This window comes from Arachis ipaensis, chromosome B6 (genome assembly GCF_059453495.1).
Source record: "Arachis ipaensis isolate K30076 ecotype BB chromosome B6, ASM5945349v1, whole genome shotgun sequence".
NCBI lineage: Eukaryota > Viridiplantae > Streptophyta > Magnoliopsida > Fabales > Fabaceae > Arachis > Arachis ipaensis.
Window position 1 is genome coordinate 4,680,161 of NC_142441.1, and position 72,089 is coordinate 4,752,249.

At 28.8% G+C, this 72,089-nt stretch overlaps 3 protein-coding genes and 1 non-coding gene across 7 annotated transcripts; 3 read left to right on the forward strand and 1 right to left on the reverse strand.

The window, feature by feature from the left end:
• Positions 1-1,082: 1,082 nt before the first annotated feature.
• LOC107646281 (uncharacterized) lies at positions 1,083-5,812 on the forward strand. The gene is made up of 3 exons (XM_088490324.1): positions 1,083-1,314; positions 4,972-5,194; positions 5,470-5,812. Exons 1-3 carry the CDS (start codon positions 1,083-1,085, stop codon positions 5,810-5,812), a joined length of 798 nt encoding a protein of 265 aa, XP_088346450.1.
• A 33,425-nt stretch (positions 5,813-39,237) lies between these two features.
• On the forward strand, positions 39,238-43,237 carry LOC107645462 (curculin-like (mannose-binding) lectin family protein / PAN domain-containing protein). Its single transcript, XM_016349493.3, has 2 exons — positions 39,238-40,399; positions 40,579-43,237. Exon 2 carries the CDS (start codon positions 40,686-40,688, stop codon positions 42,969-42,971), a length of 2,286 nt encoding a protein of 761 aa, XP_016204979.2. The 5' UTR covers positions 39,238-40,399; positions 40,579-40,685; the 3' UTR covers positions 42,972-43,237.
• A 3,380-nt stretch (positions 43,238-46,617) lies between these two features.
• Positions 46,618-46,690, forward strand: TRNAK-CUU (transfer RNA lysine (anticodon CUU)). The gene has a single exon. It is a non-coding gene; the product is annotated as a tRNA-Lys (tRNA).
• An 8,225-nt stretch (positions 46,691-54,915) lies between these two features.
• On the reverse strand, positions 54,916-58,518 carry LOC107645463 (guanylate kinase 2). Of its 4 annotated transcripts, none has more exons than XM_016349495.3 (11): positions 58,163-58,518; positions 57,588-57,624; positions 57,317-57,424; positions 57,155-57,228; positions 56,954-57,080; positions 56,458-56,820; positions 56,086-56,207; positions 55,858-55,993; positions 55,717-55,762; positions 55,525-55,630; positions 54,916-55,351 (listed from the first exon to the last, which is right to left on the reverse strand). In XM_016349495.3, exons 2-11 carry the CDS (start codon positions 57,588-57,590, stop codon positions 55,234-55,236), a joined length of 1,203 nt encoding a protein of 400 aa, XP_016204981.1. In that variant the 5' UTR covers positions 57,591-57,624; positions 58,163-58,518; the 3' UTR covers positions 54,916-55,233. The 4 variants fall into 4 exon arrangements, with proteins under 4 accessions (XP_016204981.1, XP_016204980.1, XP_088346394.1 ...); XM_016349494.3 differs by having other exon boundaries at positions 55,525-55,633; positions 58,163-58,509; XM_088490268.1 differs by lacking the exon at positions 57,155-57,228 and having other exon boundaries at positions 58,163-58,509.
• Positions 58,519-72,089: the final 13,571 nt, after the last annotated feature.

Consider the following 72,089-nt stretch of genomic DNA (forward strand, 5'->3'; position numbering starts at 1 on the left):
TAAAACATTGGAGATAGATAATGAAGACAGGATGGGTTAAGATCAAATAGCACCGATACTAATTTAAGTAAAGTTATAATGCTTATAATTTTTTATAGTTTATTACATCATACTAGAATATAATAAAGATAAGTTATATCAAGTTTTACCAAAATTGTATATCAATAACCATGTAATTTATAATGAAGGCTTGTTTCTTGTGCATATTTAAAATAAGGGTAAAGTATTTAATTGGTCTATAGGTTTGGGCGTAATTCTGTTTTGATCTTTAAGGTTTAAAATGTTCTATTTGAATCTAAAAAAGTTTCATTTAGCATCAATTTAGTCCCACAGTGAGGTCAAAATTAAATAATTAACAAAATGTCCTACATAACAACAGTTCAAGAACAAATTCGATAATCTGGAGAACAAGTATAAGCTCTAGAAACACAAAATCAACCATTGATGCATCAATACATTTATTTATCATTTTCTTTAGTTTTATAGAAAATATTTTATTTATATTATAAAAAATAATAAATAAATGTATTGATGTATCAATGGTTGATTTTATGCCTCTCTGGAGCTTGTACTTGTTTTCCAAGTTATCGATTTTGTTCTTGTACTGTTGTTATGTATGACATTTTGTTAATTATTTAATTTTGACCTCACTGTGGAACTAAATTGATGCTAAATGAAACTTTTTTGGATTCAAATAGAACACTTTAAACCTTAAGGACCAAAACAGAATTACGCCCAAACTTAGGGGACCAATTTAGTACTTTACCCTTAAAATAAATATATTATATTGATTTTTAAATATAAAAAAGAGATAGTAAACGATTAAAAAAATTATTTAACAGTTAACATTATTAATCATTCGCGGATCTAAATTCTATTTAAGAATCTACTGTTAGCCAATAGATTGCTGCATGCACAGTACAAAATTTAAACATTCACACTTACTTTTAAATAACTAGTCATGACAAAAACGGCACTGTTGTGAAGTATATGGCTCAAAAGCTAACCATGCTTGAATCCGAAGAAGAAGAACATGGTGGTATCATCGGTGAGAAGAGACTTAAGGGAATGGGAGAAAGCGAATGCGCATTAGAGGAGGTGAGGACAGTGTCGGAAGAAGGCACACACCGGCTGCAACGGATGCGCTGGACGTCCGGGTTGCTGCGGTGCCGTTAGTTCGACCCATACAATATGCGCGTCTTTCCTTGACGGTGGCCTGTGCGGCAACGGCACCAGTCGGAACAGTGTCGGTGCAATTTCTAGTGGCGGCTGATGACCGTGGCGTTAGTGTATCAGCGAGACTCCATAAGAAAGGTATAGAACGCTGACAAACCGTATTGAGAGAGAAGTGAAAGAAGGAGGTAGTTTATTTGTTTTCAAAATACACAGTAATCTTAATATTTGATTTAAATTTTAAATTAAAAACTATTCAAAATTAATTAGTTACCTATAATTTAATTTTAATTTTAAATTAACTCCATTGTACACATAGGATAAAACCTCATACTTTTCTATATATTATTCTTCGTTCACAGGAAAAGCGGTGAAAAAGGTGAAAAGGCGAGTGAGATTACCGGTTAGGTGAGTAAGTGTTGGGAGGTGACCGGACGAACCGGTTGAATTGAAGTGCATTAGAATCATGTGTTGGAATCCGCCAATGACATGGTGTACGTACGGTTACGGAATTTAGGCATAAAGTCCATTATGGTTAGTGGATGCAGTCAAATCATCAAAGAACATAAAAAAAAAAAGATAAAAAGACTATATTTTAAAAATGTTTTGATTTTATTTTAGTACCTAAAATCCAATTTAAAGAGTGTTTATAAAAAAATGTAATGTTAAAAATTGGATATTCAGGTTTTCAAATGAGAGAGCTGGGATTAGAGTATTGAGAAAGAAATTAGGGCTCGCTCTTCTTATTAACTAACTGGTCTTTGACTCTTCTAAGTTAGGTTAAAGATATGTAGAGAAACTGAAATACCTTCTATTAATTAAATAAAAGATAAGCCACCAAAAAATAATAAAAGGTAAAATATTAAATTGTCCTATTTAAATTAAAAAAATTCATTTAACTTTAATATAGTCTCGTTATGAGATTAAAATTAAATAATTAACGAAATATCCTATATGACCACAATACAAAAACAAGATCGATAACTTGGAGAACAAATACAAGCTCCAAAGGCACAAAATTAATCGTGGATGCATCAATAAATTTATTTATCATTTTTCTTACAATTTAAGTGAAATATTTTCTATAAAACTAACGAAAAATGATAAATAAATGTATTGATACATTCACGGCTGATTTTGTGCTTCTAAAGCTTATACTTGTTCTTTAGATTATCGATCTTGTTCATGTACTGCTGTAATATAGGATTTTTTTGTTAATTATTTAACTTTGACCTCACGGTGAGATTATATTAAAGCTAAATGATTTTTTTTTGAATTCAAATAAAACACTTTAAACTTTAAAGACTAAAACAGAATTACACTCAAACATAAAGGACCAATTTAATACTTTACGCATAAATAAAAAATAAAAAATACTTGTACATATCAGAATGGAAAACAAAAAAAAGACATACACCGCTACTTGTCATTTTTATTGTATAATTTACAATATAATCAATCGATGTATTACTTTGTAATCATGTTTTTTATTAGAACTTAATTAGAATTAATTTTACAAAAATAATAAGAAATAGCCTAGTAGCAATGTCAAACTCCTATAAGATGATAGTCATAGTTCAAATTCTAATTCTTGAAATATGCATTATTAGTTTGAATTTCGTTTTGCGCATCCAACAATTTATTAACTAATAGCATATTTTTAAATAGAAATTTAATCTCGTCTTTTGACTTGTCAAATTAAAAAATAGTTTAGGATTTTTTTTTTTATTTTTTTACAAAAAAGACATGGCATGTTTCTTACCTTTTTCAAGTGAGGTGGAAGGGTGGTGTACAAATTTCTCATGAATCAATGGAAAATAAGTGTAAGTAGTGATGATTATATGTTCTTATGTAACTAAGTTCAGATCGAAGTATTTTCCATGTTAATAGTTGGTTCCAAACTATATAACTAAACCAATTTATTAGAAAAAAAATTCAATTTAAAGGCTTTCCAAACAACCTATTGAGTAGTTGTTTTTTGAAAGAATAACGCCTAATGATTAAAATACTTTTAATTAACTTTTAAATATCATTTAACGAAAAACAATAATTAATAAATCTTTAATCATGAAGTTGCCGAGTTTGTTTGCGTGGGATGAGCATTCGTGGTATGAATTGTCCTATCAACGAATTTGATAATGATCGAAAATCAATCAATTATCAAAGCAACATGTTTGGTGAGTTCTTTTAGGGGAACAACATAATACATTATTAGTTTATTACGAATGTTGATGCAATTTATCAAAGATTAATTATATTTATTTTATGAATTTCGCTAAGAAATTAATTTGGAGTATAACCAATTATAGCTAACTAATTAAAAAATATATTAGTTACATAATAAAATAAAATCATTAACTCTACTATTTCTAGTTCTTAGAATTTTAAAATAAAAAATTAAAAATAATTAATTGAATCAGTTTATATTATAGTTGGTTGTTTAGGGTTTCTTTTATTTTATATATGTAGTCTTTTGGTTAAAGGAAAAGGCCACAACTCCAAAACAGGATAGAGATGGTTTTCTTTTTCTTAAAAAAAAAAGACATGTCTATAACAGGGTTGATGAGGTCTTAGAAATGGTACAAACTTAACGTGAGTCAATGATTCAAACTCTCGTGCATAAATAAGAGCCTTATTATTATTATTAATTTATTATTCTCACACTTTGAAGAGGGTCAATGTGGCGGCGGAGTGAGAGTGAGAGAGAGTGAGAGAGAGAGAGAGAGAGAGAGGTTTATTTGTTATGTTAATCAATAATCATAATATTGTGTTACCATATATTAATTTCTGTTATGATAGAAAAGTTGAAAACCACGTATCCACCAAAATTATGAGCGTAATTACTTATATGATAATGTGAAGTTGATAATTTTTTAAAGAAAATGATCTGTTTTTACTTATCAGTTTATTTTTAAATTCAAAATATTTATTATATTATTTTTTTTTATTTAGTTTTTGATTAAAAAAATTTAAGAAAAGCTTTAAAATTCTCTCGACCTTTTTAAGCTTAGCAATTCATATATTAAGAAGAAGAAAAATAGAGAACAGAAATAAAGACCTAATATTCCAACGGACCTATACATGTTGTGAATTCAAAGTTGATGAAAATCCTATATCTCATTTAGGAAAAGGGCAATGACCCCCTGAATTTTATTTGTTTTTTTTTTAAATAAAAATTGTATATATTTTGGTAAAAATTATTTTATTTTTTTATTAAAAATTTAAATTTTGGTCTCTTCCCAAATTTTAATCTAGTTCCACCCCTTTATATAAAGTAATAAAAAAAAATAGTGATATACAAAATTATTGGTTGATATAGATATTTATGATTAGCTTGTTTGTTATTAGAGATTATTAGTTACTAAGTTTCTAGAATGAAAAAACACTTAGAAATGAGTTAGTTAGAGGATAAATCTAATCAGAGTTAGCTTAGAGTTAGATATATATATATATATATAGCTTACACATTATAATAAAATTACTTTTGTGATCTCTCTCTCTTTCTCTCTCTCCAACCTTCACTACTCAAATCTTTATCATGGTGCGGTGATTAAATGTTTGGAAAAAATTCATCCTCCATCGTTGAAGCTGGATCCTCCATTCGTTCCTCATTCGCCATAGATGGGCCAAATCGAGAGTCTCGAGTAGTTATTTCTTCTTCCTCTTATGCCTTATTCGATTCTCGTCACTGATGCAACTTTTGCCGCTCAGACTTTTATCATGGTGCAGTGAGCGTGGATGATCTTGTTTTGGCTGGAAATGATGCTAGTGAGATAGACTGAATCAAAAAATTTTTAGATGAACATTTCAGCATCAAGGATTTGGAACAGCTCAAGTATTTCTCGGGCATGAAAATAGCATATAGCACGAAAGGGATGACTTTGTATCAGAAGAAGTACACCACATATTTAATTGAAAAATTTGGCTTACTTGATGCCAAACCTGTGTCGACACCAATGGGCTACATAGTTTATCTACCCAAGACATATACGGAATCCATGGTAGATCCAGCAACACATAGGTGATTGATTGGTAAGCTCCAATAGCTCACTAATACCAGACCCGACATCGCTTTTGCGATAGGTAAGCTAAGTCAGTACTTAGAATCTCTAACTAATAATTACCATAAAGTTATCCTGAGGATTGTACGCTACTTAAAGAGAGTCCTTGCTGGCACAGAACTGTTCTTCCCTTTGAATAGTGACTTCACACTCACTGGGTTTGCTGATGCCGATTGGACAACCTGTCCGGGTACTGTTTCTTCCTTGGAACTGCCCTAATTTCCTGGAAAAGCAGCAAGCAGCAAACAGTCTCCCGCTCTTCATCCGAGGTCGAGTACCGCGCATTAGCGAATGCGACTTATGAAGGGTTATGGCTTGTCCGCTTGTTAAGGATTTTTGGTGTGAATCATGAGAAGTCGTTCACGCTGTATAACGATAGCCAATCTGCACTTCATATGGCTGCCAACCCTATTCTTCGTGAGCGTACCAAGCACGTTGAAGCCGACTGTCATATCGTGAGCAACAAGGCCAATGAAGGCACCCTGAAGTTGTTACCCGTGACCTCTGCCAACCAGACAACGGACTTTCTCACCAAAACATTGGTCCATGACCATTTTCTTCTTGCTGTGGCAAACTAGGATTGTTAGATATTCACGCTACTAGTTTGAGGGGAGATGTTAGTTGATATAGATATTAATGCTGAGCTTGTTAGCTATTAGAGATTATTAGTTACTAAGTTACTAGAGTTAGAAAACAGTTAAAACTTAAGTTAGTTAGAGGATAAATTTAATCAAAGTTAATTTTTTTTGGTGACTTAATCAAAGTTAATTTAGATGTATATATAGCTTACACATTGTAATTGTTATTTTTGTGATCATTCATTTTACTTCTATAGCAATTCTACTCACATTAAGAACCTTTTTCATAGTCCCTCTTCTTTTATTTGTTCTCTCTCTCTCTATCTCTTTCTCACTGTAATTTTCACTGCTGAAGTCTTTATCATTTTTTATCATTAATTCTTAATCATCTTAGATTTAAGGAAAATGATAATTTTATTTTTTATTTTTTACAATGTCATTCCTCATATAATTTTTATTTTTTATTTTGTATACTTGTATAAATCTATAGAAAAATGAGCAATATTATTCAAGTAGAAATGAATTTATTATTTTTATAAAATTTAAAATGAAAACTAAGCTGAAAGTGAAACTAAACTCAATCTAAAATTATAAAATCAATGGTATATATTACTTAAAAAAATATACTTAGTATTGTTTACTATTGAAACTAATTCATAGAGATTTTGAAATTTCAAATTGAAACTTGCATTGACTATACATGTTACAAAAAATGGCATGAGTAATAGTACTAATATTAATATATTTTTATTCATAAACAAAATTATCCACTAATGAACCAATAATGAATGATTAATATAGGATAAGAATACAAAGCTGCTGCCATATTATTTGACTCACAATAAATTCTCTGAACACTATATTTACTAATTCCACGTGGTAGATGTTATTGCCAGCATTGTTTAATCATATGCAACAAGAAGTAAGGACTAGTGTTACATTATTTATTTATGAATTTCTATATTTGAAAAATAATACCTAAATGAAGCACAATTTATTTCAATATTTATTTTGTGTGTGTCTCTCTCACACTCATTTTCAAAGGTGAGGCCAATGATAAGAAAGGAGCATGCACAAACCCTTGTATGTGCAAAACTGCAAATGCATTGATTCACTTACATGTACTACAAATTAAGGTAAGGAAAGAATCTATGGTCCCCATCAAATTTTGTTTATGCAAATAAAATGGAGGGCTAATAAGGTAGAGTTCCTCACTTTTCTTTCTCTTTTTAAAAAAAAAAAAAAAACAATTTAACTTTGTCATTTGAAATGGGCCAAAGAGCGCCCCAAAAAAATAAATAAATGGTGAAATATATTAAAAACCTAGAAAATTCATGTATATCCCAATAACCACGAGATCTAGCACAATTGATAGTTAGGTGTAATTTTTACTAATATAAAAAAATCTTTTGATTTGAATTTTTTTTTTCCAAAAAGAAACCTTGTCTTAGCTCATTGTGCTTTCAGAACATTTAACGAGAAATTTGATTATAAGCGAGGTTTTACGTAAAATTAATAGTTAAAAATTATTAAATAATTTATAATATATTTGATTAAATTATTATTTGATTATTAATTTTATATGAAAATAATTATACATGAGTTTTTATTTTGACTATATATTATTTGTGTAAAATGTTGTGACTACAAATTAAAAATAAAATTATCATTTTAAATAGAATTGATTATTCTTATTGAAAGTAAATAAATTGATAAATTTAAAAATACAAAAAATCATATTTATACTATTTTTTTTGTAAATTCTTTGTATATTTTTTATGATATAAAAATAAAATATATAATAATAATACATAATATTTTTTTGTAAACTTTTGGTTGTCTGTAATATTTCTAATCTGATAGATCAAGAACTAAACGATGCGAATTTTAGTTCTTTTAAGAGTCTATCGCTGATTAATAAGTTGTTACATACACAAAGTATGATTTAAACTCCTGATATTTATTTAAGCAGACGAATGAGTTAACCAGTCGACTAATCTAAATTGATTTATATAATTTTTATAAGAGAAGAAAGTGACCTAGGTAACTTTGATTTGGTGGTAGGGGCAAAGAGAGAGAGAGAGAGGGAGAGAGAAAGAGTCCCCTTATCTTACACCTCATTGTTGTTTGTTTGATAATGTGAGATGGAAATTTTGGCCGGCTATTATGGCTCCCTATCATGGGGACCAACATGGGTCCATTGCCCATTCCTTCAACCACACTTGTGCTCCTCTTCTTCCACCTTAATCTTTAACTTAATCTCCATTTTCTCCTTAATTACAAGGATACCTCATATATATGTAAGTTTTACTTAGTCATTTTTACCTTTCCTAATTCCTATATATATCAAGAATTTAATTTTGATATATTTTATTTTATATTTATATCTAATTACATAATATCATATTAACAAAAATAATTATATTTTATATTAACAATATAAATAATTATTTAAAAAATTGATTAATTTATAGTTAAAATAATAAAACAAATTTCAAAGACTAATTTAATTTATAATTAATAATCTTAGAAATTAAAGCAACTTTTTCAAGTTTTAAAAAACTTATATGATTTATATATAAATATATTAACTAAATTGAACATTAGCTGAGGCGAACAAAAGAAAAGAAAAAAAAAGAAAAAGAAAAAATTCTAATTCGGTTGTATTTTTATTTTATGTTTTATTTTTAACATAAAAATAAATTATCATTTATATCCATAAAAGATACAGACGCTGACAAATGTATTCATATAAGAATAAAATAACAATTGTAACCACAGAAGATGGCTTATGTGTGTCAAAAGTACTTTAACAGACTAATTGCGTAACCAACGTCCGGCTACTTTTGGCACACGAAGACCATCTTCAGTGATGTACATAACTAACTCAAATAAACTTGATGTTTTAACAACCTCTAATAATAGAGTGATATAATATCTCAAAAATTATTCAGTATGTATGCATAATCAATTTAATGGCTGTTATACCAGCAGTTTCTAAAAATCGCTGCAATAATTAACTCTTATAAGCTAAAGAATTCCAGTTAAAAATCACTTAGATTGGTTTTTTTAAAAAAATAAATCGTCGCTATTCGGCGCTTTTGTTACAATAAGATTACATGTAGAAATTATTTTTGGGAACTTGGCACCCCCTTATAGACATATCGCTATAGAAGATATCTATTTTCCCATATAATTCAAGTTACCCGAAGAAAATCATCAATGTGAAAAACAAAAGAATAGGAGACAAGATAATCAAATCGAATCGATATTAAATTTGTTCCCAAACCGTTTCTTTTTCCTTCCTTTGACTTTGTGCTTGTTGATATGAGCTTTCATCAGTGTCACAAAAAAGTAGATGTAATTAATTAAGTCACATCTAATCTTGATGAAACAATGGAGAATGGAGCATACAGTGTTGTCTAATTGAAAGCATATATTCATTCATTTAATTCTACAAGCCAATTGAATCCATATAACATTGACATATTTGGATTAAAGTGATGATAGTTGCAACATATATAAGACAGTGAGAGGTCAATTATCCAAAAATTAATTAATAGCTTTTATAATGTGCAATTCCACTAAAATATTGATTAGTGTGTTATCAATGAGAACAATTGAACAACATTGTTCTTTACGTTTTTCTTTTTCTTTTTAATTAAGAAAGGGAGTATGATATGAAGAATCATAACTCCAAATCAAAGGAGGTAAAAATCATTAAAAGAAATAAAGAAGAATATTGCTGTTTTTTTTTTTTAAGATATTGTTTTATCTTCATAACATTGGGCCAAGTTCATATGTTATAAAAGGCCTAGAAGCCCAGCATTACTCCCAGCCAAGCCCAAAACATATCTAGCCCGCACATTTATTTATTTTTCATTTTGACAAAAGAAAATTATTTTTCTGTCTAAAAAAATTAGATATGAATATAAAATTCTTTTTGCAATCCGCAAGAATTTTTTATTTTTATTTTCTTTTCTGTTTACAATGTGCAAGAATATTTTTATTATATATTTTTTTTATTTTTTACAATTTGCAAAAGACCTTTTTGCAATCGCAAAAAGCAAATTATATTACACTTAAATCAATGGCTTTTTTTTTATATGGAAGTAAAAGTGGTGATATACTTTAACATTGTAATTTTTGGTATTTTTCAAAAGTGTGGAAAATACACAAATCAGAGGTCTGATTTCTATACTTCAAATTTTTTAATTTTTTTAACAGAAATTCTTCGATTTCTGTTCTCTCACAAATCCCTCGGTCCGATTTCACAAATCTCTTAGTCCGATTTTTGTATTCTCACAAATGACGGTCCGATTTCTGTACTTCTCACAAATCGGACAATCCAATTTTTGTTTATCTAATTAAATAGTTCCACATTTGAGAATAACACCCATCAACCTACATTTTGAAAAAATATCATTGCTACTCCAATATCAAAAACAAAATCTGTAAATCAATAGTATTTTAAAGTTAATTTTTTTATTTTTCACCAACCATCTCTTTCTCTCTCTCTAAACTGATCAGATTTTTTGTTATTATTTCCAACCAAAGAGAAAAGTCAATTCAGATTAAAAAAAAATGAAACCCAAAAAGAAGAGTCAATGAAGGTTCTAGGACCTCTCTGAGGGTAGAAAACCAAATAGAAAAATACGGAAACTGAGAATGGAGCCGCCACGGAATGGACAAAGATACAACAATGACATATCAATAAACTTTATTAAAAGCTGTTACGATTTTGGTCACGGGAACCTTAGTTCCTTCCTACTTCCTAGGCTTCTGTTTGGTTTTCCATTCACTAAAATTCGTATCATCATTTCAACTTTCAAGGACATAACTTCCATTTAATTCATTTCTGATAACATCTGCTTCATCGGTTAAATTTCAAAATGTCAATTTCCGTTTCAGCTAAAACAACATTGGGTACCATGATTTAAGAATAATCATTCTTTTTCCCTCAAATTAAACTCTGGCAAATGCATGTATAATTGTATAGGAAGAGTTTTAAATATACCGAGAAGTCGAGAACACCGGTGTTTCAATTGTTTTAACCGTTGACTGAATTATAAAAATATATATATAATATATTAATTAAAATCAACAGTTAAAACAACTGAAATACCGGTATTTCTTGGTACATTTAAAAATTTTTCAATTGTATATAATACCAATGTGTGATTATGATTGTTTTTTTTTTTATTTTTTTGTTTGATTTATGATTATGTTTATTATTTTCATTTTACTCAAAGATCAAAGATCCTTTCTATTTAATTCATGATTATGTTTTTTTTTCATTTAAGGATCATTCTTTTATCCAAAAATTATTTTTGTTTGATTTATGATTTATTATTATTATTTTATTCAAAAGTTCATTCTGGTTGATTTATTTATGCCAATATTATTATTATTCTCTTTTTTATTTTGCCTTGCTTTATGACTTACAAGAACATTAAATCAAGGTTTATGAGTTTGCATTTTATATATTTTAACGTTACGAGCATTTTGTTGTAAGTCACGTATCTCATAACATGAGAAACATCTAAAAGTCACACTACTCCAACTAACAAAATCTTTTGAAAATAATAATTGAAAAACATTGCATTATCATTGTTTCATTTTAAAACTTAGAGTGGTTGAAGATTGATAAAATGACACCATATAGATAAACTAATGAGAAACTTTTGTTTCTCACCCCTTCTTCTGTACCATCCCCAGGAACAATGCGGTGCAAACAGTGACGGATCCATAAAATTTTGGTAGTGGGGGCAAAATTTATATAACACGATAATAATTTTTATAATAAAAATAATATGTGTATATAAAAATTAAATATTAAATTATCTATTAACCACTATATATCTGTGTATAAATATATGTATTGTTTAACTTATTTTTAATATGTATTTTATATTTTAATATATATTTTATACAAATAATTATTTTTTATGTACATATAGCATGATTATTGTTATGATTATATTTTGTTATTGTCAAATATGATTAGTTTTCAAAATATCTAATATACAAATTAAGACACTAAAATAGTAATTTAAATAATAATATATAATTTAAAATTCTATTCTTTTAGGTTTTATATTTTTAAAAAATTAAGTGATTTTTCTCTTAATACTACCATCAAAATTTTTCTCTTTCCATATATATTATTAAACAATTATTTAAAAATTCACTTCCCAACACAATTAGAAGTCGACTCTTATTGATATTCATAGTTAAAAAAGTTCTTTCAATTAATATAGTTGTTACATAAAAATTAAAGCTAATTTGAAAAGAAGATAAATAATATTTTTTTTAGTTGATCTAAAAAAACAATAATTTTGTTTAAATCTGAGAATTGATCATTCTAACGAATATCTAATATAAAACTTTTAAATTGACGATTAAATACCAAAAGTTGAGTAAAAAATTATTATGGAATCAAATTTAATAATCTAATGGGGTAAATAAATATTATTATCATATACTACTCAAAAAAATTTCAAATTTTAGTGGGGGCGTTTGTCCCCACACCATTGCACTTGGATCCGTCCCTGGGTGCAAAGCAATACGCTATTTGATTAAGCTAAAAATATCAAGAACATAGATACAGAACATTAAGCACTTATATTTTAGCCATAGTTATGCAAAATAAAAAAATTAAGATTATCTGTGTATCTTATTTACTCTTTATTGATTGACTGCAATGGTGTTTATGATGTTTGTTTTTATTTATTATATATATGAAATCTAAAATAAAAAATTTTGTTGATTAAATAGAAAAATGAGTTCTTCTTATTTTAAAAATTTTGAAATGAATAAAAAAATAAAAAAAAAGTATTAGGTGGTTACACTTCATATATTTTTTTTATGTATTTCTTATGTACTTTTTTATATATTTTGTATTATAATTAATTATAACCACATGTTAAACTAATAAAACATTATCTAAGTAACATATATCAGATTGGATTAACTTATTTAAAAATAAAAAAAAGTATCAACAAGTCAATCCAAGATAAATTTTAGATTTTATCAAGTTTGATCCGATTAATTCTTGTTTTTAACTAATGTATTTAAAAATTAAAAGGTTTTAAAAATTTTTTATATATAATAAACATTTATATTTATTTTTATTATATTCATATTTATTAAAATTATTTTAAATATTAAAAACAATTTTACTAAACGTAATTTTTATCACTTATATCTTGTAAAAGTTACTTTAATGTATTTTGATTTATCAATTATAATAATTATGCTGTTTTTAATAAATAATGAGGTTAAATCCCAAAAAAATTAAGTAAAAATAATTCGATATAAAACTAGTAAGTAGTAACAGAGAAAAAATAATGTGAAATTAATGGCCATTTAGATAATCTATATACTCTTCCAGTTTTATTACATTTACTATTACTAAAAACATATTCATTTCTTTTGTTCTTTTGTTTATTTTGTTTCGTCAAATTTTTTCTCTGTTTAGATGGCAGACATTATAAACATCATGCTTAGAACACCAGAGAATAACCATAATACCGCTTGATTATTTGATAATTGATTATGAATATATATTAATTACCTCAGCAGTACTATGCAAATAATGGATTGAGAGAACCTATTTATAGTTGAATATTTGATAAGAAATTTGGAATTAAATTTAAAACAAGTGAATAAGAGAGAAAAAAAAAGCAGATTCGGTTAACTACATATATTTTTTTATGTATTTCGTATGTATTTTATATGTACTCTACTATAATTAATTATAATCACATATTAAACAAATAAAAATTTATCTAAGTACCATATATCTGATTGGATTAACATATTTAAAAAATAAAAAAGTATCCATAATTCAATCCAAAGTAAGTTCCAAATTTTATCATGTTTGATCCGATTAATTCTTGTGTTTTTAACTAATGTCTTTAAAAATTAAAAGGTTTGACATAATTTTATATATTATAAATATCTATATTTATTTTTTATTATATTTATATTTATTAAAATTATTTTAAATATTAAAAACAATTTTACTAAACATAATTTTTATCACTTATATTTTGTGAAAGTTACTTTGATATATTTTTCTTTATCAATTATAATGATTATGCTGTTTTTAATAAATAATGAGGCTAAATTTCAAAAAAAAAAAAGTAAAAATAATTCGAGATACGACTATACCGCTTCTAAGAAAATAAAACTAGTAACAGAGAAAATTAATGTGAAATTAATGGCTATATATAGTTTATGTACTTTTTATATACTCTTTTAGTTTTATTATATTTATTGTTAAGAAAAGTATAAGTCGACAATGAGAATATTAAATAATGTAAATAATAAATATATTGGATATTCAATTCAATAGGTATGCAGATGATTATGTTCATTATTTTTAATTAGATGGTTATTTCTTTTGATTTGATTTACTTCTGCACAGTTAACAATGGCCGGATGTTCAATGTTATCCTAATGTTAAGGTTTATAAGGTAATTTGGGGTAAAGTATTTTTTTACTTTATTAAGTCAATTCTAGAGCCCATTGTAGGGCTGACATTTCATACCCTACCCGCGGGTACCCAACCCGTTCCAACCCGTTCGGGTATAGTAGGCTACCCGACCCGCTGCGGGTAAGGTAGGATACTGTCCGAGTATTCCTGCGAGTAGGGTTGAGTATGGTCCGGGTATTCTTACGGGTAGGGTAGGGTAGAATTTTAATAAAATTTTCAACTCGCAAGTAGGATTAAAGTAGGGTCAAAACCCTACCCTACCCTACCCATTACCAGCCCTAGCCCATTGTTAACAATTTAACATTGTTACTGCGAGGTCTGCCGGAAGAACAACTTATCCCTTTTTTGTTGACTAGATGAGTAATCACATCCGAATTGAACCGAACTTTTGATTGTTAGAAACTGCCCATGAAGGGCAACGCTTCCTATGTTTCCATCTTCAGGGAAATACTCCTAAAGGATGTCGAAATGGTGTGGTCAATGGTGTGGGTGGGAAATAGTGCTTGATCAATGAGAGATAGAACAGATATCCTTCAAATAGAATAAGATGTTGTAAGCAAAACTTCTTAAAGAAAAAACAAAAAAAATCTAGACACCACAGTGGACTTTCATGGAACATGTACTGTGCATGTTTTTGATATGGTTGAAAGAAATAGGAATCATTATGTTGAGTTTGTTACTTTGTTTCATGAATAAATGATTTGAGGTTAATACTAGCTTATTGCTCTTACCATAATTGACTCTAAAAACTATAGACTCTTAATCACTGAAATTATTTTTTTTCTCCTTCTAATTCTCTAACATAATTACTTTGTTGAAGTGTATGGAATAGTGGTTTATATTGATTTTGCTAGAAAATCAATTAAAAAATATAGTCAACTAGAATCAATTAGTTAAAAAAAAATAAGAGGTCTATTATAAAAAAGAAAAAAACTTTTCATTATCCTAATTTAATTTCAAAACTAGAAATACAAAAGAATTAGCTTGAATTGGTTTAGATTGTAGTTGGCTTGCTAGACTTTTTCGTAGTTTGTATATATGAGGAGAAGGTGTTGTTTGGTGTTAGCATAAAAAAGATGCCAATAAAAAGTGTTAAGAGGAGATAATGCATTTTATGTGAATAGCTTCAGCTTTTATGAGTATTAATTTCTGTAAGAAGGTGAGGTATGAATATTTGTTATTATTAGAAGTCTGAGTTTTTTGGAAGGTGAAAGTCTAGCTATATTGGTGTCTTAAGGGCGAACATTGAGTGTGTTTAGATTTAAGTGGGGATAAACTCTTCTTTATTTTTTAGTTGTTTTCTTGTGTGTATTTCTGTAATTGTTGATGAAAGATTCTTTGTGTTTGGCTTTGATTTGATTGGTCTTGATTGATTATTTATTTTTTATATGTGATAATACTGTAGGAGATTTTAATTTAAAGATCGGTCTTTGTACGTTTCTCCTCTTCTTAGATCGAGATTGTAACTCAATAATAGAAAAAAATTTCTTTATTCTTATCAAAGATATATACCTACCGTCTAAAATTGAAAAAAATGAAATTAAATGGTACAGATCGAAGAAAAAAAACAATCAAGTAAATGAATGAATGCAGAAAATGGTATACATTAAGGGTCATAATAATTTTGTTAATTTGAATTAGAATTTGGATTAATTGGTGGAGAGCCTCAAATTGAGCTGGTCTATAATTAGAACAGGCTGTTGATATTGTAACTCTCTGACATTGTACAAAATAATATTAATTAGGTGACTTTAATTATGTGCACACCTGACACCAACTATTAGTAATTATTAGTTAGGGCATAGTTTTACATAAATAGAAGTTGTATACTTTAGAATGCTATCTCATCAAAAAGAAAAATATTTTGGACTGCTATGAAAAAATATCATTAGCTTAATATAATGAACGCATTTTTTGTGTGATAATTATATTAAAGCTAATATTAACATCAATAATGATTCGAAATGACGGGGTATTTTTGTGTACGAGAATCTAGTTTTTCAAAAGCGAAAGAAATTATGGCATGAGCTTATAGTAAGTAACATGAGTAAGGAGGAACCTCAAGCTTATTTGGGGGACTTCAACGATATATTAAGTTAAGATGAGAAGGTAGGTGTCCTTCCATAACCAAATATCTGTTTGGAAACATTTAGAAGATTTGTAGATGATAATGGTTTAGTGGATGTTGACCTTAAAGGAAGTAAATATACTTGGTTCAGTAATCTAAGAAATAATTTTATTACTAGGGAAAGACTAGATAGAGTGTTAGTGAATTAGAAATGGCTGTAGATATACCAGAACGTTATTCTACAGGCTGCTATGGCTATAAGTTCAGACCACTGTGCGCTTATTTTGGAAACTCAACCGCAAGGACGGATAAAAAAAGAGTTCAAGTTTGAGGCGTTTTTGGCAGATCATGAGGAGTGCAAATAGGTGATCAAGAAGAGTTGGCAACAGGACGAGGGTAACAGAAATTGTTGGAGTCAATTCACAAAGAAGAGAAATAGATGCAAAAGGGGTTGATGGAATGGAGCAGACGAAAATTTAAGAGAGCAGATAAAGAAATAGAAAGAAAGAAAGAAAATAGAGTTACATCATATCCAAGAAGCCGATTTGACAGAAAGAGATCAAAGAAGAGGGAGAGAATTGAAGACCCAAATATCAGAACTTTAGAAACAAGAGGAAAAATATTAGGGCCTAAGATCAAGGCTGAAATGGCTAAAATGGGGTGACAAAAACACAGCCTTCTTTCATGCAACAACCATTCAGAGAAGAATTAGGATTAGAATCGACAAAGTGAAAGATGGAACAGGTCAGTGGATACAAGGAGAAGCAAACATAATGAGGTTAGTAGAAAGGCATTAAACTAAGTTGTTTACTTCTGAAAGGGATAGGAACCTGGAAGAGTGCGTAAAAGACATACCAAGGAGAGTCACTAGAGAGATGAATGAGGAGCTGATGGCAAAAATTAATGATGAGGAAATAAAGGAGGCAGTATTTAGTATGGGAAAATTAAAGGCTCCGGGGCCAGTTGGATTAAATGGGTTATTTTTTTAACAACACTGGAATATTATGAGCAAAGAAGTTTGTGGTTTAGTGAAGCAAATTTTTGAAGACGGTACTATACCTGAGGACTTAGGGGAAACAACTGTTGTTTTGATACCCAAAGTAAGTCAACCGGAAAGCCTCAATCAGCTCAGACCCATTAGTTGTTGTAACTTTATATATAAGATTGTAACAAGGGTCTTGGTGGGGAGATTAAGAAAAGTGCTTGATCTCATCATATCTCCAGTTTAGAGTGCTTTTGTTAAAGGAAGACTCATACAAGATAATATAGTTATAGTGTAGGAAGTTTTTCATAAGTTAAACAGAAAAGGAAACTCGGGAAGTCAAGACCTAGCCATAAAATTGGATATGAATAAGGCCTACGGTAGATTGGAATGGAAGTTCTTGCAAAGGGTCATGGAAGAGTTCAGTTTCAGTAATGAATGGGTGGGGTTGGTGATGAGCTGTGTGAAAACTGCTACTTATAGATTCAAAATAAATGAAAAACTGTCAATCAAGATCTTCCCTCAAAGAGGTCTCAGACAAGGAGATCCTCTATCACTCTATCTCTTTATCTTGGCAGCTGAAAGCTTCATAATTCTCATGAAAAAGGCGATGAGGGATAATCTTATTTCTGGAATAAGGTTAGCTCCATCAGCACCGGTTATTACTCATTTGTTATTCGCTGATGATTATATAATTTTTGCAGGTGTGCAGGAAGACGAGATGTATCAACTTATTCAGATGCTAAACAAATACATGGAGACATCAGGTTAAAGAATCAACACTGAAAAATTCGGGCTGATTTTTGGAAGTCAAGTATCTATACAAAGGAGGGTGAATATAGAAGAGATCACCGGAATGACATCGTGGGAGGATCCTGGAATATACCTAGGGTTACAAGCGAGATGGGGAAGATTCAAAAATAGGGCTTTGGAGTGGATAAAGGAGAAGATAATAGATAAGATGCAAGGATGGAAAGAGAAACTTTTAAATCAAGCCGGAAAAGAGGTTTTGATAAATGCAGTAATACAAGCGATTCCAACCTACGCTATGAACGTCATCAAATTCCCTAAATCTTTTTGCAAAAGAATCGAAGTAGCAATTGTGAGGTTCTGGTGGACAAACAATGGAAAGGAAAGAAGCATTCATTGGAAAAGCTGGACAAAATTGACAAAGTGTAAAATAAATGGAGGCCTGGGGTTTAAGGATTTAGAATACCAAAATATTGCGCACTTAGCAAAACAAACATGGAGACTACTAAAAGATGAGGATACAATCTGGGCTAGGACACTAAAGGCCATTTTATTATCCTAATTGCAGCCTCTGGGAGGTGGGAGAAGGAAGGAATGCGTCATGGGTATGGAAGAGCTTGTTAGAGGGAATAGATTTCCTTAGAAGGAAAGGTAGATGGAGTGTAGGAAGTGAAGTGGAGATAGATATTTGGGAAGACAATTGGGTGGCAGGAATAGATAAGTTGGAGAGATGTGGAGAAGGTCGAATCAGAAAAGTGAGCAAGTTGATAAAAGAGGGGGAGGGCTGGGACGCAAACAGAATTCAGGATTTATTTCCGGGGAACATAGCTAAACTAATTACCAGAACACCCATCAGTCTGATTAACAAGAAGGATTATTTTGTCTGGCCAGATAGAATCGATGGATAGTACTCAGTGAGATCGGGATACCGTTCTGCAAAGGAGGAGAAAGATACAAAGGAAGAGATAAAACTCAACAAAGCTTCGACAAGTCAGAATTTGAGGGAGGTTTAGGAAACTATTTGGAGATTACCAGTGCCACAAAAGGTCAGAATGTTCTTATGGAAAGCAGTACATAGAATTCTGCCAGTGAACATGAATTTGTATCAACGAAAATGTGCAGTTAAACCTTCATGTAGCATATGCCAGGTTGAGAACGAAACCGTCGAATATGCGTTACTATTGTGTCCGTAGACTAGAGCGGTTTGGTTCGGATCTAGCCTTCAAATTACGCCTACGGCCTATAATGTATCATCTTTCGAAAAATGGATGATGGATACAATTCAGAAAATAAAGAGCAGGACAGGGAAGGAACATGACAAAATTTTGTGTAATTTGGGATGTGTTTGTTGGTGCATATGGAAGGCAAGGAATCAATACATTTTCCAGCAAACAAAAATCAATCCAAAATAGGTAATAATCAACGCAGAGCATCTAGTAGCAGAATACCACAATGCAACAAGGGGACGTAACACAGACAACATACCAAGAGCAGGCAGGAATGGTGAGAGAAAGAGAATTACTTGGAGGCCCCCGCCACAAAAATAGGTTGAAGGTAAATACTGACGCGGCTTTCCATAGGAAAACAGGCACGACAGCTTCAGCAGTCGTTGTTAGAAACTGGCAGGGAAAGATCATTACTGGGACAACATCAGCACTAGCAGCAAAAGCTCAAGTATACAGAGAGGCACTCATTCTCATTAAGAATTTACAAATAGTGAATTGCATAATTGAAATAGATTGCTTACCTCTGGTTCAAGCCATTAAGGCTAGAATGCCCATAGCAGAAGCGGACACAATCATCAGAGACATTCTTCAACTGTTGGACGAGGGTCTAGACATGGGAGCTACCTAGACTCCAAGGGAAGGCAACAAAGTAGCTCACCAACTGGCAGCGATGGCAGCGGGAAATAAACTCAGGAGACAGTGGACATTTGATCCTCTTAATCAAGTCAGGAATACAATAAGAACAGAAGCTGGATTTGCAATACTTCAGCATAATCAAAGGTTGCAAAATCAAGTCAACGGGGTTTCAGGTTCTACCAACCATCAAGGATTCTAACTAGAAGAAGGGTTACCTGAGAGGGTGGAAACGGAAACCCATGACAGGCAAGAAGCTGAAGGGGGAGTGCAGCTTCGATTTACAGCGGTGCATCGGCCAACCTTAGACACCCGCAATCATATAGTTCGAATAATGGAGATTAGAGCAAAGAGGGAACGCCGAGGGACTTAGTTCTTTGTGAAGGATTTCGATGCAAAGGATCAGCGGCGCCGAGAACACGAACAGGCGGACCCATCACCAGGGGCTTCAACATCGGGCGTTTGCGGTGAAGGGCGGTAACGGAAGAACCCATAACGAATCATTGCAGATTCGGGATGAGAACAACAATGAGGAAGAACGCTTCAGGCTTCAGATCCATGCATCAAGTCGTTCATCTTGTGATGGAATTTCCGACGACAATGGCAAGCTCTAACAGAGAGCAATCGAAGAAAATGAGCTTAGTCTATTAGGGTCGGCATCAACGGGGTCGGGTTATGGGGCGAATTGGGTTCTGGTTGTTTGGCCGGATCACTCGCCCATGGCCATGTCCAAAAAAAAAAGACCACTCTTGCATCGTTAGCAAAAAACTGTCCCACTTATTTAAAAAAGTTATCTAAAATTTCAATATATTTGTTTCAATGTTTTTAGACTTTTCTTAAAATGCTTTTGTTGCCTATTTGTTTTATGTTTAGGATACCTCATCATCATGGAATTCTTTAGTGAATATGACTACATAGGAGACCAAATGAAATCTATAAACAGTTTCAAGAATTCCATGCATTCAGCGGTGAGGAAAAAAAAATCAAAGAAATTAAATTGATCTTTATTAAATTTAAAACCTATTTAAATACATCTTTAAAAAAAACTTTTATTAAAAAAATAAATTATTTGCTTGTTTTAAAAGCTAGCAATATCTTACTTAAAAAAAATAAATAAAAGACTGTTGGGAATAAGTAGTATGACCACAATCCAATCAATCATGTGTCAAATAATTTGTTATTGTTATTATATTAAAATGTTAATATAATAATGTCCTTGATTAAATTTAGAGATTTATCATTGTGATAGTGATCATAATATTGAGAGATAAATCTTTTATAATTTAATCTAAATTGTTCTTGGTCATATGATTATTAAAAAGGACATTAATAATCCGGAAAGATCAATATATATATAATGGTCTTCATTGGATGAAAATTAATAGATCTCATTTATTAAATTATATATATAGATGGTGCATATAGAGATATGACCATTGAACTGACTCACTTTGAGAATTCCTTATGGTTATAATTACCGTATATTTGTCAATAGGATATTCTCAAGATGAACACAGTAATAGAGTTTCCTTTGACCTGCGACTGTCATAGTAATTAACAATGTATTTAGTATACTTTGATTCCGGACACCTAATACCCTAGGGTGCTAGTTGAATGGATATTGGGTATGATTTAAATACTTGTAGAATTAATGATTAGTCAATAAGGAATCTGTCAACTCTCGGTAAAGAGTTTGAGCTCTATAATTATAATGACTGAGATGAATAAAACCTTGGCCAAGGGGATTGAATGAATGAAGAAATGAGTTTCTTAGGTCATTCACAGTTCATTATAATAATGGTAACAAGTTAGAGTTTGACAATTAAACCATACTCTAAGGGTTAACCAAGAGCTGGAAAGATGGAAGGAATTATACTTTATTCTTCTAAGGTTCTTAGTAAAAATATATTACTTCATACTATCGGGTCGTTGAGGAGTGTTGCTAGACGCCAACCTTGATTAGTAAATTTAGTATGACTAATTTATTACCCGCTTAGTATTGAACCTATGGGGTCACACACTAACGAGTGTTCTAATCTTTGCTATAGAATTATTTAATTATTAATTTGATTTGATCAAATAAATAATTATATTAATTCAAATGGAATATTATTATATTTTTTGCTAGTACCAAGAATATAATAATAGTATGATAATTGAGAATATTATATGAGATTTGAGAATAATTAGTTATTCTATTTCTAAACTTGAATTCTAAATTTGGATGAGATCCTAACTGATTCTGCTTCAAATTGAGTTATGATATGATTCATAAATTTGAAAGATTCAAGTTTAAAATAATAAGATATGATTTAAATTTGAATTGAGAATCAAATTTAAAATCAGTAACAAATCTCATACTATATATATGTATGCCAAGAGTAGAGGAATGAAAAAGAGACGAGAATAAAACACAAGGGTTTTATTCCTTTACCTCTACACACATAAATGTATGTGAGCCAAATTCTTGGAGAAGAATTTTATAGTGTGCAAAGAGTTGCAAGAGATTTCTCAATTTAGATCAGATGTCCATTGGTCAAGGAGTTGACAGCAAAGGTTGGTCTCGGTGTGGATACACATAGCGCCTTCGTACCATCGAAGGAGAAAAAGATTTTTACTAGCGTACTCAGGTATTTAGATCTGATCTACTATATATTAAATTATTGGAATAAAATTTAAGCACAAAAATGAATCAATAGGATTACTTTATTACTTCCGCTGCGTGTTATGAACACTTGTAATCCTTCAGTAGTATCAGAGCTTTGGCTTTTTTTGTGTTTAAATCTTTATTCCTATATTTCTTAAAGTTTGTGAATTAATAGGATTAATTCAAATTTTTTTAAACATGTGATGTAGTTATTTCCACTGAGATGGTTTTCTAATAAATTAATAGTTAATTTATTTTAATTATTTAATTGTGATTAAATTATCATTTTTTAATATAAAAGTTATATTTATAATCAATATTTTGTTTGATTTTATTTATTTATTAAATTTTATTGTGATTTTGATCACAATAAAAGGAATAAGATGTATAATATCTTTCATTTGTTTCTTATATATATAAGTGTATATATAAAGGTCAAATTTGATTTGATAATTTTTAAGGCTAAACGTTAGTACATAAAAAATCAAATTTTGATTTGATTATGTGTTTTGAACACTATAATTTTAGAAATTAGTTTTTTTAATATTCTTGATTATAAAGAGCGGCCTGACAACCAGGAGTTTTATTTTCAAGATACTAATCAGTATATACATTTGATGTATTAGGGATTTAATTTTATATTTACCTAGATAACCTAGGAGTATAAAATTTAATCCATGAATACTGGTAGAAATTCTCTAACAATTGAGATAAATCCTAAAAGTTAGGAGTTTGCCAAAAAAAATAAATTTATCTCTTGTTTACAAGGAACAACCTGACAACCAGGAGACTTGTACTCAAAGATAGAATTTATTTATGCATATGATGATGTATAAGGAGAATTAATTTTATACTTGAACCTAGACAACCTAGGGGTATAAAATATAATTCAGTTAAATAATTGTCTGACAACCAGATAATTATTTGGGATTATAATTGTATGTGATACAATTTAATCATATTTATTTGGAATAGGTATGAGTAACAACTTAACAACCAAGGTACTCATTTACGATTCTAAATAATTTTTTGCTAGAAATATAGATTTCTTGATTTACTTTCATATTTTAAATTTTTAAATATGTCAATTTTTCGTATGGCATACTTGAAAGTAATATATTAAATACAATTTGAGAATTGTATTTTCAAAGGGTTATCATTAAGATGATAATATTCTCCAATAAAATTGACTTTGGAATGGTCAGAACTTTTGATGTATTTATAATATTATTTTACATGGGTTGTTTTGACAACCATAAGTTCTAATTTCAAAGGCACCTCCCCACTATTTATTACTGAACATCTTGAGAAGATGTATGGTGCCCAAAGTAAGATAATATGACTATCAAAGTTTTATTTAAACTAGTGGGAGTATTGGACAATATATTTTGAATTAAACAACTTTAGAAGTTGGAATGCCATTAGCCAAATGGCTTTAGCGAGAATTGTTCTTACAAGCATTTTTAGAGATTTATTTTGTTACAAACAATTTATAATTGGCCTTAATATGATTAATGTTTGTGGTCTTTTTGGAAAAGCTCAATATGAGTATTGAGGATGCGTATCAAAATTGCTCTTAAGGGTTGGTTTGACCAATAATAAAGATATTGAGTATTTTTATTATAAGAGCTTAAAGTAAAATCTCTAATTATCTAATTGATATTCTATTGAATAGAGAATGAAATTCTCTCCATGCATAAATACTAGTACTCTATGTACTCCATCATGTTCAAGAAACATGAAATTTGATTTAGTTGAGTATTTTGTTAAATATTTGGACTACATTTTAGAAAATTTGCTAAATTAACAAATTTCTCACTAAATCAATTTTTTTACCCATATGAAATATGGAAAAGGCATAAGCTGAAACTCAAGAACATTAGAGTTTGGAGATGTCTTATATGTGTTAAGAGGTTGCACAACAATAGAATTGATATTAGGTCCGATAAATGAGATTTATTGGTTTCCCTAAAGAAATAATGAGATTATTTTTATCACTCTCCTTATGACAAAGTGTCTGTGATAAGAGGTTAAACTCCTTTTTTTAAAAAAAGGGATTCCATCTTAAAGAAAGAGTGGGAGTACAATTACTTTTATTAGAATTGTATACCACTCAATAGAGGATATACTTTTTTCTGAAAGTATAAATGGTTTGATCGTCAAACTAATTTTTCGAAAAAGTAGCCTATTTGTATAATGATACAATTCTATAAAGATAGATCTAATGGTTACTTAGATTTTTTTATAATCATGTTCAATAAGGATTGTCCTTAAAATAAAATTATACACTATTGTAGTGGGAGATTTCATGTTTTGAGAAAACGTGATATTTATTATGCACTAGGTGTATTTTACAAAAGGTCAAGCAAACATGCTCAAGAGTAAAGGTGTTTAAGGTCAAAAGAGTTTTGATAAACACAAATGTGCATTGAAAAATTATATACATGATTGATTGGCTCTAGTGCAAGTGGGAGATTATTGTGATAATAGTATGCCCAAGATCCAATCTATCATGATTGGCTCTCGTGCAAGTGGGAGATTGTTGGGAATAAGTAGTATGACCACAATCCAATCAATCATGTGTCAAATAATTTGTTATTGTTATTATATTAAAATGTTAATATAATAATGTCCTTGATTAAATTTAGAGATTTATCATTGTGATAGTGATCATAATATTGAGAGATAAATCTTTTATAATTTAATCTAAATTGTTCTTGGTCATATGATTATTAAAAAGGACATTAATAATCCGGAAAGATCAATATATATATAATGGTCTTCATTGGATGAAAATTAATAGATCTCATTTATTAAATTATATATATAGATGGTGCATATAGAGATATGACCATTGAACTGACTCACTTTGAGAATTCCTTATGGTTATAATTACCGTATATTTGTCAATAGGATATTCTCAAGATGAACACAGTAATAGAGTTTCCTTTGACCTGCGACTGTCATAGTAATTAACAATGTATTTAGTATACTTTGATTCCGGACACCTAATACCCTAGGGTGCTAGTTGAATGGATATTGGGTATGATTTAAATACTTGTAGAATTAATGATTAGTCAATAAGGAATCTGTCAACTCTCGGTAAAGAGTTTGAGCTCTATAATTATAATGACTGAGATGAATAAAACCTTGGCCAAGGGGATTGAATGAATGAAGAAATGAGTTTCTTAGGTCATTCACAGTTCATTATAATAATGGTAACAAGTTAGAGTTTGACAATTAAACCATACTCTAAGGGTTAACCAAGAGCTGGAAAGATGGAAGGAATTATACTTTATTCTTCTAAGGTTCTTAGTAAAAATATATTACTTCATACTATCGGGTCGTTGAGGAGTGTTGCTAGACGCCAACCTTGATTAGTAAATTTAGTATGACTAATTTACTACCCGCTTAGTATTGAACCTATGGGGTCACACACTAACGAGTGTTCTAATCTTTGCTATAGAATTATTTAATTATTAATTTGATTTGATCAAATAAATAATTATATTAATTCAAATGGAATATTATTATATTTTTTGCTAGTACCAAGAATATAATAATAGTATGATAATTGAGAATATTATATGAGATTTGAGAATAATTAGTTATTCTATTTCTAAACTTGAATTCTAAATTTGGATGAGATCCTAACTGATTCTGCTTCAAATTGAGTTATGATATGATTCATAAATTTGAAAGATTCAAGTTTAAAATAATAAGATATGATTTAAATTTGAATTGAGAATCAAATTTAAAATCAGTAACAAATCTCATACTATATATATGTATGCCAAGAGTAGAGGAATGAAAAAGAGACGAGAATAAAACACAAGGGTTTTATTCCTTTACCTCTACACACATAAATGTATGTGAGCCAAATTCTTGGAGAAGAATTTTATAGTGTGCAAAGAGTTGCAAGAGGTTTCTCAATTTAGATCAGATGTCCATTGGTCAAGGAGTTGACAGCAAAGGTTGGTCTCGGTGTGGATACACATAGCGCCTTCGTACCATCGAAGGAGAAAAAGATTTTTACTAGCGTACTCAGGTATTTAGATCTGATCTACTATATATTAAATTATTGGAATAAAATTTAAGCACAAAAATGAATCAATAGGATTACTTTATTACTTCCGCTGCGTGTTATGAACACTTGTAATCCTTCAAAGACATTTTTAATACTTGAAAATTAGTTTTAAAAAGTCTATCTAAATATGAAATAATTTTTGTCTATTAAAAAAAATTTTCTTTTTAAAATAATGAAAAAATAAATACTTTTTATAAAAACAATTCAAACTGGCCCTTAGTCTTATTTTCACTTGTTAATTTATATTTATTTATTATTATATGTAAAAATATTTGATCCATCCAACTTGAGATTGAAGTGAAGGCTAATGTCCATCCAATTGTAATTGTTAATTTTTATGTATTCATTAATTGAAAGGTATCTAATCTCAAAGGAGAAAGATGAAGAGAAGGTTCTTGATATAAAAGTGTGTGTATTATGTTGATTAACTGATTACCATTATAAGCTTAATATATTTATATACACACTTTACTAGCTATGATTGATTACTGGCTATACAGGTTATTAGTAGCTAATTACAAGCTATCTTACTTTACTCCTTTTATCCCCCCTCAAATTTAGGGTGTTGAACTTTTACAACCTAAGTTTGTTATGAAACTCCATAAATTTGGTGGAGGAGACAGCTTTAGTCATAATATCTACCACTTGAGCATCACCAGGAATGTGAGTTACTTGCAGTCTTCCTTTTGCAACATGATCTCTGAGGAAATGAAGATCAAGTTCAAAGTGTTTAGACCGTGAGTGTTGTACCGGATTAGCTGCCATGAGCACTACTCCTTAATTATTACGGTATATTATAGGAACAGGTAGTGTAATATGAATTTCAAACAAAAGCTTCTTGATAGCAAGTATAGTTCAATGGCTAAGTTGCACACCCCTCTGTACTCAGCCTCTGTGCTGCTGCGAGAGACTAAGGCTTGCTTCCTAGAAGACCAAGAAATTAAGTTCGATTCGAAATAGACACAAAAACTAGAGATGAACTTTCAATCTTCAATGTCTAAGGCCCAATCTGAGTCAGTGTAGCCGGTAAGCTTGAAAGAAGGTGCTGGTTGAAGATGCAAGCCCAGAGTAACTGACCTTTGAAACTATCGACAAATACGCTTTACAGCTTTTCAATGCGGTTTTCGAGGCTGCTGCATAAACTGACAGACTTTATTAACTGGATAAGCTAATTCAGGCCTGGTCATAGTAAGATACTGGAGGCTGCCTACAATAGAACGGTAGAGATTTGGGTTCTCAAATAGTTCACCATCAGTAGATGTTAACTTCAAATTAGACGTCATAAGTGTGAAAAGAGGCTTGCAATTTTCTAAATCGGGTTTCTTAGAACATCCAAATATATTTGAATTGGGTAAGTAAAAGGCCATTACAAACCGGTCAAACTTCAACCCCCAAAAAGAAATGCAGATCACCCATGTCTTTAAGAGAAAAATGAACATTAAACTACTGAATAAAAGTAGAAATAGCAGTGGCTGATGTTTCTGTTACAATAATATCATCCACATAGAGTATAATGAAGATGGTACCTGAAGATGTAGCCTTGGAAAGAAGAGAGACATCAGATTTGTTGCTGTAAATCAAGTTTTTGTAATTCACCTGTCAACTTTTCAAACCAGACCTGCAGCGCTTGCTTTAACCGTAGAGAGAGCGGGTCAGCTTGCACACTAATTTAGAATCACCAACTTCATAATCATAGGGATGCTGCATATAAACTTCTTCACAAAGCTCTCCATTAAGGAAAGCATTATTAACATCTAACTGTTTGATAGACCAGTCATGAGTAAGTGCAATAGTGAGCAAAGTCCTTATAGTGGTTGGGCGAATAACAGGACTAAAGGTCTCTTTAAAATCAATTCCTAGTCTTTGGTGAAAATCTTGAACTACAAGTCGTGCCTAGTATTTGTCGATAGAGCCATCCAGGTGATACTTTACACAAAACACCCACTTATTACTAATGAATTTTCGGTTTATAGGCAACTCAACAACATTCCAAGTATGATTCCTTATTAAGGCAGCATATTCTTCATCCATTGCTTGCTTCCAATGAGATATGAAAATGGCTTCTTTTGCTATTTTTTGTACAAGCTACTTGAGTTCAGCTGAAAATAATCTGGACCTGAGTTTACCATTTTTAGCTCTCGTGACCATAGGATGAGTGTTTAGGGTAGGACAATGTCGAGGCAGAGAAGATGGAGGATTGAGTTGAGTTGGATGTGATTCAAGTTGAGGGGGTAATAGAGGTGGGGACGGTGGAGTGATATTTGTGGAAATTGGTGTTGGGATAATTGGAATTGCTAGTACAAGTTGAGGTATGGAGACATGTTCGGTGGAGATGGTAAAGAAGTCATAGCTGGGATCTTTGAATGGAAACACTTTCTCTTCAAATATCACATTCCAAGTAGTGAATATTTTGCCAGATTTTGTGAGGCACTTGAACCCTTTGTATTGTGGTGCCAGCAGATCTAAATAAACACAAGCCTCTGACCGAAACTGTAGCTTAGTTTTGTTATAGGGTTTAGTGTTGGAAAAATACAAGCACCCGAAGACTTTTAGCATGTCCAGGGACTGAGTTTTGCCAAAAAGTTTTTTGTTTGGGGAGCTAAAATTTAGAACAGCAGTGGAAAATAAATTGACGAGGTGGGTTGCAGTAGCAAAGGCTTCTCTCCAGAATTTCATTGTCAAGCCAGCTTCATCAAGAAGAGTGAGTCCCATTGTAGTAATGTGCCGATGTTTTCGCTCGGCACTACTATTCTGTTGGTGGACATAAGAACAAGAGAACATGTGTTGTATACTTTCATCACTAAGAAATTTTGTTAGAGCAACAAACTCTTTAGCATTATCAGATTGAATTTGTTTAATCTTCACACCTAGTTAAAGCTCTATCATTTTCTTAAACTTCATAAAGACATCGTGTACTTGAGATTTATGATGCAACAAATATATCCAAGTGAATTTAGAATAATCATAAAAAAAGTGTATGTAATACCGAGAACCATTTATTGAAGGAATGGGGGAAGGTCCCCAAATATCAGTGTAAACAAGCTCTAATGGACTAGTAAATTTTGTACTTGAAATATTGAAAGGAAGCTGCTGGGACTTTCCAAGACAACAAGAATTACAAATCAAATCAGGGACTTCGAAGAAAATATTGTACGACTTCAAGACTCTTACTAAAACATTAGTGGAAGGGTGACCTAATCTCAAGTGTCAAAGATGAAAATTTGCATTTTCTTGAATAGTGGTGATAATTGCAGCTGGTGAAATCGAGCTTTTATTGTTCGGTCCAAAGGAATAAAAGCCATGATCAATTGTTTCTTGGAGAAGCATCTCCTTGGAATCCTGACATTTCACGTAACAAGCATCAGCATAAAATTCAATCCAGACTTTATTATCACAAATAAATTTGTGGATATTGAGAAGATTTTTTGTTAAATCAGGTACATGCATTAATCTTTGCAGTTTAAAAGTTCTTGAAGTTGAAAATGGTTTAACTAAAGAGCTACCAACATTAGAGATGTGTAAAGAGTTGTCATTCCCCACTTGTACTTGCTCATCGCCTCTATATGGATAATATTCTGTGAATTGCGAAGTATCTGCTGTCATATGATGAGTCACTTCTGAGTCCGGGTACCAATTTGGATAAAAAATAGTGGATGATAAAGCTTGTGTGTCCGTGGTGGTGAGATTGGCTTGTACTTTAAACTGTCCACTAGAAATTTCTTTATTCATCCTCTGCCAGCAATCTATGGCTGAATGACCATATTTCTGGCATAGTTGGCATGTAGGCCTCTCCTGAAAGAATCTGTAAAACCCAGAACTTTTGAAAAGGTTTATTATAAACTAATGAGTGAATACCCCATCCGACCCCTGACAATTATCTCGAAAGGACAACGAGACCCCCAAGAAAAAAAAACACCAATCCGGCCCCTGATAATTTTTTTTGGGACTGATTAGCCCCTGTACCAAAAAAAATAACATTGATTTTTTTTTGGCATAGGGGCCTCGTTGTCCTTTCGAAGTAATTGTCAAGGGTCGGGTTGGGTTTTTTTTTGTCAGGGGCCGGGTTGGAGTTTTTTTTTATCAGGGACCTCGTTGTCTTTCGAGGTAATTGTCAGGGGCTGATTTGGGTTTTTCTCTAAACTAATTTTAAATTCAATTATTTATTTGTGGCTTTAATTACAGAGATTTCTTTATTAAAGAATATTTAATACAAATTTTGATTAATTGAATTTGAAATAAATTAAGATTCCTATCCAATCTTACAATTATTGAGTTTTTCTATATTTAAATTATAGAGTTTAGTAATTGTAAAACAGTAAGAATTTTATATGAATTGATTTAAATAATTAAGATTTTAGAATTTAATACTTCAATTTTTATGAATAAAGAAAATTAATTATGTCATCTCTAAATCTTGGATTTGAGCATTTAATTGAAAGTAATTTGTAAAATTAATGAGCAAATAGTATTTTCTATATATAATTAGTGTTGGATTTAATTTGGGTTTCAATTACTATATTATTCCTATTTTTATTTGAAATTATTAAACTAACCCTAACCCTAATTTTCACACACTTAGCTCACCAAACCCTAACCTAGCCGCCACCCCCAAAATCACAACACACACATAGTTTCAGCTGAAAGGGAAAAAAAAAAAGAAGAAAGAAAGGGAAGAGAGGGGAAGGGAGACGCAGGAAAGGGAGAAGGGAGAAGGAGAGGAAGGCGGCGCGGTGGGTGTCACTGCCACCGCCGCCGCTGCTGTTGGCAAGGGAGAAGGAGATCTGAGAGGAAGAGGGCGCCGGGGATGAGGGAGCTGCAACAGGGAAGAAGAGAAGAAGAGAAGAAGAGAGGGAGCCGCCGCCGTTCAGCTCGCCGTCGTCGTTCGGGCTGTCGCCAAGGTCTCGCGCCGTTGTGTCGCCGTTCGAGATGAAGAGAAGGTTCTGAATATAAAAGTGCGTGTATTGTGTTGATTAACTGATTACAACTATAGACTTAGTATATTTATATACACATTTTACTAGCTATGACTAATTAGTGGCTATACGGATTATTAGTAGCTAATTACCAGTTATCTATACTTTACTCCTTTCATTAATTTCTATATATTTGTTTCAATTGTACTAATTGTTAGTTTTCATATATAATATATTCTTTGTTAATTACACTCAGAATGAGTGCAACTTTGGGATAAAATACGTTCTTCTACAATTATGCTAATGGCTACAAAATTGAAGTAGAAAAAATTTATTTTCAATTTCATAGATAGTGAGTACGAAATGATAAGATAATGTACAAAAATGTAAATTTTTTTAAAATGGTATAAAATGAAAAATAAAGCAATTTTTTATTTAAATAACTAAAAAATCCCATACTCAATTTTAGGTAAAAATTTAATTGAGTAAATGATCAAATTCGTCTCTAAAAAATTATTTATTCTTTAAATTAGTCTTCAATTTTTTTTAATCAAATTCGTTTATCACATTAATCATTCTGTTGCTAATAAAGTACCAATATAGCACGTTAAGTGATACCATATTAACCACAATACATATTTAATAGTTTTAATTGACTATTAACAAAATAATTTTACACAATTAAATTAAATCAATCATATCAACAAACTTTAATATTATGAACAATAAAAATAATAAAAAAATAATATAATTAACTTAAAATTTTTATAAAACAAATTTAATTCATTTTTTTAAATAATTAAAAAAATAAATAAAAATAAATTTAGCCATTTACTCTGAGGACAATAATATGGTATGTGATGATGCTGTAATATAATTTTTGCATTACACACATATACTGATTCGCATATGCATAACTTACCAAATTATGGACAACAGTTTTATTCAACACGTAATGTCTTTGTACAATATTTTACGTACTAATAATAAGTTCCATTTTTGTATAATTTAGACATATTTAGAAATTACTTAACAGAGATCAAATAATGCAATATAATCCTACTACACCCATTAAAGGGAAGAAATAAAAATCTATGAATCAATATCATTTAATTCATGTTTCGTGAATTATTGTCCTCCTTGATAGAATGATAGTGTAGTTCAAACTATATATATATATAGGTTGACCAAAATTATTGCCTGTCAAAAAATAATGCTGTTGTGGGATAATTATTAATGCAAATGTAAGGTAAATAAAGTATTTCTTTAATCAAATTTCAACTAAATTTTTAAACGTCATTATTTTTTTCAAATAACAGTGACATATAAATTTTGATTTTTTAAAAATAAAAAAAAACTGTATTTTTTTTCTTCTCAAAAAGAAGAATAGGAAGAACAAGAAAAGGATTAAAAAAAATAAAACACAACAATTTTGTGAAAATTAAACATAAATGTTTTTGAATATGACAATTTTGAACATAAATATAAAAATTCAATAGTTTTTCTGTTTATTCTTCTGCAATTTTTTTCATTTTTTCCTCACAACAAAAAGAATAAAAAGAGAAGAAATAAGAGGAAAAATGGGGTATTAAAAAGAAAATATATCATAAAAAAGAAAAGAAAAGAAAAGAAAAGAAAAGCGTGGAGATTGATAAAAGAAAATTGATCGTTTGCAGTAATAATTAAATATGCTGGGGTGGCTTAATCAATAAAAGAAAATTGATCTAGTTGCAGTAATAATAAAAAGTATCTGTCAATAATAATAATAATAATAATAATAATAATAATAATAAGTAAAGAAGAAAAATAAATGAATGAATGAATTCATACTTCTGAGTTGTTCTAAGTTCTAAAAATCTCATACCTGCTATGGAAACGTGACACAAAAGTCAACATTGAGATGCAGAGGTAGAGAAAGGCAACAAAGCAACAAAAGTTATGGAATCTATAGTTATCGAGAACGACATGAACATGAGATATGATACAATATAAGATATGTAAATATATCGGTTTTAAAATTTTATAAGATATAAAAATATAAAATAATATATATAAAATATAAAATATTTTTAAATAAATTATAATAATATTTTAATATTTTATTAATATTAAAATATAAAATAATTTTTTAATTGTTCTTAATATTTTTTTTTAATTATATAAAGTATTTAAAATATTTTTGTTTTAACAAATAATAATACATATTATTTTAAACTTATTTCAAAAATATAATTAATACATATTAAGAATAAGACTGAATATAATGACACGTAATGGTATTTAGATGTATTTAAATATATTTGGAGAAGAGCTTTTATTTTTTATTAAGACACGGTTGGATACAGTAGACACGCGTATTAGACAAATATCGATGAGTGTTGTGTCCGAAATATATCTGACATGTGAATACGACAACTCAACAAAATATTCATACTTCATAGTAGTGTATACCTATACGAAGGCGAATGGCTAAATTTCTGTATTACTTCTTTTATCAAATATGTATTATCAGATTAAAAATCTAACTGTTAGCTAAGATGTAATTTGTTTAGGATAAAGTATTTTTTTTAAAATTTATCAAAAATTTAAAAAATATTCTTAACTTTAATTTTATTTTAATTTTATTTTAAAATTTTTTATTTGTATCAAATATATTATTAACAGTTAAATTTTTAAAAAATTTAAGATTAGTTCATTATATGATAACTATGTTTGATTTATTTGCGTTAAAGTTGTTCTTGTGAAATTATTTTAGTCCTAATAAGTATTTTAAAAAATTAATTGCCAAAAATAGATTTGATACAAATAAAAAACTTTTAGTAAATTTTAAAGATAAAAAATAGAGAGAATAATAAATAGGTCTCTGACCTTTTATCTCAAAAACAAATAAATTCTTGACTAATTAAAAATACAAAAATATTTTTTATTTTCTAAAATTTGAGACATCTAAATTTTTTCGAATGACCTATTTATTCTTATATATTTTAAAACGAGAAATTTAACTGTCTTATATTTTAAAAAATAATAGTCATTTTTATATTTTTAATTAATAAAAAACTTATATATCTTTAAATTATAAATTCGGAGATCTATTTAATTTTTTTTTTCAAAATATACTTTATCCTTCTTTTTATTTAAACGACTTTGCTATTATCACGTGTTATTTATTAGCTTTGACTTTAATTAACTCTAACTTGACCTTTGATTGTTAAGGGAGAAATTCTTACTCATGCAGTCATGCAGATGCCAACATAATTTATTCTGAATCACTTTATTATTATTATTATTATTATTATTATTATTATTATTATTATTATTATTATTATTAAGCACTCATACATTTTGTTAATTTACTTTTTGTTTATTAAATATATATAATAACAAATAATATGAAAGTAATAAAAACGATAACTACTTTTAATTTAAATAAAAAGCTATAAACTTTATTTTATAAATTATATATATAAAAAAGACTATTCAGAAAAAAACAAAATATGCACACTAAATTCCTTCCAATTATTATGATATATAATATAGAAAAGAAGGTAAAATAATATAGAAAAAAGTCAAACTATCTTTTTAATATTGGGTATACAATGATTATACACACGAAGAGTAGTTTTATCGATATGCAACTAAATTTAATCAAGCTATATAATTTCAGTTAATTACATGCATATCTTCATATAGTATATAGATTTTCGTCCAAAACACATATGCATCACATTTTTTTTAACTCCTATTAGTATATAATAATAGGATTCTGTTATTTATGTCTTAAGATCATATTTTAAAAATATAATAATAAATTTTAAAATATTTTTGATATATTTAATGCATTAAAAATATAAAAATATTTAACTTTTCAATAATTTTTATAAAATATTTTTTTATGATATCTTTAAGATATATTTTTAGGACACAAGTTAGCAAGATCCATAATAATATAATATAATCAAAAATCAAGTACTATTTTAGTCTTCAATATTTGGGTTAAATGTTAATTTAATTTGGTTCCTAACGTTTCAAACGTTCCACTTTAATTCTAAAAAATTTCAAACGGATTCAATATTGTCCTATTGTTAAATTTACGTAAATAATTAATTGAATGAGTGACGTAGACATTAATAATATTATTATTAAGTCATATTTTTTTCTTGTGTCAGAGAAACATAATTAAAAAGTTTTTGTAATACTTCTTTTTCTTAATATTCTTATTATAAAAAAATCTTAAATTTTACAAATTAATTATCAATGCTCCAAAATTAAAAAAGATATTTTTATTATATTAATGATTATTTTTTACTTATATACTTAAATTAAATGTTATTTGTTCTAAATATACTAATTATGAATGTCAAATTTAATAGTAGAACAATGTTAAATTATTTAAAATTTTTTGAGACTAAAATTTAAAACTTTTAAAAAATAAAATAAGATATTTAAAACGTTAAAAATTAAATTAAAATTTAATTTAAATATTAAAAATTAAAATAATATTTTATCCTATAATCAAATTACACTAGGATAATAAAACAAAAGTTTAAATTCAATCACGAGCATTAGTTGTTGAACTACTCCATCGAGAGGGTACTTTGGGGCCCTATTTCCTTATTAATGATTACCTCCAAGTTAATTTTAAAAAACAATATATCAATTATGCAATTTTAACAGAATAAAAATTTAGTTATGTGGTTACTGGTTAGTGAAAAATAAATCCTCCTACTTACACCATATATATTATATTGTAAAAGTCACATTAATTCACATAAAATGCAAGTGAGTCATATAATAAAATTAACCATTCATCCAAATTGTATTTTACTATGCGATTCACATCTAACCCTATAATAATAATAAAAAAAAATCAACAATATTTGCAATAATGTTCGAACTTTTTATTTTTAATATTAGAATGGTAGTGGTATTTTTTTTAAATATGAATTGCTGGAGTGTTATACTCAAATGTGGAATTGTTTAACTAGAGAAGTAGAAATCGGATCGTCCGATTTATTAGAGCCGATTTCTAGAGGTACACAAATCGGACCGTCCGGTTTGTGAGAGGTACACAAATTGGACCGTCCGATTTGTGTTAAAAAAATTAAAAAATTTGAGGTACAGAAATCAGACCCTCCGATTTGTGTACTTTTTAGAGTTTTAAAAAATATAAAAAATTACAATATTAAAGTATATCACCACTTCTACTTCCATAACAAAAAAAAAATGATGAATGCTACAGTACCTTTGACTAAAAAAAGTAAATAGATAATATTTAATAAATTTTAAATATTTTATTTATTTTTAAACATTTTATTTCTTACCTTTAAAAGGAAATTAGACAATTTATACACCATAGTAAAAAGCACCATAAAACTCACAAAAAAAAGTAGCCACAATGTTCAATCACTTAAAGCTATATTGTCAAACTTTGTTTATTCCCATACAAGGGCATTTATAAAGTAATTAGCGGATCTATTTTGTTATTAATTAAGAATTAAAGAAATTAAAAGAAAATGCCACTTTATGCTTTCAACCAGCGCTTTTCGCACATACTTTAACAAAAATTATTCTTTTCATCACAAAAATAAAAAAGAAAAAGAAAAAGGATATATCAAAAGTGAATCTCCCTTCGTTATTTATTATTTTAATGATGTAAAGGGTGACTAGTAAGTTATAATTAACTCGTGCCCATGCATAGTGTAGCTGGCTAGGATTATTTGTCTAGCCAATTCCATAGGTTTGTTTCATATGGTTAACTTTATAGCAATTTAATAATGATCTTAATTTAACATCCCATATCATTATTTTATGATATGCATATAATAAGAATCTTGCTGGTGTTAAAAAAGAGGTTAGTATAATATAATAGTAATTATACCATAACCCTCAGTCAACTACTACATGGTACAAAGATTTAAGGGAAATTTATATATTTATTCCTGGGTAATAATAAACTATATTAGCTTAATTAGTTCACGTGGTCACACGTGTACATTTGTCTTAAAGGCTGTAATGGAAAAGCTTAGCTTGCCGTGCATCGGATTTTTTTTATATTTAAATTAAAAATATATAATATTTATCAATTTAAATAAACGTTCTAAGTATTTATCAAAATATATTTTGAGTCACATTTTAGATAGAGTGAAAAAATCACTATACAAATGTACTGTCCCAAAATTAACATAAATGTGCATATTTCGAAGGCAAATTAAAATCATATCTCGGATGCACTACATCTACATTCAAGATCTCATCTTGTTCATATCTCGGATGTATCCGAGATATGACTGGCACATACCATATTACAGCACGAAGGTAGTGCATCCAAAATACATTCGTAACGTAGTTTTTCCTATTGTATCGGAGATGTGACTCAAAATGTATTTTAATAAATATTTATACATTTATTTAAATCGATAAATATTATATTTTTTAATTCAAATAAAAAAATTATTCCCATACATCAATTCATATATATATATAAGAAATACTAAATCATTTGAATTTATTATTTTTAATTATTAATATTTAAAATTTATTAAAATTTATTATTTTTAATTATTAATATTTAAAAATTAAATTAAAAATATATTATTAAATTAAAAAATTTAGTTTATAACTAAAAATAATAACTAAAAATAAAAATTCTAACGACCTTTTATTACTTTTCTCTCCATATATCTTTTTACATATTATTCTCTCTTTTTTTAGTGATGTCTCTCTAAATTTTGCATTGGTTGTAGTTTTTAAATATTTCTTCTTCTTTTTTAATATAATATTCTTAAATATGTTGTAGTCATTATATAAATAGTACCTTTTTTTTAACCCAACTTAGAACTTCATCATTAGAAGCCTTTAATATAATTTATACGAGTTTAATTGAGTAATCAATTTTTAATTAATATCAACAATTTTTTTAGTTTTATATTTTAATTCTAAATCACAAATTCTATATTTTAAAAGAAATAGTTTTATAATAAAAAATTAATTAATATTAACTGATTAAAAAACAATTCCTTATAATTATTTTAGAATAAATACACATACATAGCTCCATCATATATAGCCCTTTCTGGTGGCTTAAAGTTAATCAATAGTGAATGATGAATTTGGGTTAAGCCAAGGGGCAATTGTTAACAGCTACCACAAAAGTGAAGAATTTAGAGTGGAAGTTCTTGAAAAAGTGTGCATGATTAAGTATTGTAATCAAAGTGAAGGAGTAACAATTGTTAGAAAACTTTAATACATAAATAACAATATTCTATAACCAAATTATTTTAATAATCAAATTTAATTAAATTAATCTAATAAGTTATTGTTATAGAAAAAATAAAGTGAAGAAAAAAGAGAAGACATATAAAAAAAAACTTAATTAATTTTTATTATAAAAATAATTTGTTTACTTAACATTTTTTATACACAAGTTAAATATTAAATAAATTAAACTTACTACCTTATTAACACAAATTAATTAATTAATATATAAAGGATAAAATATTAAAAATTTGAATATTTTTTTATTAATATTAGTCAATAATATATTTTTTAATATTATGTATTAAATATGTTTATGGACTAAATATGGACACAAAATGATATGTTTTGTTAGCTGTCTGGCAATGAAATCTATGTTTTTTCAAACTAAAAATTTTAGCTTCACTGTTCATGTTCTTCGTTAATAAATCGTAGTCTTCCAAGTCACCAAAAAAAAAAAAAAAATTGTTCTTCTTCCTCTTCCTCTTCCTCTTCCTCTTGTTCCTCATTCTCTGGTATTCTTATCCTTCTTCCACTTCACACACACGCATTCACATTAACACACACACACACACTACATTTCACAAGCCCAGTTCTTCTCTCTCTCTCTCTCTCTCTCTCTCTCTCTCTCTCTCTCTCTCTCTCTCTCTCTCTCTCTCTTACCATTTATAGCTCATTTTTCCTTCTCCAAATCTGAACCCACAAATCCAAGCTCCCCATTTTCCCTCACACTTCTCACACTCCTCAATTGCATGTCCTTTCCAAATCCATTACCAACTTAACAACTCTGTTCTTTGTAACGTTTGTTCATCTCTCGCTTCTCAGTGTTTCTGCTACTTCCCTCTTTGTCCTCTTTGGGCTTCAGTTTTGATCCCTTTCAGCTAAGTTGTGTTTACTTCTAATAAAATACAGAGGAAAAAGAAAAAAAAAAGGAAGAAAATTTTCATCTGGGGTCATGAGATTTGTTGCATTCAAGTTCAATGTTCTTCTCTTCTGATTCTAAGCTTTAACACCCCCTTCCCTTTTTCCCCCTTTTGGGATTTTATATTCAGATCTCTTTATCTCACTCTGGCTCAGAAAAATGGAAAGATAACTCTTTTGAGCCATCATCAACATTGTTGTGTCAGTTCAAAGCTTGTGTTTTTTTGCATTCTCCTTTTTGAAGTTCTCTTCTTGTTGGAAATTGGAATTGCTCTGTGCTTATGAAGTTTCATTTTCAAGGCTCATGCTCAAGTTTGAACCTTCAGAAAGTTATTGCATTCTCCAAAATGTGCTCCACTTTGGTTTAATTTGGTTCCCATCTCTGCATAAAGTACCAATTTTTGGCACTCAAAATTCATCTTTTTCGAGAAAGGCTTCCACTTTAGGGTCTCCTATCTTTGTCCTTGCATATACAACTCATACATGGATTACATACACTATGAAGTTTCAAGTTACTTTACTGCAATCATGTTGAAGTTCATGGCAGCATTCTGTGGTGGCTTATTGAATTTCTGAGCTTTGGAGTTTGGAGTACTCTTCTTTCAGGTACCATACTTGAGCATTTTTCTCTTCCACTGTAGTTCTTTTAGAAATTGTGACAATTCTTTGCCTAATTTTCAAAGATACTATGCATGTGTGAGCTTTTATCATTGCACTGCCGAACCACACTTGGGGCTTGACAAAGACATTTTACTTAAACTTTATTTTTTATTATCCCTCTACAGGTGTTTGGTATAATTGCCAAGGTGGAAACCAATATCTTCTACATTTAGATGTGACTTTTGGACTAAGGATCATTCAGCTTAATTTGTCAATCTAAGCATACACAGATATGCTTGAACAGAACTCTCACCTTAGGTCACCACTATTGTTATGTGTATCCATCTGCTTCTTGCTATATCCTGTTGTGAGGGCTGACATACCAGTAGGTTCTAAGCTTTGTGTGGTTGACAATGGCAGCTGGGTTTCCAAAAATGGTAATTTTGCAGTCGGGTTCTTTAACATTTCGGATGAACCTAACCAGTTTAGTATTGGTATTCGATTCAACAACAAGTCTATACCATATAGCCAACAAACAATGGTGTGGACTGCTGGATTTCAGACTGCAGTAGGTAACAAGTCTTGTTTCCAAATCACCACAAATGGAGATATGATCCTGTTTGATGATCAAGGAATGATAGCATGGAACAGCAACACCAGTAACAAGGGTGTCGTGTCGGCTTCTCTTCTTGATAATGGTAATCTTGTTCTGATGGACAGAGAGCAAAAGATAATTTGGCAAAGTTTTGATGATCCAGATGATACACTTCTCCCTGGACAGTATCTATCTTGTGATAAATCGCTTCGTGCTGCCACTAAGGATCTAGTGTCCAGTTACTACACTCTTTCCATGAATGTTTCAGGACACCTAATGCTTCGCTGGGAAAGTAATATTCCCTACTGGATAAGCGAAAGCCCCTCCACTTCGAATCTCACTGCATATCTGACAAACAATGGAGCTCTACAACTTTTAGACAACAGTTCTAATGTTGTTTGGAGTGTGTTTGGGGAAGACCACAATGAATCTGTGAGCTACCGATTTCTTAGGATAGATGTCGATGGCAATCTCCGCCTATATTCATGGGTGGAGGCTTCACAGTCATGGAGATCTGTCTGGCAAGCTGTTGAGAATCAGTGCAAGGTTTTTGCAACTTGTGGTAAACAAGGGGTCTGTGTTTTGTCTCCCTCAGGTACTGCTGATTGTGTGTGTCCTTTCGAGCAGACCGACACCGGGACCTGTTTGGTTCCATATGAACAGAAGTGTGAGCCTGGCTCCACTATGATGACATATTGGAACACACACCTATATGGAATTTACCCTGTTGATGGTCCAGGTATCATAAGTAGCCTGCATCAATGTATGCAATTGTGCCAGAATGATTCAAGGTGTACGGTCGCAACCTTTTCTAATGATGGTGTTCCCCAATGCTCAATAAAGAAATCTGAATATGTCACTGGTTATTCAGATCCATCTCTAAGCTCAGTATCATTTGTTAAGAGATGTTCATTTCCATTTGCAGTAAATCCCACACTTGGAAGCTCACCTCCAACCAAACGAGCTCCTAGTTTTTGTGTTCCTTGTCTAATAGGAGCAGCCTCAGGCACATGTTTCGTTGTTGTTATCATTCAGCTTGGAATTGTTTTCTACATCTATAGAAGAAAAATTTCTACTAGGAGGAAAGAAAATTTAGCTTCCGCAGGTGCAAATTCAAAGGGCTTAGTTGCATTATCTTTTTCAGAGATCAAGAGCCTCACCGAAGACTTCAAGGATCAGATTGGACCAAATATGTTCAAGGGCATGCTACCAAACAAATCTCTTGTTGCAGTTAAAGAGCTGAATGCACCCATAGATGACAGGAAGTTTCGGAGTGCTGTTCTGAAGATTGGAAGCATCCACCACAGGAATCTTGTGAAGCTGGAGGGCTATTGTTGTGAGTTCAATCATAGATTCTTAGTCTACGAGTACGCCAAAAACGGTTCTTTAGAGAAGTATATAGACGATTCCCCTCTTTGCAAGAAACTGACTTGGAGAAAGAGAGTTGACATCTGCTCAAGTGTGGCCAAGGCCATCAATTATCTTCACTCTGAATGCAGGGAGTTTATAAGCCATGGAAATCTGAAGTGTGAAAATGTCATGTTGGATGAGAACTTAGAAGCCAAGGTGAGTGAATTTGGGTTCGCAATAGTAGACGGCGAGGCTGTGTACTCCGGCTTTTCGGCCGAGAGGGACATAGCAGATTTCGGCATGTTAGTCCTAACCTTGTTGACCGGATGTAGAGATCAGACAGAACTTTGTGAGTGGTCATATAAAGAATGGATAGAAGGGAATGCTGCAAATGTCATTGATAAAAGAATTGAAGGTGGTGCCAACCCAAATGAACTTGAACGGGTGTTGAGAATTGCATTCTGGTGCCTACAAAGCGATGAACGTCAAAGACCTTCAATGTTGGAGGTAGTGAGAGTATTAGATGGAACATTGAGTGTTGATCCAGCACCACCTCCATTTTCTGGCCACAGACCATTGCTGGAAGAATCTGAGACACAAGAAGATGATGTTTCAGAATCTGACATTCAGTAGTGGTGATGTTCCAAACAAATTTGTAGGAACTTTGTTCATTTTATTTTACAACTCTAGTCACCTTCATACTCAACATGTATAGTAGTTGGACTAAGACTAACGTTTAGGTGAAAAAAAATAGTTTTTTACCCCTCAACTTATTTGGGGTTATGACTATAAACTTTGAAGGCCGTGTTCATTTGGTATTTTCAGGATCTGCATTAATTTAAAGTCCTTTTTTTCTGTCCAATTTTTCCCCTTCAATAGAAAAACTTCTGCTTATTAAATATTGTTTATTGTTAAGCATAAAGTAGGCTAAGATATAAGTTTAGTTTCTGATTTCTCAATCTTTTTATTCCATTCTAGTGAGTGATTATACAAATTATATAATATTAATTAGAATATTGAACATTATTTACCTTATTGCAAACGAAAGCCCTCTTGTACAAGCAATAAAGTACTGTATTATGGAATATAAATTATAAATCAATGATCTTGACCATGGTAATTGTTATTGTGCTACAACATATATTTGAATATTTTCTATGGCATGGTCGGTGGAGTTTCACCGTCGGAGACAGAAGAGAAGAATGGTGGTGGATATCTTGCCGTTGAAAGTGTTACTGGCTGTGAGGCAAAGGTAATTTCTTTTTTAATTTCAAAACAAAAAACTATTATTTATTTATTTATTTTTCTAATCTTCTCTATTAAATTGTAAAGGAGTTCATTAATTTAAACATTGTATGATTGAGATTTGAGCCTGTTAACTGGTAATTTCAACTATAAGATAAAAAGATCACCTTATTACTAAATTATAATTTATGATGCATGGATTTTACTCATAAAAGAGCTCTTTCCCTCATCTATTCAGGTTTTGCTTTTGCTTTTATATTTGTAATTTCCTTATATGATCCTTCTCCACTTTGCACTTTGCTGAACTGATACAACCTATTGAGGAAAGGATATATACAATGTTGAAACCTTGTATAGATACAACAGCAATGATAGTTTTCCTTATGCTCTTACATATAATTTATCAAAAATAATCTCTATTATTAGCCAAGAGAAGTTTAGCCTCTTCATGATGGGTGAACTTATTTTATTAAATTTGTTGACCTGTGCATGTCTATTTTTAAGTGGTCTGTCTTTGTATTGTTAGTTTATAAGGTAGCGTTTGTTTTGAGGTATTGAGACAGAGACTGAGACTCAGTATTGTGTTTGTTGGTTCAGATACTGGTACTAAAATTTCTGTCTCTGTCTCCAAAATTTCAGTACCTCCAAAAAGTAGGGACACAGGGGACTGAAATTACCTAAAATACTTTCATTTCAATTAATTAATTCTAATTTTATCCTTTGTGCAAATTAAATTAGAGTTTCAGTCTTTTCGTCTCTGTCTCTCCACCAAACGCTACCTAAGGGTGGAAGGGCAAGAAAATGGTGTCCTAATCTGCATCCATCCATCAATTGCATAGCACTTACAATTTATTTGAAAGAAAAAAATCTTATATAAATTTCTATTTGGAATTGGTTTACAAAAACATGCAGTCTATCAAGCCAGAACTAGAAGTGCAAGCTGTACCAATCACAGATCCTTATGGGCCTTCTATTGTGGATGTGGATTTGGAGGCTGTGGTTGTAAGGTTTGTAATCTGCAAGCTTGTGTTGTGCCATTTTTATTTGTTGTTTCCTGATCTTGTTGATCATGATCATTAGAGTGTTGCTCTGATAGAGAACTGAGCAGGTTCATTACTATCACAAATTTTGTGAATTCTTTTCAGTTTCTAATAATTTCATTACTTCATTGGTTAGCATCCAAATTTCTACTAAAAGATCAGTGCTTTTTTGTTTTCATGGTATACCCTTATGGTTATTGTTGCATTAAGATTATTCCTTAGTGGTTAACCATAATTATAATGAATTAATAAACCAACAATTACAATAAACCAGCTACAATATATGTAATCCACTCCCATATAGAATAAAAATAATGAAAAAATGAAAAACCATGACCTTAAAACAATATAATGCATCATAATTCTGAAATCAAATAATAGATGCAAATGTTCTTAGAGTAAAATTGAATGCTGTACTGTTTAATGATATATGTTATACCATTCATTATGTTTATATTAAAGTATGATTAAGTATGATCAATACTGCAAAAGTATGATTAAGTGATCGAAAATTCGACATGGTATTTAAGTATTTTTTCTTTAATTATACCAAGAAATTGATTGTATCATTTTGCCTTTCATTATCATGGGAGACCTATGATGAAGATCTATCTTAATTATCGGAAATGTTTGGTAACCAAAGAAATTCAGCCAAAAAACAGACATAACTTGCCTTATTTAGCATTTATTAATTGTTGCGATAACTAATTAATGCTAAATAAAGCAAGTTTTGGTTGTTTTTTTTGTCTACCTAGTTTTGTGTTCTTTTGGCTGAATTTTACATAATGGAAAATTTTATTTATTAATACGTAGAACTAATTAGGTATATATATTTTTTTATGATCAATTTTGCTGTATTTTTTTTAAAAGAAAAAATCAATTAAGTGAGTAAATGCAAATTAAGATTTTAAAGAGCAACACTTTGCTTATTCATTTCTAGAACAAATTGGTGGAAGTTAATCTTTTATAAAATAGATAGAAAAATAAGTTAAGAAAATTGTGCATAAAAATATTAGTGAGCAAACTAATTGAGTTATACATGAAGACATTATGGATGAAAAAGAACTCAATAAGTATTAGGGTAGTAAAATATTTTTCTGAAGTACTTTTTTTTAGATTTGCTGTTTAATTATTTTCTATATTCTATATTCTCATCTATCATGAAAATAACTTTGTTTAATGCACATATTGATTAGATATATATTAAATATTAAGTTGAGATAATTATACAAATAAAAAGAGATAATTCGAATATTAAATAAGTATAGTCTATTAATATATAAAAAGAACAATCTCAATAGTTGATTTTATTTTTATATAATAATAAACTTATTTACTTATTTAATCTTTTTGTTAGTTAAAATGCATTCTAAAAATTACCATTTAAAAAAATTATTAAAAAGATACAGATTAATATTAACCACTCTAAATGAACTCTTAAATGTACTCATGTAGTGTGTGTGAATATATTGGATGGATGTGTATTATATGAGTAATGTTTAGGATTAGGGTCTCTCTAATCAATCTGACTAAAAAAAAAAAAAAAAAAAAAAAAAAACACCCATTCTCTAGTTCTATGGAATGGTTGGGTAGGGTACGTGACTATGTGTCCATTGGGCCACAATGGCTCTCATTAAGGTCCAAAAAAGAGTAATTACTTAAATCAGTCCCCAAGGATTTTAAAAGCGGACACTTTAGTCCCCAAGAAAAATTAATACACAGTTCAATCCCCAAAGTTTTATTTTGGCGGACAAATCAGTCTCTAGTTCATTTTTTTTGGGGACTAAAATGTCCGTTTTTAAAATCCTTGGGGACTGATTTGTCCGCCAAAATAAAACCTTGTGGATTGATGTGTGTATTAATTTTTCTTGGGGACTAAAGTGTCCGCTTTTAAAATTTTGGGGACTGATTTGGGTAATTATTTCTCAAAAAATGTTCAAACAAACAAATTAAAAATTTATAACAATTATAATATTGGAAAAATGAACCATCAGGCCCGTCTAGCTCAGTCGGTAGAGCGCAAGGCTCTTAACCTTGTGGTCGTGGGTTCGAGCCCCACGGTGGGCGTATACATTTTTAATTAATGAAATTATTAATTTTACTTTGTTATTTTTTATTTTAGTTATGATTAAGATAAGTATATTCAAATTTTTTGCATTAGTAATGTTCTATCTATTGTAGTATTAGTACATATGATGTGATGGGATGCCAAATGTTTCTCACATGGTGACATGAATTTGCTTCATTCTTTTTTCTTTGTGAAGGATACATAATTACATATGATGTATGAATGACCATACTCTAGACAACTGGTCAATTAACAGCTTTTTTTCCTTCTTTTTTTTTTTAAAAAAAAATTTTAATTAGCGACAACAAAACAGAAAAGCTTCTCATTAACAGTTTTGTACCAACGAAGTACCTTCGTTTGGTAGAATAAATCAGAGAAAAGTGATCATTATTAGTCGTATACTCAACCTTTTGTATCCACTACTCGATCCATGCATGTCAGAGTTTTTTTTTTAACATATCCTAAGCAATTCGTTTTAAATTTATAATTAACAAGCCTAATTAAAGTTATTAATTTAATTAATGAAATAATGCCAATATTATGTTTGTTCACTAAACACGAATTATGTAAAAATTATTTTGACATTAAAATTCTCCATTGCTATTTCTTCAAAAAAAAAATATATCTGTTGCTAACTTTTAAGAAATCATGCAAAAAGAGGTGCCTAACTTATATTAAATTTGTCCAATTCATTTTGGTTTTCTAAATAGGAAAGTTTAGGGCCAGCAACTTTTTAAAAAATTGGCCAATATTTAACCATCAAAAGAAAATTGAATGATCTCACACCATTGAATTTAATCTCACCCCATTAAAAACATTATTGATGACCAATTGATGATTACAAAACACAAAAGTTTCTGTCCCCTTAGCACTCCTCTTTCTAAATAACATCACAGTTAAATAATAATAATAATAATAATAATAATAATAATAATAATAATAATAATAATAATAATAAGAACTATTATTGTTGTTATTATGCTAAAGATAATGGTTAAAAATCATTATGAAAAAGTGAATTTACTTTTAACTACTTTTTATACTACAATCATGAGAGAAATAAAGGTGATATACTACTAACTATTCCCACACTGTTTAAAAAAAAAACCTTAACAATAAAAAGAATAATAAGAAGTAAAAAGAATGATAGCATCAGCAGCTCCAACACTATAAATAAGAGAAGAGAGAACATTAGGTGGGGTAATTATATTATGTACCTTATTATATATATGACCTCGACCAAAAAGTTATATATATGCTTCTTCTATAGTTAGAGGGGAAAAGCTGGCTCCAGAGTATTCTATACTTCTATATATCTTTCTATCTTATCATCAGGATTTGGTAGAAGAAACTTGCAATAAAATTTATTTATTTTATTATTCCTAGATAGTGTCATAGTGGTAGTAGTTTCATTTTTGTTATTTTATATATTTAGTTTATACTATGATTTTTCAATTTTCAGGGTTATATATTACTATGGCATGAGAGAAGATAGTTGGCTTTGAAAATCTTATTATATATATAGAAGCACATTATTAATTTAATTTGAAATTTAGAATTTAGTTAGTTGTTATTGTTATAGAGAAATGGCATCATCATCATCATCATCATCTTCTTCTTCTTCTACAAGAAACATTGAGCAAGAATCAAGAAGAAGAAGTGGGTGTGTCACACCAAAGGGTAAAAGGTTCAGAATTCCAGAGGTTTTAACAACAAATCCACCACCACCTCCAAAGAAGAAGAGAAGAGTGATGTCACCATCTTGTTCATCAAATTCACCATCATCATCGATAGCATTTTTTCATTCACCAGACATAGAGCTATTCTTCTTCTCAGCACTCAAAAATGTCTCTGTTTAGATTCTTGACTAATTCCAGAGGTGATGATCACTATTATTAATTATTAGAGTGCAAGTTAAAACTAGCTAGCTACTTTGATTTGATTATTAGGAATGGTGATTTTCTTATTCTTAATATATAGTATAGTAGTAGGGAAAATTTTCAAGTGTACCGTCATACCGGTGTGCGTTGATCTTAATTATAAAAAATATATATAATATATATAATTAAAATTAACGATTAAAAATCACTGATATACCAGTACGACGGTACACTTGAAAATCTTCCTAGTAGTAGTGTTGTTTGGTTTTGGTTTTAATTTGCTGGTTGGAGTAGTAGTGTTGCTATTCAATGTTCACACTTTTGTAAATTATCAAAGTGTTATGTATGTTTATTATTACTAAATTCTAAGTGTGTGAAAATTTTTTAGGGTTAAGTGGTTTTAACTAATTAGTATATATCTTTGATTTGATTTGTATATATATATTTGACTTCATCATCATCAGTGTAATTTCTTGTAAAATAATAAGTTGACTAATATTGTTTTGATAAATATTTTTCAAAAATATTACATTTATCAAATTTCAAAGGTTTATTATTATTATTATTAGCTAATGTTAGCTTTGATATTGTCATCTCCATATGCAACACAAGACACATAGAAATGAAAAAAAAAAAAGGACAACTTTTGAATATGGAAGAAGCGAATGCTTTTGAATTTTTTTTTTTGTTATACTTTTTTTTAATTGAGAAAGATAAATAAGTCCTTAATTTTATAATTTAAAGACACTAAGTTTCTAACTAATTAGAAATACAAAAATATCTCTCATTTTGTAAGACATCTAAGTTCCTCCGTCCAAAATATACAAGGACTATGTCATTCGAAAGGTCTTAGATATCTCACATTTTAAAAAGTAAGAAATGTTTTTGTATTTTTAATTAATCAGTGACTTATTTATCTTCAAGATAAAAAGTAGAGATTTATTTGTTGTTTTCTCATTTCTTATTTAACAAGTGATCAAATGCACTCCACAGTCCACACACATAACACAATGCTAGAGATGTATATTGCTTTAGTTTATCTAAATTTTTTCTGCAAAGTTTTCTTTATTATTATGCATGTACTGTGTACTATGGTAAGTGTCCAGTCAACTTTATAGGGTTAAAGTTGCATGTATGACACAAAAAGCATAATCAAGAGAAGAATTAAAACTTGGGCTATCATTATCATTTGCCACCCTTATATATACCTTTGACAGTACCTCAAAAAGAATAGACAAAAAGAAAAATAATAACAAATGGAAATGAAAAAGGCAAGGCATTTGCAGCTTCAAGATGAGAATCCAAAGATAGAGGGATAGAATAATAACAAATAAAGTGATATGCATGCATGGTATGGTACATAAAAATAATCATTCTAGTTTGTTTTGGGTTTATTGTATGATTGAAAATATGGTGTGTCATACCAATGGAAACACACCAAGGGGAAGATATATATTAGGAGAATCCAATGAAGAAGATATTTTAGCTTGTTTTGGGATTATAATTTTTTTATTTATTTTATGCTATTTTTTATTAATAAAAATAAAAAATTTAAGTTTATCTGAACAAATATATAAATTGTTATATCTTTAAACTAGAATATCTTATTAATATACCCAATGAAAATTTTACCTAAATTATTGGATCAAGTGCTTGATTATAGACCAAAAGATATAGTCTTCCCTATTATTGCCAACATAAAATTTAATATAAGAGAATAAAATAAAATAAAATATATCTCATTCTATATCTAAGAATTAATAAGTATATGTAATGTACATTATTATAGATTATTATTTGGGTTTGCCTTGGATCAATTAGGTTAGTTTGGTTAAACTTCTTAAATAAGTTTTTTTGAAAAAAGAATTTAAAATATAAGAATTTTTATTAATAATAATTTTTAAATAAGTTATTTTGTGTTTAGAAAATTATTATAAAAGTCATTGTTTTAAAGTTATGCATTAAATATGAGTGATAAAATAGCTTTTGAAAATAAAAAAAGTCACATTTTTTAACTTTTTTAAGAGTTCTTAAATAATTTTTTTAAAAGTTAAAAATTTATCTAAAAAATTATACCAAACGTTATTAATATAATTTTTTATAAGTCAAAAACTAAAAAAAAATAACTTTTGGAGCTTTCCAAACGTACCTTGATGTATTGAGAATTGACCATTAACTACATCTGATGAGTTGACATTTTAATTATTTGTTTATGGCATGAAGTTGTTGACTAAATGGATGAATTAATTTCTAGATTTAAGAATGTGTACAAGGAAGGGGAACATATCAGCACAGCAGTAAAATCTCGTGAACAACACAAGTTTCCAACGTAAACAAACTCGGTTCCTAGATTTGCTGTCGCCACAGAAATTCACAGCTTTTTCCTGTCCCATTTATTGTTTTTGTCAGATAGAATAGGCCAAGAGCCAATAGCCAATGGCCAACAAAATCAAAGATTTTTGTTGATTTTTTTTGGTCAAGTAAGATTTTTATTGATTAAAATGGGCCTCCAAAATAATTGGGCCACTTCCAATCTTTGTTAATTTTCTATATAACGTTCTGGGCCATAATGGACCCTCATACAACGTCTCTTTTAGTTTTTAGCTAAATTGTTTTAAGTTCTGATTCAAAAAGGGTTTGTAATCCTCCAAATAAATTTTTTATTTAAATAGTTACCAAAAAAAAAAAAAAATTTTTTATTTAAATAATCAATTTGTATTAATTGAGTGATCTGTTTACTCGCTTATTTAAGTAGGTGTCGGAAATTTGAATTCTGTCTTATATATATAGTAATTCATTGACCAACGACAAATTCTTAAATGAAGCTCAGATCTACATTAATTATTAGCTTGCAAAACTGAAAAATACCGTAAAAAATAAAATTACTTAAAAACTTTGCTGTTGACTTTTTAATCATATCATTATGTTTGACTATCTTTTTGGTTGGTTTTATACAGGGAAGTGGTATATAATCAGGAAAATATAACTAGAATTCTCTTTAGAAATCATAGAGGAATGATATAGAAGAAATGTAACCACACATTTTAATCTAGAAATTAACAGCAATGTCATTTCATTTCAATAAAAGTCTGAAGAAAAAAAGGGATTGGCTTTGTAGTTTATATTCCTTGTGTTGACTGCAGTATGTCGGCCTGTAGGGTCAATTAATAAGATTTCAAATGAAATGACGTGCCATATAATAATTCTGTAAACAATAATGTATATAAAATTTGATTATTAAACTAGTTATTCATATAAGATATATATTAAAAATAAATTAAATAATATATATTTATACATAAATAAATAATAATTAATTTTTTTATTTTTACATAATAATTTTAAAATTTTATTATTAATTAAATAAATCTTAACTTTTTTTTGTTATATTTAATATTAATAGTTCACATTTAAAAAAATAACTTACTAATAATTGAATTATCCATTTTTTTTATAAGATTATAAAAGAAAATAAAGTATAAAACTTACTCATTTACTTGTTATGTTTAATAACAAATAATTTTTAATGAGGGTTTCGTTCTTTTTTTTTTTCCAAAATGAATTGTATTTACCATTAAAAATAGACACGCAGAAAAATAAATGTAAACGTAAAGAATGTGATTAGATATAGGCGGCTTAGTTTGGTAAAGCTTTTACTCTTTAAAAGTAGTTTATAAAATCTAACTTTTAAAATATGATTTTATAAAAGTTGTAGTATTTATATTTGGTAAATCAAATTAAAAATAGCTTTTAATAAATACAAGCAACAATAATTATATTTGGTAAAATAACTTTTAAAATTTAAAAATACTATAATAGACATAAATACAAACATTAAATTTGAAAATTAGTTAACATATGAGGTTATATTAGATTTTTAAATTTTAAAAAGCACAAGCCAACTTTAAAAAGCTCTTTGTTAGGTGCTTTCAAAAGCACTCCTAACTTTTAAAAGCTGCAAGTACAAGCAATTGGACTTTTTAATTTACCAAACGCAAAATTTAAAAACACAAGCACCTCTCCAAAAGGCTTTACCAAACCAAGCTTTTTGGAGAGGTGCTTGTGCTTTTTAAAAGCTCAAACTCTTCATTTTGTGTTTGGTAAATAAATAAAAAATCATGTGCTTCTACTTGCAGCTTTTAAAAGATCGAGGTACTTTTGAAAGTACACAGAGCTTTTTAAAATTAGTTTGTACTTTTTAAAATTTAAAAATATAATATAACCTCATATGTTAACTAATTTTTAAATTTAATGCTTGCATTTATGTCTATTATAGTATTTTTAAATTTTAAAAATTATTTTACCAAATATAATTGTTGTTACTTATGATTATTAAAAATAATTTTTAATTTAATTTATCAAATATAAATATTACAACTTTTAAAAAACCATCTTTTAAAAGAAACAAGTTCAAATTCTGGATATTAATACAAGAGCATTTTTTTTATGGGTCATATGTAACCATTCAGTGAATCCCCTACGAAAAAAAAAATTCCTGATTTTAATAATGATATTATCAAGTTTATCTAAATTTTTATAATAAAAAAAAGTAAAAATAGGGAAAATTAAAGTGCAAGTAGGACGTTAAAGATTTAGCATGTGATTGGCATAGGGCATAGCAGTAGTAGTAATAGTGAGTGACCCAACTTGATCCTCTCTCAATGTGAGGCATGACCCTCTTTCAATTCAAGGGTCCCCCCCCCCCCCCATTCCCAAAAATCTATGGTAGGGAAGAAAAAGAATATGCCCAGCGCCAACTTGCCCTAATCCCACATTAACAAAAATTATCCTATACTCCAAAACAATATTTAAAACATAATTCAAAAATTTTTATAAGAGTTTAGCTAATATATATATATTAGAGAACATAATAAAGTTGTCAATTAAATTTTTTTTATAAAAAATTTAAAATTTAAAATTTCAATGTATTTATTGTGTATTTATTAAAGTAAATTATTTAAAATTTTTTATTACTAATAATTTAAACTTGTATCTTTAGAATACACGTTAACTAAACTCATTTATAATTATGTACATTTAATTTTATGTTTAGTTTATAATTACTAAAACAAAAATGTATTTTATTATAAAAAATTCAAATTATATATTATATATAAAATTAAATATATTTAGGGATACCAAATAATTGTTCTACAGAAGGTAAAGGAAGCTTCCTCCACCCATTTCCTCATTCATTGCCACTTCTACACGTTGATTGAAAGCTACAAGAAAATATATAAGTTGGCATAATATGTGGAGAAAAAGTGGCCTTCCACTTGCACTTGAACATACCAACCAATTTTTACAAGATTTAGTAAAAATAAATTTTATATATATATACATGGATCCAAACCAACCAGAATTGGATTGGCTAAAGTCCTTATTTAGGGTAAAATAATAAATAAATTCTTAAATTTTTATATTTTAGATAGATTAATGTTTTAAGTAAAAAAATATTAATAAAGTCTTTTAAAATAATAAACATTAATCAATTAGTTTAAATTAAGACTCTTTATCTTAATATGCTATCTTTTTTTAAAGACTAGTCTATCCGAAATATAAATACTCAAAAATTTATTTGTTACTTTACTCCCCTGCTTATTTGACCAATTGAACTCTCTAGAACTACAAAGATTTTGAAAATGGAATGGAAACTAACAGAGGAACTTACCAAAAGAGTAAATAGAGCTATGGAAGATGGGATTGGTGGGTGGTATGGCAAAATGTAAGTGGAAGGACCAAATGGCCCCTTCTTGATGTTGACAACACTGCCCTTTCAGTTTCACCCTCTCATAACTGCTTTAACGGACATACCCACTTGTTCCATTATTTTCTTTCAAAATAAATGACTATTTGTAGCCGTAAAAGATGAAAACGCTGATATATATACTCACACTAAACCGAAACTAAATTTGTACCCCGCAAAATGTCTTCCTTGTGACAAAAGTATCCTGTCTTTGGAAGGTTGGAGTGCCACGTAGAGTACTTTTGTCATACAAATTTAGTTTCGATCTAGTATAAATACATATGTTAGTATTTTCATCTTTTATGGATACAAATGATCATTTATTCTTTTCTTTCAATACCCCCACAAGGAAATAACAAAAATAGAAAAATGCTAGTTTTATCATCTATTCATGTTTTTAATCAACATTTTCGACCAACATTCATGTACAATATTGAGAAACTTTAACGAAGTTTGATAAATGTGTTGTTCTAATAACATTTTTTCTAAAAAAAATCTAAACAAGATAGACAACAAATAAGGCATAAAACATGTAAACAACAAAGTTTGTGTTAAACGTGTGACTTGAAATTCAATGTCGTGTCAAACACCAACTGCCTAAAAGCAAACAAAAGATTTCATTCATTGTTTCATAATTTGTCTTGCTAACTCATGAAATGAATCAAATTTCATATATTGTTCATTTGGAGAGGCAAAAATCACAAGCCATCTCATTTGGCTGTGGAGGGAATAATCATTGTGCGATTGCCAACACTTCTCAAATCAATTCAATAGCCAGAACAATCAAAGGACGACAAAAAGAAAAGAAATATTTTTGTTTGAGACGTGAATCTAATGCCTAATCACATGTTCAATCTTCCTCAAGTTATATATGAATGGAGAAAACCAAGTTAGTTTGGCCAAGTTTCATTGAATGTTAGCTAAGCCTTTCCATCCCAATCAAACCATCCGAAAACGAGCCGATAGCCTGAAAATCCAATCCTCTTGTCCGTCCGGGTGCGCCTCCTTTGAGCGCGGAGACATCCAACATGATTCTGCTATGCCAAGTGCGAAGTTAGTAATGAAGCCATTGCCTCAATATCTTTGTAACTTAGAATTTTGTTAGATTCGTAACACAGTGAATCTTAACATAATTTATATTGAATAGTTGATGTACTAAATTTCCAGAGTAATAGATACTTTAGCATGGAGAGTTTCGAGGGCTTACAAATTCTTTGATTCCTTCTCCAGTCCAGAAGAGATGCAGTTTATGATAATCTTGTCATCGATTTTTGACACCGAATGATCCAATGGTAGATTTAACTCTCTAAGTGCTGCTGGAATGAAAGATTCAACAAATCAACTTGGGTACATGCAGTTAAGACTGAGCATCACATTTATTTACTGAATGGATGCTTACCTGATTTAGGTGTAGCAGCAACACAACCACCGAGTCCCAATAATTTCTGTACCAATGGATACATTATATCAGGCTACGTGCCTACGTCCATGGTTAGAAGTTCACGAAATCAAGAAGTTTGTGTGTGAGCAGTGAAGTTACCTTGAGTTTCTCGTAACACTCCTCAAGGTTATCATTGTATAAGATGAAATCAAATATGTTTGATGATTTCCCTTGCTCGATCTCAGCTGCAGCATTTCGGAGTCGCTTCAAGATTTGTTCTTCTGTCTCTGTCCCTCTGGTTTCAAAGCAATTGAGGTTCAATTATGAATTTTGGGAGGTTTGAGGACTTTAAAAGGAGGGCATGCTAAGTAGCTTATTATTATTCACCTGTCACGAAGGCGCTTCTCCAGCTCTTCCATTGATGGGGGACAAACAAATATGAATACGGCTTCAAGAGAACTAGACCTCACGGATCTGGCGCCTTGAACATCAATATCAAGAATACATCTCTGAATTAAAGAGAGAGAAAAAGACACTAATGAGAAATCTCAAAAAAAGATATTCAAAGAAATGCAATCTTAGGAGGATGAAGTACTATCATGTCAAGCCTTAAATAGAATGTAATTTCATTACTATCATAATACAAGACAAAGGATTGATTTTAAGTATGCCAAGGTATTATAATTATAAACTAGAATGTACTATTTGATAGAAACTATGCTTCTTTTCCCTAATAATAATAATTCAGAAGGAACTTACTTTCCCAGCATCTGCTACTACTTCAACAGCCTCAACACTGGTCCCATACAAATTACCATGGACAGAAGCAAACTCAAGAAATTTTCCATCTTTAATCTCTTTCTCCATTACACTCTTCTCAGTAAAATGGTAATGGACTCCATCTTTCTCCATGCCCCTTGGTGCACGAGTGGTGTGGCTCACCGAAAAACCAAACATGGATGGGAATTCCTTCATCAGCATTGATATCAGTGTTCCTTTGCCTACCCCAGAAGGTCCACTGATAACAACCGGCTTCTCGGCATTACCTGTCACTCCCTTACTCCACGCAACAACCTCAGTCCCCAGTTGTTTTTGCTGCTGCCTAACATATTGAGTGTCCACCTACCAATAATGTGAAAACGGAAAATTCAACATCCATTATGAGACTACAGAAATCTAGCAATGTTTCAGACTTTCCATACACTAGTAATAGTTTGATATCAAGTTAAGGATTTCGGTTTGCAAAAACACCAACCTCCAAAAACCATATTTGATCATCTGACTTGGCACCCTTCTTAAGAATTAGTATTCGGTCGTTCAAAAACACCGCGGAGTGGCCTTTGCTCGACAGAGGTTTGGTGCCATGCACGGTGGGATGAATCCTGCAATTTAAAATGGATATTCAGCACCAAAAGCTTGAGAGGAGCAGCTATGAAGCCAAGAAACTTAAACTGACCATTCTCCAAGACTACGGTCAAAAATTTGAACTTCAATGGACAAAGTTCCATCATCAGCGCCACCAATGACATACTGTCAAACAAATGGAGGCTCATTTTTTCGTTGTACGCAGAAGATTGTCTAGCTACTTTATAACATGGCATGGTATATAGTCTCTTACCATTTTATTTCCAATTGTAGTTGCAGTTTTGCAAGTTCCATTTTTCAATTCAAATCCATTAAGAGGCTCATTCTGAAGGTCATCAACAAGGAATGCTGGTGCTTCTCCCTAGTGATCAAAACAATTTAAGAGAGATTTAGATTCAAAGCAAAACCACTCTGATCCACATTTGAACATCATGTTATTACTGCATTATCCTTGAAATTTGAAACCATTTCTAACCCTTCCAATCCTCAATCAAACATCAGAGCAAAAGTATGGGGAAGCTTACCATGGAGTTATAAGACTGCAAAATCCTGGATTAAACCCTGAACAAAAAGTAAATGCAAAAACATAGATCAATATCACAACCTAACCAAGAGATCTATCAATAAATGCAAAGATGCAAACTTTCATAACAGAGAGAGAGAGGAGCAAAATCCATTACATGAAACATCAAAATGATAGCCAGAAGATCCCAATGAGATTTATGGAAAACAGAATTCAGAGATGCAACAATAACTCACCAAGCTTGGTTTTTTATTCAATAAATCCATCAGCCTGATCCTTAAACATAAGAATTTGGAAAAAAAAGTAATTTATTTTTCATATTAAAAAAAAAAACAATTCAGACCTCCGAACCTGAAATTCTAAACAAAAACAAAACCCAACATGGGGGTTTTCATTTTTCCTCTGTTCTCTCTCTCAAAGCGAGGTATATAGAAAAAAGGTAAATGAAGGCCAAAACCACACGCAACCAGAACAAGTGGATCAAACAGAAGAAAACCCAGATCGCAATGGCAGGAAAAACGAAACCTTTAAAGAGATTCCAGCACCAATGTTGATATTTTATGTGAGCATCATTACCTTAGCAACAGAAACCAAACAACAAGCAGCTTGTAGGCGTGTTGAACAACCAACCAAACCTTAAAAAGAAGTTAGCTTTATTGTGTTGGGGGTGTGTGTGTGTGTGTTGGGGGTCAGAGTAGTTGTTGTTGTAATGAAATCAAAACAAGGTTGGAAAAAGAATGGAAGGAATAAGAATGAGAGGAGAGGGATGAAGGGTTGTTCATATTTGTAGGGCGAGAGAGAGAGAGAGAGAGAAAGAAAGGGGGCGGCTTTAGTTTTTCTTCGTGGGAGAGAGGGGAGAAGGGACCCTTTTGGTTTGGCTTTCGCCTTTGCTTTGACCCTTGGCTTTGCTTTCGTTTTCTTGTGCGGTGCTTATGAACCTTCTTCCTTTTTGTTTCTTTATTCATTTTGGAAATTTCTCATTTTTTTTCTCATCTTTCCATTTTTTAATAAAAAGAGAAAATATTTTTCGAGATTTTCTTTGATTCACTTGAGCTGCCTCTCAAAATGGAGAGTGAGAGTTACATACTAAATTAAATTTTGGACACTTAAATTTTTGTATTATATTTATTATAAAATATATTGAATTGAGTTATGTTTTATTATTATGTTTAGTTTAAAATAAAAAAATTAGAGATAGATTTGGAATTTAAAATTTTAAATGAGAATATTTCTTTTAAAAAATTATTATTATTTTTCGAGTTTTCAGTGACTTGAAATTTTCAATAATTGAATCAGAACTAAACTTTTCAGTAATTTATAATATTTATTGAATTTTTTTATTAATTTATACAAATACAATAACATTAATACTTATTAAATATTTTAATATTTTTATCATATAAAAAATTAAATTAAATAAATAATAAAATATAAAATAGTATTAAATTAAATAAATAAAAAATACCTAATTTTTTATATTTGAACTCAAACGTAGATGGAGTGTTACTTGTTGAATAAAGAGCTGCCAAATGCGAATAAAGAAGCTGCTAGCAGCATGTTTTTATAACGATGATTTTTGTCTTTTATTTTATTAGATGATTTTTTATTCTTATCTTTTTTTGTTAGATAACTTTTTTGATTTTATTTGATTGTTAGGTGATTTTTTAATTTTTTTTTGTTAGATAATTTTTTATTTGATTTGATTTTATCTTTTAATTTTGATGTGTTGTAAAAGCCAACAAAGGTCCACTCAATCTAAATCTAACATGTTTTTAATGTTTAAAATAAAAAAATTATTGAACAATAAAAATAAGAGATGAGAATTAAACTTGAATACTCTGAGACATAGTAAATTATTTGAGTCAATTGAACTATTTTTTTATAAAAAATTTAGAAGGTAATAACCTTCCATTGTCTCAACTAAGTTTTGCCCATCACCAAAAAAACTAAGTTATGCCCTTATTAACATACAATATAAAAATATTAATATAATTTTAAAGTCAAACAATTTCAAACACATAAAATTCTTTTAAATATTGTAAATCACACTTTTATGTAGTCATAAAAAAAATCACACTTTTATGATAACATCGTTAAAATTCCATATTATAAAAACCAATAGTAACTAAATTTTTTTTATCATCTTTAAACGGATATAATTATTTTTTACCACTAGTTAGGACATCTCTTCATTAGTAGCTCATCTTGAATCTTTCTAAATTACAACACAAAAAAGAAAAAAAAGAATTAGTCAGTTGTAACCTGTACAAGCAATATCGGTTCATATAATACTAGAAATCTTCAGTGCACAAAATAAATACATTAATTGAATGACATATTAGTAATTTTGTATATAATTTTATTTCTCATGTCATTAAAATAAGGGATTTACAACTTTTATGGAAATTTTTTAATTTAATAAATAATTTAATTATAATAATTACCGAAATAAATAATTTAAAAAATATTTACCAAAATAAATACTTCTCTTATTTCGTTTACCTTGTAAACGAGATAAGACAGGTGGACGCAAAACATGTATATCTCGTTTACGGTATAAACGAGATACGTGTATTTAAAAAAAATTGAATAATAAAATATATTAGTATTATCAATAATCTAAACTTTAACATACAATTAATACATAAAAGAGTTGGTAGAAGAGATTAAAATAGATATGTTTGATCAATTAGTACTCAAGAAAGTTGAGGAGATAGTAGGAAGAGAATTGAAACGGTTATCTCTCATGTTATCTCCCACTATCCACGCGAGAGATAACCGTTTCAATTCTCTTCCCACTATCCCATCAATCTCTCATAGCAATTGGCAAACGGTTATTTTTCTTTTTCAAATTTAAATCAATTCAATTGGATCATAATTTAAATTACAAATTTTTATGTACTCTTTTTTTAGTATTAATTGATCAAACATATCCATTTTAAAAAATTTTAAATTAAATTATGATCGAATTGAATTGATTTAAATTTGAAAAATAAAGATAATCGTTTGCCAATTGTTAAGAGAGATTGATGGAGATAGTGGAAAGAGAATTGAAACGGTTATCCTTGCGTGAATTGTGGGAGATAACGTGCTGTTTCAATTCTATTCCACCATCCCATCAATATTTAATAATTGATCAAACATATCCATTTTATTCTCTTTTACTAATCTTTGTATGTACTAATTGCATGCTAAAAATTTGGATTATTGATAATATTAATATTTTTTATTTTTTTTATTTTTTTTAAATATATATATCTCGTTTATAGTATAAACGAGATAAGAGAAAAAATTTTATTTTGGTAAATATTTTTTAAATTATTTATTTCAGTAATTATTATAATTAATTTATTTATTAAAATAAAAAATCCACTTTTACGGTGGGATCAAATTTTATTGAACTATAGAAATTTAATATTTTGAATAGCAAAAGCTTGGAGAAAACGGTGTAAAAACTTTAGCAAATATGAAATATAAGAATATATATATAGATGCATTTGATTTGTGTTCTATTTTTAATATATATATATATATATATATATATATTTTTTTTTTTTACCAAAGATAGGAGACTCGAACTCGCAACCTCTTAATTGAGTATGAGGAACTATGCCATTTGAGCTATTACTCATTGGCTTAAAATTTGGAAAGATAGGAGACTCGAACCCGCAACCTCTTAATTGAGTATGAAGAGTCTATGCCATTTGAACTATTACTCATTGGCTATTTTTTAATATTTTTTGTTTTTTAGGTTTTATAGAAAATAAATACAAAAAATATTATTTTACTATTTTTTATTATTATTATTTTTTTTATAAAATCCAAAAAAAAACTAAAAATTAAAAAAATTAAAAACGCAAATAAAACCACCCTAAATTTTCAATTTATTAGTTAAGATTTAAGAATATCGGCATCGCTACTAGAGCATTTTTTTATTGTGAAAAATCGAAAGAAAAAGTATTTGTAGACAATAAATTAGTAAATAATGTAGTGTACATAATAGTCTTCTTTTTTTATTTATAATTTCTGTAATTTGTATGCAGTGTATATTTTTATTTTATTAGACTAATTTTAAAATTTATTATTTCTATTATTTATAAAAGTCTTCTTTTTTTATTTATAATTTCTGTAATTTGTATGCAGTGTATATTTTTATTTTATTAGACTAATTTTAAAATTTATTATTTCTATTATTTATAAAAGTTATTGTCTACTTAATAAAACCGAAAAAAAAAATATGAAAGGGTATTTATTCCTAGTAACGTTCCTGTGGTAATAGAAATTCCATGCAAATTAAAATGGTGAAGAAGCTTGACAAGTGTGAGAAGCGAATTGAACCTCAATTTGATTCTTGTTTTGTGATGATAATAACAAAAATGTTCGTTGCTTAGATTATTTAATATATTTTATATTTATTTTATATTTGAACTAATATTACTAGTTAAATCTCTATTTATTTTTTATTAAATATGTTGATTTTCTTCTGTAATAATAGACAATTTAGTGTAATATTAGGATTGTATTTTCAAAAATTAAAATAAATTTCAAGTCCAATCAACATATTTTCTCTATTTTAAAATAAGTATTATCAATTAGTAAATTAGTGTGATATATTACTTTTTTAGAGTCATATCCATCTTTATTTTATTAATTAATTAATACTCCTCTAATCATCTTTGGAATAAGTAATGTGAGAGAATACATAAATAAAGTAATTAGAAGAAATTGTTAGTATTATATATTATGCTCCTCTGATCTAGGATAACTTTATAAATTTATTTTTAATTTTTATAGCTCCAATGTAATTTAATTATTTTCTTAATACAAGCATATCATTTGAAGGTTTTGTCGTCTCTCGTGTGATATGATTCCCATGATATAGATTTGTTTTTTTGTTTCGTCTCATCCTTCCCAAAAAATTATTAGAAGGCCAGTTGAGTAAATTAATTAAATTAAAGATTTTCTTTCAAAGCATAATTTAATGAATCGTATACCATTAGAGTAAATCACGAGAACAAAGTTAGCAAGTGACCCACATGCATGGCGGAAAGGAAAATTAATTAAATTAAAGTCTATAATCTCTTTTTATGTCGGCCAGCTTGATTGCTTGACTAATTTAGAAAATTAAGGTTTTTTTACCAAAAATTAAAAGGTAATTTTATTTTAACAATTAGTTTTTGAATTTTTATTTATAAATTAGCTATTGAATATTATCAATTTGATAACTAATTTTGTTTTAAATGTTTTGGTAATAAAATTAAAAAGCTGGAGACAGCAGTATTTAATTAATAATTTCCTTAAAGAAAATATTTTGTGTGAAATTCGTCAATCATCACTATAAAATTTCCTTATTATTACTCGATCATTACTTAATTAATTATTACTTACTTAGTTGCAAGTATTAATGTATCATCCATGCATGAACCAAACTTATATAGAGGCTTGCTACACATACAACTCTTTTTTACTTACAAGTTTTACAAGTTGCTACACATTAGGGTCTTTTAATGCGTTATTCAGTTTCCAAAGCGCCACAGTGGATTATGAACGACTCTTCTTCCTCTTTCTCTTTCTCTTCCTCTTCCTCTTCCTCTTCACTCACCGTGGATTATGAACGACTTCTCTTCCTCTTCCTCTTCCTCTTCCTCTTCCTCTTCCTCTTCTTCCTCTTTCTCTTCCTCCATGTATTTCTTCGTTATTCTCTTTGCCTTTTCATTAATTGTTTTACTTGCGTTTATTACTGGTATTCTTGCTTCCTTTTTTTTCGATTTTCATGGTTTCTAAAATCAAGCTTTGAAATCGTTTTGAAAATAATGGAACGTCAGAAATACACCCAAACGATTACAGAAATACACCCAAACGATTATAGAAATACACCCAAACGATATTTCTTCGTTATTCTCTTTGCCTTTTCATTAATTGTTTTACTTACGTTTATTACTGGTATTCTTGCTTCTTTTTTTTTTCGATTTTCATGGTTTCTAAAATCAAGCTTTGAAATCATTTTGAAAATAATGGAACTTCAGAAATACACCCAAACGATTACAGAAATACACCCAAACGATTACAGAAATACACTCAAACGATATTTCTTTGTTATTCTCTTTGCCTTTTCATTAGTTGTTTTACTTGCGTTTATTACTGGTATTCTTGCTTCTTTTTTTTCGATTTTCATGGTTTCTGAAATCAAGCTTTGAAATCGTTTTGAAAATAATGGAACTTAAGAAATACACCCAAACGATTACAAAAATACACCCAAACGATTACAGAAATACACCCAAAGGACACCTTATGCATAATTCAGAACTCTTTCTCTTTCTCCTCCTCATCTTCTGCTGCTTCTTCTTCTTCAAAAACGATTTCAGAGCTTGATATCAAAAAATAATGGAAATCAAGAATAACGAAAAAAGAAAACAAAGAGAAAAGCACGTAAATGAAGAAGGAGAAAGAGAAGGCAAAAAACGAAAGAAAAGAAGAAGAAGAGGAGGAGGAAGAGGAAGAAGAATGTGCAGCAAGAAGAAGAAGACGGTGCAGTGAAATTGTGCAGTAACGGTTGAAGAAGGAGAAAGAGAAAGCAAGAAACGAAAGAAAAGAAGAAAAAGAGGAAGAGGAAGAAGAAGAAGAACGTGCAGTAACAGTTCAAGCGCGTTAATATAATAACTTGTAAAGACTTGTATAAAAAAATGCTTGTATGTAGAGAATTTCTCACTTATATATTGGGAGAAAAATATCAATTTAAAATAGTATAAAATTATTTTATTTTGTAAATTTTAATTATTATTAAAATAATTAAATAATATTAGATCTCAAAAGTAGTGTATAATTATAAATATTAATTTAAATAAAATAATTTTAAATTATTTTCACAACATTACACTAAATTAAATATATAGCTACATTTATTTTGTGATTATTATTTTAAGTAAGTGTGTCTATTAAGTAACATTACAAACCTTATACACATAAATTTTTTTAGCGTCATTATTGTGCTACAATCTACTATTTATATCTCTCGTTCTGTTTCCTTTACTTCCTATTTTTTCAAAATTCTAATTCACCGTGGTTGGAGATGAGAAGAGAAGCATCACAACCTTTAACACACTGCAGTTTGCGTTTGCCGTTCATTTTCGTCGTTCACCGTCCCTCGCGTTGTCTCTTTTATTTTCTTCTTTTACGAGTATAAACTCTAATCTAATTCTTTTTTTGTCACTATTTCTTCTCTTTTAAACCTTCTAAAATAATAAAGTTAATGTTAGAAAGATTATAACAGTTTAAAATTATCAGCAAATATAAAAAAAAAAAACTATCATATAAATTAATAATTTAGTGAAGATTTCAAATTGTTATTACCAAACTGTCACTAAATATAGCATAAAAAAGCATCCTAATATGTATTATAAAGGGTTAAGTACGATTTTGATTCTTAAGATAGGGATTGAACATTTTTTTTGCTCGCAACCATTTTTTGCATATAAAATCATTCCTAAGGTTTAACTTAGTTTTAAAATAGTCCCTTTTTACCAAAATTTTAATTTTTATTACTAAATTACCCCTAACAAAAAAATTATAAAATGAAAAAAAAAAAAGAAAACAGGTGAGAAGGGGAAGGGGAAGGGGAAGGGAATCACGCAAGGGGGGGGGGGAATGGAAGCTTCGTCGTTCTGCTCATCCTCCTCTCGCCGCTCGCCGTTAGGGGTGTTCAAATCCAAACCGATCCAAATTAAACCACTCATCCAATCCAATCTAAACCGAAGACCGATTAAAACCGCACTAATTCGGATTTGATTGGATCTTATTTTTTGCAAACCGCTGGATCGGATCGGATTTCGGATATACTTTTCATAACCGATCCAATCCAATCCAAACCTCATAATGTGTTATAATATTATTATTTTATTATTATGTTTACAATTATACTTATAACATATTCAATTTGTTATACATTTTTATATTTTTCATGTATTATTATTATTTAATAGATGTTTTATGTTCAAAATGTGATTTATTTATTTATTTTAACTAACCTATCATTTTATTTCTATTGTTATGTTATCGTTGGTTTTTTAAGATATTGTTAAGACTTGCTATGTCATTGTTGATTATTTGAAATTTGATGTTGAGACTTGTTATATATATTTAATTTTTTTAATTTACAAAACCGCAAATCCAATCCAATCCAAACCGCTCGAAATTGGATCGGATCGGATCGGATTTTTTTAAAAAGATCATCCAATCCAAACCGCACCGCAAGTAAACATAGTGTTCGGATCGGATGAGTTTTTGACTCAAAACTGATCCAAACCGCACCGCGAACACCCCTACTCGCCGCTGCTCCTCGCCGCGCCTTGTTGCCGTCGAAGAGCTCGTGAAGAGAGAGAGAGAGAGAGAGAGAGAGAGAGAGAGAGAGAGAGAGAGAACGCATGGCCAGGGAGAGGAAGATGGGTGCCTCGTCGCTGTCGCGCTCCGCCACTGTTGCCGATGCTTCTGGTCCTCGACGCCGCTTTGCATCCTCGCCTCTGCTCCTCCTTAGGGTTCCGATTCTGTTTCTAATTCATTTTGCTTTTGCTTATAATTTTTTCTACTTCTGATTCTGATTTTATTGTTCATTATTTCTTTTGCTTCTAATTTCACCTGCTTCTGATTTAATCTTTGATCTCTTTGTGTTCTGATTTCTTTGATCTGCTGCAATGCACAGTACCACATTTATCTGAGCTTTGTATTTCTGATTATATTTTTTATGTTTATTATATTGGTTGTGCTTCTGATTTTATTGTTGTTGTTGCTGGCGTTGTGATTAAGCAGAATAAAAGAAAGCAGAGATGCTTCTGATTCTATTTTTTGATTATGTATCTTATTTTTTTAATCTGTTGTTCTTCTACTTCTGTTTCTTCTACTTCTAATTCTATTTATGTTTTTAATGTTTTTAAATTTGATGCTTCTGATTCTACTTCTGTTGTTTCTGATTCTACTTTTGTTGCTTCTGCTTTTATTTTTAATTCTGCTTTTGTTTTCAATTTTACTTTTGCTTATTCTTCTATTGCTTCTGTTTCTATTGTTTGCTTATTGTTGTTGCTAAAGAAGAAGAAAAAAAAAAGAAGAGATGGCTTCATTGTTTTTGGGTTTTTGCTTCTGATTCATTGTTGTTGCTGAGTATAGTTTGGTGAAGAAGGAGAAGGATATAATTGTTCGAAGGATGATTTTAAAATCAACTCGAACTAAGGGACAATTTTGTATGCAAAAAAAGTAGGGTACAAAAATTGTACTTAACCTTATTATAAATTGGTGACAGTTTGCCCACGAGTTATAATTCAAATAGCATAGTCTTCCCATATTAGTCGTGGGTTCGAGTCCCACCTCTAACTTTAGAAAAAAAAAATAGTAATAGTTTTATATTTCTAAAATATCACAGACAATTTAACGATGATCTTATCAATATTTGTTCAAAACTGTTATTAAGTCCATTAGTGATATTCAAATTGGTGACATTTTTTTAACTGTCACAAAAGAACTTTACGACTGTTAAAACTGTCTCAAAAATTTTGCAACCATTGCAAAAATGTTATTTTATTGTAATGTAATATTATATATGTGTATGTATTCTTTAATGACTCAAATGAAATATGTTACAAATAAATAATAGCTAAACATTTCAATACTATTTTTTTCCCCAACACTCAGCACCGTCGATGTCCCACAAATATTTTATATATCTTTCTATACGGACAATAAAATGCAGGTACTTATGTAAATACATACTTGATAATGACTTATCTTGCTTGCAAGTTGCAAAAATGCACAGGACATGGTTAGGGCAGCTTCTGTTTTTTGTTTTGTTTTGTTGTTAAATAGTTGCATTTTGATTCGCTAGTTTGAGGTAATAAAATATTAGAAGATATTCATCTCCATGTATATGTGGAGATGAATATTTTTTAATATAAAAAAACTGTTAATTAATTTATTTATTAATTTCAATTTTATTGATCAAATTTTTAAGTTAATTATTTATTATATATTATTAATTTTATAATTAAAATATATTATATATTATCTTTTATTATAATTAAAATTAAATATTTTGTTTTAAAAAATAAAAAATTATCTTTTATTTTTTTTAGTAAAATATTGTTTTTGTTTTCAACGTTTGGGATAGGTCTCAAAGTTGTCCCTAACATTTTAATCGTCCTATTAAAGTCACTAACGTTTTAAATTTGGCTCAATATTATCCTGCCATTAGGGATCTGTTAACAGAATTGACGGCGAAACAAAATTGAGATGATTTTGGAACGTTAGAAACTTAAATAGAACAAAAACATTGAGAACAAAAACAATACATAAAAATAAATTTTAATTTTATTCTTCAATAATATCAATTTTTTACTGTACATAGTATTCAATTATTTTTTAATCATATCTAAGTAAATTACACTTAATCACGTTACTTTTATTTTAAATAAATTTATTCTTTTATAATTTTACACTTAAAAATTTTTAGCCATCATAAAATATTTGTAGAATGACTAATACATAAACTTCCGAAAAAAAAGATATATATACAATAAAATATAAATTGTACATTTTATCTCTAATGTATCGAAATTTTTTAATATTTAATTTAGTTAAACTTTATTTTTAATTTTATTTTTCAATAATATCACATTTTTACGATGAATAATTATTCCATTATTTTTTTAATTTATTCTTAATCACATTATTTTTTCTAAGTAAATTTATTTTTTATTAAGAACAAAATTAAAAAATAAATTCAGTAATTATTTATCGTAAAAAATTTTAAATTATAAAAAAAGATAAAAATTTATTAAAAATTAAAATTATTGAAATTCTTATCTCACACGTTTTACATATATTATATAGTTAAATAAGATAAAATTTAATTTATATAATATTTTATTAAATTTAAAATTGACAATTTGATCAATATTTTATCGGTTGAATTAAATCTATCATTTTAATATTTTTCACCAACTGCAAAAGGTATGTAAGTTATAATATTACAATACAATACAGCAACCGAATCATATAATTACACCAACTAATTTAATTAGTTGTTATTATTATTAAAAATTAAAATTATTGCAATTATTTAATTTTACTTTTAATAAAAAATAAATTCACTTAAAAAAATAATGTGATTAAAAATAAAATTTAAAAAATAATTAAATAATTATCTATCATAAAAATTTGATATTATTGAAGAATAAAATTAAAAATAAAGTTTAACTAAATTAAACATTAAAGAATTTTGATACATTATATTAGAGACAAAAAATATCATTTATATTTTTATTATTATTATTATTATTATTATTATTATTATTATTATATATATATATATATATATATTCTTTTTCGCAAGTTTATGTATTAGTTATTCTACAAATATTTTATGATAACTAAAAATCTTTAAGAGTAAAATTATAAAAAAATTAATTTATTTAGAATGAAAGTAATGTGATTAACTATAATTTACTTAGATGTGATTAAAAAATAATTGAATTCTATGTACAATAAAAAATTGATATTACTGAAGAATAAAATTAAAATTTATTTCTATGTATCACTTTTGTCCCCAACGTTTTCGTCATATTTAAGTCCCTAACGTTTCAAAATCGTCTCAATTTTGTTCCGCCGTCAATTCTGTTAACGGATCCCTAACGGCAGGACAACATTGAGTCAATTTTGAAACGTTAGGGACTTAAATAGGACGATTGAAACGTTAGAGATAACTTTGAGATTTACCCCAAACGTTGGGGACAAAAACGATACTTTACTCTTTTCTTTATTATTTCTCTCATTGTTTTACATACTTTATCTCTTTTATATATTATTATTAATTACTAGTTATAAATTTGACAATCAAAATATGTAATGTGATATTCTCTAATTAAAATTAAAATTAAAATATTAAAATATTATATTACTAATTTAACAACCAATATGTTTCACATGATATTCTCTCATTAAAATTGAGATGAAATATTTATCTCTAAAATTAATAAATAATTCTCTTCCTCCATCTTCTTATCTACCTCTTTTCCATTTTCTATTTCTCCCTACTCTTCCGATTCTATATATAACTTATAATATATATTACTAATTTGACAAACCAAAATATATCACGAGATATTCTTTCATTATAATTAAAATAAAATATTATTTTCTAAAATTAACAAATTTCATCTCTTCTTCTTCTTTATCTTTCTCTCTCTTTTCTCTCTCATTCTGTATCTTTCTCTACTTTTTTATTCTACAAAAAATAAAATTAATAAAATAATATAATTTAAATATATTCATAAAAGTATAAAAAATATATTAAATTTATAATTAAATATAATTAAAAATAATCTCATAATATTATTCACATAAAAATTATTATTATTATATGCCTTTTTAGTTTTTATATTTTGTTTCAAATTTTCACCGCTTATCTTTTTAATTTATATTTACTTCACTTTCTAGTTTCTTCAAATATTTATTACATATAATTTAGAGAGAATACTAATACTGTGATTAATAATTAGAATCAAAATTCAATTGTTTCAAAAGAAAATAATTTTAAATTAATTTTATGACTATCAATATACATTTTTTATTATAATTTCTAATTATATTTTTATATATAGAGAGAAAGAATATCATTTTAAATAACAAGCATGAAAATTAATTATTTTTATTCGTGTGACAGACTTAATACCTAATTTAATGTAAAATCATACACATTAAATTCTTTAAAGTTTTAGATAATAAATATTAAAATTAAACTCTTTCACATAAAAATAATAACTTAAAAATTTATTATTTAATTTTTTTATTTACGAAAACTCGAATTTTCTTAAAGATGGAATTTTTGTTTTCATATATTTTTTAAATAGTTTAATTTTATAAATTTTTTGTATCATAATAATATCAAAATAAAATCGATATAATTTTAAAAAAAATATATTTCGATAATTATTACGGACAAAAACATTAAATAATACTACTATTGTTGTTGCTAAGCATTTGTCTGGAAAGCACGGACAAAATTTAGAATCATTCAATTTTCTTCTTCAACTTTGGTAGGTTTAGTCATTTAGAAGACTAAGTCAGCTGAATATATATTAATTCAAACTATATGATAGTAATGAGTGGTGAGACCAAATTCTTGGATCTTTTCTATGTCTTGACCCACAAAGAAAGCAACCCAAAATTATCTTCAATTTAAACAAATCTCTCAAAAAGAGAGTTATATTCCAGCATTATTCTCTTGCATCTTAGAATCACCTTTAATGAGTTTACCTTGTTATTATACCATTATTCTTATATATCTATTAATTATCTTCAAGAAATCTTAAAAGAAATTAGCTAGGAGGAAATTTTGGTACGGCCAATCACAGCTCAATATTATTACACGCTGAAGATCCACGTTAGGTAGCGTTTAGTAGAGAGATAGAGACGAAAAGATTAAGACTGAGAGATAGAAACTAAAAGACAGAGATTGAAATAAATCTCAGTATTCTGTTTAGTGCAAAGTGGGAGACAAAAATTGAAACAAGAATGAAACTCTAATTTAATTTGTATAAAAAGTAAAATTAGAATTAATTAATTGAAATGAGGATATTTTAGATATAAAATATTATTAAAATTTCAGTCTCTATTTCTAAAAATTTTAGTCCCCTGTGTCCTTACTTTTTGGAAGTATTAAAATACAAAAATTTTAATACCAATCTCTGAACCAACAAATATAATATTGAGTCTCAATCTCTCAATTTTTGTATCAGTATCTTAAAACAAACGCTATCTAAAGTAACATGGTGTGATCATATTCATAAGCAATCAAGAAATTCGCTTTGATAATAATCATGATGTTCCTTGATTGGTACACATATACTTTAATAATTGTATTATTTTAATTAACCAATCCCTTTTTAGTTATTTGGAGTATGAAGCACTTCCATTTTGTGAGGAGTTGAGTGCGCCAAATATATGCCTTTATTCTTTCTAGGGTTTAATTTCCAATAAGAATCAAAATGAAGATCATGCACAGCTTTTATTCCTTATTTGAAATTAATTAGTTGTTTTCCTTTTATATTGTAAATAACAAACCAGTTGTCTTGGATGTCGCTTTATCTATTGGTTAAAAAGTGAGACGTTTTCTAAAAATATTGTTTCAATATTTTTAGGTGATTTCAATTCTTTTAGTAAAAGTAGTAAAATCACGCACACAAAAATCTTGTGAAATTGTAATTTATTTTCCCCCCCTAATAGATGTTAAGAATCTTGTGAAACTAATAACGGAAAAAAAATAAAATAAAAAGTCTTACATCAAAAGGCCAATAGCTGAAAAAATAAAAGTCTCTTAAGATTTTAAGTTGTTCTTCTATCATAGAAGCTAACTTTTATAGTGATAGTTCTCCTCATATTTTATATCTCATTATAGTATATAAATGATAATATGAGATATTTTAATATTACATTCAAATATAAATATATTCAAAAGGAGTAA

Coding starts and splice junctions, on each gene's coding strand:
- LOC107646281 (XM_088490324.1), top strand. CDS start 1,083: ATGCGCATTAGAGGAGGTGAGGACAGTGTCGGAAGAAGGCACACACCG. Junction 1,315..4,971: donor AGCGAGACTCCATAAGAAAG/GTATAGAACGCT, acceptor AAAAATTTTTAG/ATGAACATTTCAGCATCAAG. Junction 5,195..5,469: donor GTAGATCCAGCAACACATAG/GTGATTGATTGG, acceptor CTGGAAAAGCAG/CAAGCAGCAAACAGTCTCCC.
- LOC107645462 (XM_016349493.3), top strand. CDS start 40,686: ATGCTTGAACAGAACTCTCACCTTAGGTCACCACTATTGTTATGTGTA.
- LOC107645463 (XM_016349494.3), bottom strand. Junction 56,208..56,457: donor TAGTAGCAGATGCTGGGAAA/GTAAGTTCCTTC, acceptor TCTTTAATTCAG/AGATGTATTCTTGATATTGA. Junction 55,352..55,524: donor GAGAAGGAATCAAAGAATTT/GTAAGCCCTCGA, acceptor TTGGCATAGCAG/AATCATGTTGGATGTCTCCG.